This window comes from Carassius auratus, unplaced genomic scaffold, assembly GCF_003368295.1.
Source record: "Carassius auratus strain Wakin unplaced genomic scaffold, ASM336829v1 scaf_tig00026711, whole genome shotgun sequence".
NCBI classification, from domain to species: Eukaryota; Metazoa; Chordata; class Actinopteri; order Cypriniformes; family Cyprinidae; genus Carassius; species Carassius auratus.
The window spans coordinates 1-51,712 of NW_020525544.1; the positions used below are offsets into that span (position 1 = coordinate 1).

The 51,712-nt window shown below is 36.8% G+C and overlaps 1 protein-coding gene across 1 annotated transcript; it reads right to left on the reverse strand.

The window, feature by feature from the left end:
- Nucleotides 1-6,074: 6,074 nt before the first annotated feature.
- LOC113078830 (short stature homeobox protein) lies at nt 6,075-12,894 on the reverse strand. Its single transcript, XM_026251142.1, has 5 exons — nt 12,573-12,894; nt 11,002-11,210; nt 8,540-8,597; nt 8,152-8,240; nt 6,075-6,714 (listed from the first exon to the last, which is right to left on the reverse strand). Exons 1-5 carry the CDS (start codon nt 12,823-12,825, stop codon nt 6,466-6,468), a joined length of 858 nt encoding a protein of 285 aa, XP_026106927.1. The 5' UTR covers nt 12,826-12,894; the 3' UTR covers nt 6,075-6,465.
- Between the last annotated feature and the right edge of the window lie 38,818 nt (nt 12,895-51,712).

Genomic DNA, 51,712 nt, shown 5'->3' on the forward strand with positions numbered 1-51,712 from the left:
TAAATTGAGCCTGGTCTGTTTTTGAGAATCTAATGCTGTTTCATCTCTGGTTCACCCTTTAGCAAAGGCTCAAATGACAAGCATCTCAAATTCTGAAATGTTTAGATTTCTGTTTCGCCTGCATTGTTTTCTCATCATATTTATGGTGTGGGATTTATTTTGACAATGTGCTTTTTTCTAAATGGTTTATTATAATAAGTATAAAATGGCTTCTCTGCAATTCTAATGCATTTTTTTTTTTTTTGGTCCTTTTGAAAAAGTTTTCTCTTGATGTTCTGTAAACCTGCTGTCTTCATGTTGTTGACCGTAAGGGTTAAGGAAGTCATTTTTGGCACAATATGGGTCTCCACATTGGACTTTGAATCAAATTGACAGTGACAACAGAGAAGCTGAAGGACTTGGCCATGGTTTACACAAAGCTTAGTGTGCGGTTTAGATTATACACAGCAAAAAGTCATGGTAGATTATCAAAAAAAAAAAAAAAAAAACACTTCCAGACAAACAATTTGTCCATATGGACAAACAATTGGATTTAGTGGGTTTTTGAAACGTAACATGTTAAATATTATGATAAATTAAATATTATGATAAAGGTTATAAACAACTTCTTATCTTTCTTCTTATGCATTTTAGATCTATTATTATCATAGCTTCTGCTTTTGCAAGACGTTTATGTCTGTAGAACAAAGTGCTTTCAGTTTGCTTAGTCTTGATCTCAGTGTCACTAAGTATATTTCTAGTTTCTCTGGTATAGCTGTTTTAAGCATTTACTTTATTAATATTCACATTTCCATTGTTTTTGTTACCAAAAAGTGTTACGTAATCTTTAGTTACTTGTAGAGAATAAATAACTTTTAAAGTAACTGTCACTATGGAGTCATTTCAAACAGCAGCATCTGTTCACATCTTAAATGGCATTTACTTAATGAGTAGAGACTGTGACGCATGGTGTGAAATAAATGGCGTAAACAGTGAAATGGATTTCAAAATTTCATCATTCAATATTGCATCGCTGCATTGCATTCACATGAGAGCTCTTAACTGGTTTTATCTCCCAATAGAGGGAGATAGACTAAGGGCATTGAAAACTCAGTTGCCTCTGATGGGTCTGACTTTGATTCCCACTAGTAAGAAAAGATTTTCACTGTGTCACCAGCCATTCTATTGTGAAGCTTATCTGAAGCAATGGAATGCAGAGAGAGTTGACTTGATTGTTTGTTTATCACGTCTTGTAACCAGAAATGAAACCGGCATTGATCACTATTGCAAAAAGTGCTGGTTCAGTCAAAATATTCCTGCAATTTTCTATAGACGTTCTTAAGTTATTTTCCAGAAATCTGCTCAGTTAATATCAGCAAGTATAATATTTTACAATACTCAACATGGACAAAATTATAACTCCAAGCATTTTAACAAGAGATAAATGTTTGGTTTTATCTGATTTTCTGTCTGGAAGGGCATGATCTCAGAATCAATATATTTTAGTTATGTCTAACTGAAGGCATAATTAAATTTAAAACAACAAGAGCTATCACAAAAAAAACAAAAAAAAACATACAGCATCCCCATTTAAGGCTTTTGTTGTGAAAATGGAATAAACAGGAAACACTTTTCTCTGAACAGTAAACAATAATGGTTTGCATTGTTATGCAATGTTAGATTAAACGGAGATTTGACTTTTAATGATTTTATAAGCATTTTCTGTATCAGCCATCAAAACAAACATTATTAAACATCACCAAATATAGAGGCCTGTTTTTTTATATATATTTATGCATAGTTCATAATATGTCTTTCATTTGCAGAGTATGTGTTATATGTGTATATACTGTATCTGTACACACACACAAGTATTTTTTTTGTTTTTACAAAGGAATTCACAGTCATTTGTAAAAGCCTACCTTTTCAGAAATCTTGGCCTTTCTGACCACTTTTTGCTTTGAGAAGATCAGGTTTTTGAACCTTTCAAATGGTTTCTCGCTTCTTACAGGTAAACCACCAAGGTACTGTAACTTGTCTCTCAATGTGGAGGCTAACAGATTTTGAATTCTAACTTTTATGCTGCAAGAGAAATGGCACCTAAAGTAGATTCTTGCTACTTTACTATTCTGATAGATCCAGGTCCTGTAGGGTTTTAGTTTGATACTTCAAAATACAACAGATTTAGACTGAATAAGAAAGCAATACCAGACCAAGAAACGTGCTAGCTTATTGGTCGAGATTTAATTGCTCGAAAAAAACTAAAATGGCCCCAGATGGACAAACTGCTGTCATCCTGTTTCACAATCTTTAGTTCTCCTTCAAGTCTTCATGGTCAAATCAATATTAAGACTTAATTCTATGGTAACTTTTGAATTAAAATCGCTTTGAAAAGATTTCTTTGTTTAAAGCTTGTTTTAATACTTTCAGTTATACCCAGCACTTCCATGCTTTAAAGTTTGCGTCTGTATGTGTTTTTTGATTATTTTTAACTGCTTGATATCATAATTTTCATTGATTCAGTAGAAATGCCTCAGCTTTATAATATTTATATTGCAGTTTTACAATCTCAAGATGTCAGCCATTGTCAGTCCTTTGAGTTAATATAATTCTCATACCTAAACAAACTTGTGTTTTTGTCGTAGCATTGCAATGTTTATCTGCTTGAATTCAGCACAACACCTTTTCAAGTGAGGAACTGTAAACATTCCAATATTTAGTTCTTAAGTTCTTAAGTTTCCAGGTTACTTACTTTATTAATTTTGCAGTGGAGGGGAACATTTACGGCGGGAGAACAGATGAATGTTTTCCAGTAACTGAAGCCCAGCTCCTTGTTCATTTTGCCAATTGCTAATGAAAGAGGATGTCAAAGACTGAAGTTTTCGTATCTTCAAGTTAAAAATGCAGTCAAGCTCCTGAAGACCTGATGTGGACGCTTAGAACTTTTCCAACTCTAATTCCCAACACCTCTTCTTTCTTCTTTAGAGTCTTGTCGAAAAGATTAAAAAGGTAAACATTTCCTTGCACTTACGGGGAGAGACTATTTACATAAGTTATGCATGGGCATACAGTATAGTTTGGCTGATGTTGATAAGGCTCGCATGAAACTAAGTGGTAGCATTCTGTTAAGTTCTTGTCGTTTGGGCAGGAATGGCACACAATGGGGAATATGCATGAAAAAGCCTTGTTAATACCTTTTCAAAATGATTTAATTGGCCCTATGTAGAATATAATTCAGCATTTTATAAAAGGTCTAATACTCTCATGAGCTGTTAGATGTTACAGTAAGTGCCGCTTTCTCAAATGTACAAAATTGGGAAGTATTTTCTGCAGTTTGTTTTATTATATGCCAGTGGTATGATAAACAATGTTGTATTAAAGAAACTAAAAAGTAGCCTACATCAGCTTTAGTATTGTCAGCCATACACTTTTAATGTGAGCAATAACACTGATTCAATAAAAACAAAAGTTTAGTTTGGTTTACTTTAATTAAAAGGTTTCATAGGCCGCTTGCTTGTCTTTATTTGTGACTTGCGGCCAATATAAATACCTTGTGTGTTTGTGCATGTTGAAAAAGAAACCATGACTTGGTGTGGGTTGATTGATGGCAGTACTAGGTTGCCAATTATTAGAGCACATAAAAGGATGCTGTTATGTTCTGCTTTCGTCCAGCAGACCCCAGCCAGAGGTCAGTGCCTAAATGTGCGGGTATCAGCCTTTGCCTATATCGCTCCCATCTTGATGTATGAGTGCTAAGCTACAAATTAAACGTGCTCCGACCTTTTAGGAGGTACTTGCTCAACAGGACGCCATTTAGACTAATTTCGCCAAGAGATTTAGACAAAAAGCCACTATGTTGCCTGCAATTACTTTGTGTACACACATCTGGATTTGGGTTTCCAGATGCAACAAGCCATCCAAAAAAGGCTTGCTAAAGACAGATGTGACTGCGATGTTAGTTTAGATGTACGGATGTACAGATCCATATTGCATCTCGTACATGACATAGACTCACGGATCAGCATCTAGTACATTTGAATTGGAAAAAAACACTTGTGTTTTAGTTGATGCTCTATCATGCTAGTAAAACATTTTCATTTAGCTTTTCAGATATAATATATTGTGGCTCCTCTTTAAAGAGTCTTTTAGTAATCATTTTAATGAATAAAAATGTGCACATATAATATACAAAGATGTCTGAACCAGAGCAACCTTTATTCATAAAACTGTAGAGGGCCACAAAGTTTTACAAACTCTACAAATATTTATAACTTTTATTGATAGATTACTTGTACAAGATGTACATTCTTTTTTTTCTTTTTTTTGTGAAACAACAGAAACAAAACAAAAATAACTAAATGGAGAATCATGTTGGGGCATGCTTGCATATGCAATATGATGGGATACAACAAATTCCTTGGAGCATCAAGAAAATCTCAACACAAAATCTGATGGTTTCATCCACCATCCCTGAAATGTTTGTAAACTCAAACACGCTACATTTTAGTCAAACAAATGTACTGCAGTCACACGTTCGCGTAAAACCGTTGCAAATGTTAACATTTAAAAAATATATAAAAATAAATGCAAAGCCATGTAAATATGTACACTTGAAATTTCGACTATTTAACATTTATAAACTTTCAGATAAAATAATAAATAAAAGCACTTATGACGTCAATTAAAGAAACGGAAACATTCCTAAACAACCGTAATGGTGAACAACAAAAACAGCCCACAATGTAGCGTTTATTGTCAGAGGTAGACCTGACCAAGATACTACCGTAGTTCAAAGGCAATTGATGTCTGAACTGGCTAACTGTTTCATGGTACGGTCTTGGAAAAATACAGTTTTTTTTTTTTTTTTTTTTTGGTTATCTTGGTAACCAATTCTGAAGCTTATTGTATTCAATTCAGGAAACCGTAGACAGACCTTGTTTATATGGGGGAAAAAAGACTGTGGATGCAGCTGCTGAAATGGTTTTGGAGCCTTAAATTAAATAATTCTACCTCTATTAATTTGATCAAATTGATGTCTTTGGCTGATTTTTTTGTTATGTTAAAAACCAGACATGTTTATGACCCAGGAACCTAGAGCATTTTTGTACAGTGTCAAAAGAATCTTCCTTGTCTGTTTTCAGTGATATCAATATATCTTTAAATGCACGTGTACAAAACTATATTTGAATAACATTGAACTTCGGGGAGTTATGGCACGTTGCAAACGAGTTAGCAAATGATCTTTTACACAGCTTTTAAGGATGTGTTAGTGGCGAAGAACTTCAACACATCGACATCAGTGCCAAAAACCCAACAACTTAAAAATCATCGTTTAATTAGCAAACATCAAACGCTATATTACGTTTTCCATATTTACAGTATTGCACTTAACTGCACATAATTGCATTTCAGTTAAACTGATGTTTCTTAAAATGTTAAATTACAAAGTTGCAGTTACTGTTTATCCTTTTTGAAACAAACAAAAACAAGTCATTTCAATGTATTTCAGCAAAACGAAAGCCAAATTTGTTTTCCCCTTACATAAAAGTAGTATATGTTGCATTGAGGATCGTAAAACCTTAATACAAGACCTGAAGTGCAAAAGCTAGGTTCACTTCTATTCCAGGACACATCACATAAAAAAGAAGAGAGCACAAATTATGAGAATGAAAGCTAAAGTCCATACACATGCCCAGAAGGAAATAACAGCAATGCAACATTTCCTCCCAAAACAGAAAGAATCATAAAAATTCCACTAAAAAGCAGGCGATTGTACCATCGATGTTATTGCTGTTTCCAGTCTTTGTCCACAGCAGAATGAGCAATGAAAAACAAAAATGCAAAAATGCAAATAACGGCTTTAGATATGAATTGTAGTGGAGGGTTATCATGGCAGTGATCAACACAGATGTATGTCAGTTACAATGGAGGCCAGCCCCAATAGGTCTATCCTTCAATTGAGCACGTGCACTAGGCAGCGGCACAGTGGTAGGAGGCAAATATGGCCGTCTCTTTCTTTTCACTTTGAGGTTGAGATTCCAAAGTTTCAGTGTCTGTCAGTAAAAACACAACCTCTAGCCTCACTCTGTGTCTGCCTTTTGCTTTTTTTTAAAAGTCTTCTCTCCTAAACGCTGGTTCTCAGACAGACATCCAGACATTTTTGTATGGTCCTGGGGCTGTGATCTGTGCCTGGAAAGGGCTGAGCCAGTGGCCTCCAAGAAGTCCTGCCTGTTGGGCGAAAAGTAAAAGGTGATTCATTGGTATTTAATTACCTTTCTCTACAAGTGGTTTGTTTTGGCAGCTGGTTTTTTGTGACTTTTTTTTTCTCTCTCTCTCTCGCTCTCATTCTCTCCCCTTACACCCCTTTTTTTTCTCTTTTGTTTTTATTTTGTTTTGTTTTAACTGTGAGTGTCACGGCCTTTTCACAGGCTTAGTCTTGTGTTAGAAGCAATTATCAGTTCAGAGCAGCAGAGAAGCCCATGGGGGTCAGAGTCCCAGCGCCTCGGCGTGTTTTCTTGCCTTGAGTCGCAGGTCAGCGATGCTGGAGTTCTTGCTATTGCTCTTGGCAGCTGCTACCACGGCGGCCGCCGCAGAGGCCGAGTCTGCCAGCGACGCGATTGGTAATCCAAAGGGTGGGGGCGGGAACATCAGATAGGGAGCGTGGGCTGCGAGGTGTGGGTGCAGGTGAGGATGGGAGTGTGTTCCGACCCCTTCCAACTGTAGCTGAGCTTGGACCTGTGGGGCAAACAAAAACAAACACGAAGTTAGTCAGTGGCCGCGGGGTCAGCTCGAGGAGCGGCGGGGATCCGGTTTCAGGCTTGGACACCCCTCCGAAGGCTTGTGCTAACTGTGTGCTTTTTTTAGACAGTCACTCGCTCAGTGCATACTTTTTCATCTGATCTTGAGCTGCATTATGCAATGCACTCAGCTTAATAATCAAAGAACTTCCATCAGTTGCAAATCTCACATCTCAGCATATTAGTTTGATCCACAGTGAAACTTTCCATACAACCGCTAAAAGCTGCAACATCATGTAATCTTAATTATATATTCAATGGCATAAATAAACAATTTTGCACCCAAAATATTCATTCTCATATATATATATATAAATATTTATTCGCATGGTTCCTAGGGGGGAAAAAAGATGTAAGCAGGCAGCATAAAATATCAGGTTGCAGATTCTTAGCAATTATTTCAGTAAGATGAGGTGAAAATTAGACATCCGCTGACTTAAAAAGTGACTTATTTTTTATTTTCTTTTTTAGTATTCTTCTCATGCATCTTTCTCTGCACAGGGATCATAAATATTTCAAAGCTTTACATTTTGCAGTCCAACTAAAATACAACATCTGACAAGCTGCACGAGTTTTTGACACAGGGAAAGAATGTTTTACCAATGTTTCTTTTTTCTGTTTTCCACGTGAATACGAAACATAGGGAGATCGCTTTGAAAGGAGGATAAATAATGTCAGACCTGGTAGTCTGTTATTTTTGGAAAATAATCAGGTATGAATACAGCCTGTCTCATCTGAGTTTCTTTGCTGCTCACAGTTAATAACCACAGGCCTTCTGACTTTATGCCTGGTACTTGCATTTATTTTAATTAACTCTGTATGAAAATACTCTAAAAAATAAAGCAGCCCCTTGCTCCAGTGTCTTCACAAATCAGTCAAATTGGACTGTGCAACCCCTCTACAGGGCAGTCAGAACAACAGGTGGTGGACATTTGTGGTGTTCAGTATGCAGTCCTCACGCCTTGGCCCTGCCAATGCTGCTCAGTGCCAATAACCATCAGTGCGTTATTCCTCTCTTTCATAATCTCTTTTATCTGCCTTTCCCTAGCTGTGCTATTAGCTTAATTATGGCTGCTCTCTCGTCTGGCTGATGCAGACAGTTCTTCACCACCAGATGAAATGTCTCTCGGTCCCTCTTATCTCATTCGTCTCTCATCTGGCCCCGGAGGTGAAAGGTTCGCGCCCTTCGCGCGGCTCACGGAGACTAGCGTCACATCATATTGTTTTCAAAGCCTAAACATTTCTCGGCCGTTACATTTAGGTGGTTAATATCGCGGAGCAAGACGTTTTATTTAGTCGACTGAACTGCACATTTGCAATTCACAAGAAACACAATAAAAATGAATAAAGATGACCTTTGTCATTTCTATCCTACCTGTTGAAATGGCATTCTGAGTGCGCCCATATTGACGTAAGGAGCGACCCTGCACGCGTCCAGGTGACTCGCAGTGCCCAAAATAACACCTGAATAGAAAAGAATAATAAATTAGCAAAGTTAGTAATAATGATTTTTTGTGTAGACGATTTTACCAGTTATATCAAATGTTAAATGTTATGGATTATAAAATGGATTTGTCGGTGCAGTGAGCACGTGCAGGGCACATAAAGAGCTGCTGGCTCACAAGCACCCAATTCTACTCTGGCTTGGGTCATGTCCCGTTAGAAATTAAATTAGAAATGCATAAAATAAGAAAATATAATATCAAAAAAGTTTGGAAAATTAGGTTATTGAAATAATATTTTAAGGTTGTTGTTTTTTTTACCTTTGTGCATTTGATTTTCCTGTTTTCGGCATTTCGCTCTTCTGTTCTGAAACCATACCTAAAATCAGAGAGGAAAAAGGGTTATTATTTTTCTGAATATTCCATTTACAAATTTTTTATATTACAAATTAAATTGCAGAAATGTGCAAATTAGTTTAATTTAATTTGTCCATGATACGACATTACAGAAAAAGAGCGCCTATGTCTGTTGCCTCTGTTAAACGGTTTAGATTATTATTTAATTTCAATTGAAAAAGCGAATTCTGTTTTTTCGTTATTCGACAAGTCTTCTTCATAATTAATAATGCAGTTTTCATCTTCTACACCAATTAATTCTGTGTGTATTCTTTGACTGTGTCTACATAATACATTTTAGTTTTCTTATTTTCTTTCTGTAGCTATATGAAATAACGTAGGCCTAGAAGCTCTTGTCAAAGCACCATGTAAACTAACTGACCATTTTACATCGCAGAAATTGAGGCCTATTATTATTTACTTTTTTCAATAAAATTAATTTGCTGCATTACATAGGCTAGGTGTTTATAAATGTGGGAAATATTAATTCTGAACATTGTAAATTTACACTAGTCCTATGCCTGGTACAGTTCCCCATTATTACTCGCTTTGCTCGGTTCAGTTAAATCAGACTATTAGCGCTGCTTTTATAACTCTCAGACTCGCTCATTAAATTTTAAAAAGAAACGTCTGTCAACCTTTTTTTTTTTTTTGTAAGGCACTCGGATTTTGCATTATAGATCATTATTATTATTATGATTATTATTATTATTATTAGGCCCATTCAATATGTGACTTTTAGTGCGCCACAATGAATGCATCATATTTCAATCTTTGATCGATTGTGATTATCCAGCACTATGCTATAGGGAAAGTGAGCTACACTGGTTTCGACAGTTATTTCTTCATTAAGGACCACTCAATGATGCGGTTCACAAATACCCTAATCTGATTTCCTTTTGATTTTTATTAGAGACAGTGAATAATGACATTTAATTTAGCCCTGCACCAAAAACCGAAAGATATTAGTCGTAATTGAATTACTGCCTTCTCCTCACTGAGGTCTCATAACTTTCAATTAGATTCTTGACAGCTGGTCGGCGTGGGGCTTCTATAGAACAGTATAGTGGCAGGTCCATATCAAATAGGCTAGCTCACGTCCATTGCGTTTAATTTTCTGCGAAATCTGAAATGTGATACGAGTCATAAAATGCAGTTGTGATGCATCCTGCAGAGGCGTTTTAACGCGGTATGAATTTTTTGGTTGCATCAAATCACGGCTCTGACCTATTCTTTGCTCTTCTCTTTTAATCTGATTTCGCCTCCGCCTCTGAAACATTAAAAAATGGCGTGCTTGCAAGCTGTCACACTGGCAAACAACGTTACTTATTTTCCCATTACATTTTGTAACACGGCCTATGTCACTGTGTAGGAGTTAAAACAGAATTGAATTATTCCTAATACATTTTTATAGGAACAGTATATCAAGCCAATGGCAGATATTACAAAGATAAGGTTGGAGAAAATGAGGTGAGTGACATAAGAAGGTATCCCCTGCAGCAGCGGTTCAATCTCTTCATTAATTTTAATGATGTGGTTAGATCTTTCTGCAGCACATAAGCAAGTCTTCCTTTGAATATAGCTGCTGCTGCAGGAACTAAAAGGCGATTTCATATCCACACCCACCACTGAAACTGAACCCGCATAAATCGAAAGATAACAGAAATGCTTTGTGTATGAGTGAACAGAAGAACCGTCTCCAAATGTTAAACATCTCAGGCGCATGGTGTGATATACAAATTTAATCTAGCCTACTTAAGCAAATGTGTAGGAGGAATGAAGGCCTAGCGATCACACTTACACTCTTGTTTTATTTAGACTATTTGATTATCTTCATCTGGCCAGTGCACTTATCTATAACAAACACATATTCATAGAGCACTTCGTAAAAAGATTGCCTATTATTTCTACCTTTACAAACTGCTAAATTAATACATTAAGTTATCAGCGTCGTAAATTCCTCTAGGCGTGTGAACATAAGCAGCGCTATTACAGGAGACTTAGTATCTTTTTTAATATGAAACGTAAAAACAATAAAAAAATTATGAATAATCTCTGTGGACAATTTTTCTCAATTAGCCTATATGCAAGGTTTGTTGCTGTTGTATTTTCACACACGCACACGGGCCTGCTTTAAACTATTTCGAGAACATACGTAAGATAATGAAAAATAAGTGACACAGCATTTAGTTCCACTAAAAGGCGCATTCGAGATGCATTGGTTTAAAAATGTATCTGTTTTTAAATTAATAATATTTGAATATATTTTATCTGTTCTAAAATTGTTTTTAGAACGTGCACGTTTTTTATTTAGTATTTTGTAGTAGTAGATTTTTTTTTAAAGAATAACAAGAATCCGTGGAGTGTATGGAAGAATGGGCTCTTACCTGCACGCGGGCCTCTGACAGCCCCAGCCTCTGACTCAACTCCTCGCGCATGAAGGCGTCTGGGTAATGCGTCTCATCAAATAAGCGCTCCAGTTCATTCAGCTGCTCTAAGGTAAAATTTGTCCTGCTCCGTCTCTGCTTCAGTTTACTCTGTGCATCCTCGTCCTCTGATTTCACGTCCTCCTTCTTGTCTTTGCAGTCATAAATTCCTGTGAAAAATACAACATAAATGCATCGACATAAAGTTGCCTACTTCTTTTAAAGCGTTCATTTATTACACAAGTGTTTGAAAGAGAAGGCGGCTCAGAAGTGAAAAGAATCGGGAACTAACAATCTAATTATACGACATGTCAACAGAACACTTTTTTGTATTTATTTTGTATTTATTTGTTTAGATTAAAAATGTAAACAATTTTGTTAGGTGAAATCCAAGATGAATAGCAAGAAATTGCAGCTGCTTTGAAACATGCATTGTGGCTTTATAAATAAAAAAATGACTTTAAACCCAGCACGTAAATGTTCTCGATTTTTATATATGTATATAATCAGGCTGATTCGTGTAATTAAGGGACATGGATAAAGAGGTTTAGGTTATTATGTAGTTCTTAAATTACATTATAAGATATTTGGAAACATTAGAAGTTTGCAATGAGCTAATGCAGCTCTGCACATTTATATATATATATATATATAAACTGAGTCTTCATTCCAGAGCAGTAAACTGTTATAACTGAGTCTTCATTCCAGAGCAGCAAACTGTTATTTGCAAGTTTTGGAAAACAAATGTAAACTTAGAAAACTTTTTCTTACTGCAATCATGTATTCTATAAATTCTGTGAATTGGTCTTTGTTTTGCTTTTAGGCCCATATAATCAAAGCAATTTTACATGAATTATTATTATTACTAAGGTGTTGAATTCCAAAATAATCTGTCATGGGTCTGCCATGAATGTCGTTAAACGTCTTTGTTCAATGTTTCTGAAGCAAACCCGTTTTGAGCCCCGTTTTTATATATTAAATTTCACTTTTAAAATGTTATCACCAATATGGTTATGTTTCAAATGACGACTTTTTTTTACTCTTTATTTACACAAATGTTGTAGACTACTAAAGAGAAAACAAATGTGTTTACTAATTTCCTGGAAATTTAAGGAATAAATTAATAGATCGTCCTTTCAAATTTGACAAGGGCCTTTTGTTCTGACTGTAACTCCTCAAATTTAAGTACAGACTTCTCTTTTTATACATTTATTGGGATTATTTTACTTAAAATTGCCTATCGTGTATTTCTGTTCTTTTACAAAAGAAAACATTACTACACGACACACACTACAACGAACAAGTGCCCATTGCGTCAGCTGAATACAGCTTGAATTTCTCTACTCGCATGCTAGTTAGCCTCTCAAGACGATCGAAATCTCTCTTTAAGATAATGTAAATGACCTCAATGTACAGTTACTAAGATTTTAGAGATATTTTAACAACGTCAAAACGCGTATTCGCGCGTACATCTAACTGTAAACAAGTCTGCAGCGAGAAACATTATTACACTTCGCGTAAGTGTAACTCACCGTCAGTAGACCGTGTCACGTTAAACTCCTTCAGTTTCTCCTTTTCCAGCTCTACGTGCTCCTTGTAAAGGTGTACCGGACAATGGTTGTTGTTGGTTTCTGTAATCTCCTGAAGGTTGGTCTCCGAGTTTCCCAGCTCTCTGGCTCGGGCTAAACCACTCTCCAAAACTTCCCTGTACGTGATGCTCTCTTTGCTGCTCTCCTTGCTTTTCTGATCGAATGATTTCGACACGAACGCCGTGAGTTCTTCCATGGCTGATTACAGAAATCCACTTTAAAATGTATCTAACGCGAATCTTTTTGTCTGCTCAACAGTGCATTCGGCGATACGTTTGTGTTGTAGAAGGTTAAGATCACTCCTACTGTTATGTCTGTGTTTTTCAGATCACACTATTTATACACGGCCACCTCAGCCCGGCCCCCATCGCCATCATGTCTGGAGTCATTACAGGCGCTTCTGAATCCAACTTTCAGCGGCTTTTCCTCAAATCAATGCTGCACTGGATGGAGTCCCCTTAATTTAATTAGAATTAATTAGGATTCCTACGGTGCCGTGTGGTCAATTGTAAATGGGAACCGTGTTTAATTAATTCTGTGATAATTTCGCTGACGCAATTAGAGGATATGAATATTGCAGCATAGCATTATCAGTTCATTCTGGTACGTTAACACGGACGGAGGATATCGAGAATCTTAAGATCTAGGTTAGAGAAACTAGTTGAGCGACAATAGACGGGGGTAACTTGCACGGGATCGTCCAATTTGTGGACAACTTTTCGATGTTTTTATCGCCAGTCCTTTATTTGAGTATTTTATTAGCTAGTTTGTGGATATAGCCTATTAGTCCTGAATTCAAGTAGCCTAAATAAAGTTTTTTTTTTTTTTTTTATAATTTATTGCATGTTTATTATACATTTTTAATGTAAAAATATGTATTAATTTATTATATTCTTATATAGCCTACAATTTTACATTGCATTAATACATTTGAATCCAATATAAAAAAATAATATTAATCATAATATTTTAAGATATTACCGATAGGCTATTGATATGATTTCGTAGCTTAACTGGGCGCTTTCTTACAGTTAAATCCAGTTGGCATATAACTGTGTCCCACATGTGCTTTTATTTTATTAGAAAAAAAAAGATTTTTTTTCAGCATTTTGAAAAAATGCAATAAACATTAAAATATATAAAAAACATAAAAAAACACACACACACACACACACACATATATATCAGTAAAGATAAGAAGAAAAAAATTGGTGTGATTGTAGTACAGATTGACCAGGCGCCTTTGCACCGGTTTGTCAGTTTAATTGTATAGCCTACTTCGCAATTGCACGACGCAAGTCATTTTACTGTTCATGTGATCATCATAATATATTGTATGTAAAAATATGCAAGGCGTATATTCATCTTAATTTAATATAGTCTTTATTTAAAACGGGGTGCTAAAAGGCTCACAACATTTTAAGAATTTAAATATTTTTTTACATACAAGTATTTTTGAATTCTTAAAGTGTAAGATAAAATCGATAAATCCATCAGTGACTTAATCATGAGCCTTTATTTCTAGTGGTTATTTAAAAAATGATTAAGACCCTCGGATATGGTGCTATGATATTATCGCATGCACGGATCAGTGCAGTGCGAGAATAAAAAAGCAGAATCAAAAGGATATTATGATCCCCTGTGAATATTGGGCACCGTGGTGTGAAATCGCTCATGTAAACCTCACAGATGACGTGTTTGATAGTGCTTTATTTATTAAATCAATCCTCATTTAAGAATGCAGTCCCATATTTGAATATTTTCTAACATATGACCTCGTGGTTCATTTTTTCTCATTTCTGTTTATATATAGGCTATTCTTTCAAGTGAGCATTACAATTTTTGTTGTTGTTATTTTACATTTTATTTATGTTTTTCTGAGGGGAGGGGGGAATAATGTTCCCCTCATTTAGAGTGTGCTCACTCTTCTAAAGTATTATTTTTCCGCAATAATACTGACTATATTTTAGCAGTGATGCTGGATGGAAACTCGTTTGTAGGGTCACGTCAAGGGAAGGTAAAGTGTCAGGTGCACCTTTGATTCCGGGAGATTTCTAGAGTAAACTGAAACACCGCTGCTTATGAAGTTGGATTACTCCTTTCTCAGTTGTTTTTATTATAGCTTAGAGCAGACGGGTAGGCCTTCATAATCTCCACGTTTCGGCTCTGATACCTTCTAGCCGGCCTTTTAAAAAATGTAGCTCACTTTAACGGATTGTAGGACTTCACAGTGGCTGGTGCAGATGTTTTAAAATTAGTTAGGTAGTACACCGCCTATCCAAGTGGGCTTCACAATCAGCAGCAGCCTCCAGGGGATTGATACATATATAGGCTATAGCTAGGCTATGCGTGAGTAAATCGACAAGTCAGGATGTTCTTACTCTGCCTCACTAGTGTCGCCGAAGTTTAGTAGCAGACAGTTCTTAAAGGCGCAGGAATTTTATTTCCTCTCTTTCTCTCTCTCTCTCTCTCTCTCTCTCACTCACACACACACACACACACACACACACACACAGAATTGAACTATTCGATCGGGAAACGTAAACTGCCTCGTGGATTTGGTGCCGCTTGTGTTTGGATGAAGTTTATTGGCCAAGCAAGAATGCACTTATGAGCTTTTTGTTTTGCTACCGCATTAAACAGAATGCAGTATAAATACCCCATAACAACAGCAGAATAGACAGGGTAAACAAATAAACAGTTAGCCTACTAAAAATCACGAATATAGTCAGTCATTATTTGATGAGGCCTTTATAGCCTATCTCTTTTTAAAATGTAAATCTTTTTAAAAATAATCTCTCTTAAGTTTTAGTAAGCAATATGTTTCTGCATGTTTTTATCATTTCTTATCTTGTTTACATATGTTCTGGTATGACTTAAAGGGGTGAGCGGACACAATTAAATCACAATTAAGCCCTAAAAGGTTTCACTAGAAGTGACCGAATTAAGGTCAGACAGGTTGATGGATTACAGTCTATATCTGGGTTGTAAAGAAATAAATAAATCGTCAAGTGAAATGTCGATAACAATTTTACATCTGAAGCCACGGGCGACGCACATGACAATTTATGACATCACTGTCTCAGTCGAACACAAATAGCCTTTTTGGAAATAAGCACAAAATATATATCTCAACACATGTAAATAATTCTTTTTGTGTCAGTTTGCGCTCTGTAACAGCTCCTCTATTTTTATTTAATCAGATTCGTTTAATGTCAGAAGCAGGCAGGTGGCTGCATACTGTCACTTTAAGATATAATTGCTCTGAATTATTTGCATCCCCTTAATCAGACTGCATAGACAGCAGGCAGGATTCTGCTTCCAGTTATGCAAAACGTAAATGTAATTATGCCTTACTGCTTGTAATTGTGTGATGGTAAATTTCATCCTCCTCTCCCACCTTTGATTAGCTTTTGGCACATTATTAGCAAATAAACAGCTTTATTAAGTTTGATGCCTTTCGAGACACAGGCCCGGACCATGTGGCCCCTTAAAAGTAAAGCAAAGAGCTGTGATGTAAAATTTGTCTCTGTTTTGGCAGCAGGCCATTTAATCATTCAGCTAGTGAATCAGTCCCTGCTTTCAGCTGAGCTATATGTGTGCCGTGATTCTTCAAGCAGCACTCATTCTTACGAGGGTTCGGCAGCTTGTTAATAAAGTGGAGGGGAAAGGAGACCCAAGACCTTTCTGCGGGAAGTCCAGGCTTACTCTGACAAATGCCATAAGACTGTTTGAACTTGCTCATTCACTCAGATTAATCCCTTATGTTCGCGAGACCAGTGCGTTCTAAATTCATATTTAAAATGGTGGCTATTTGGTGTTGTTTTGAGCCATGCTGATTACTTCAGGGTTTAAACCCCCAATTAAGTGCAATGGCCGACCCCCAGTGGCAGGCAGTTTTGAGTGTTATGCACAGACATGCATGTAGGGAAGATAATGAGGCATAGTTAACCCTAACCGGCTTCCCCCTGTCTCTTGTTACACTTGCTGTAGTTTGCATTTAACCAGAGATAAGCAAGGTTAAAAAAAAAGTGCATTTATATGTGTTCATTCTCTTTCATCATTCTCTTGCACATAATCATTTATCTCTTTGTAGTCAGATTCTGTGTATTTAAAATGACTGTTCAGATACTAATGAGCACTAATAATAACTCAAATCTGTGACATGTAGGTCCTGAATTTAATTTCTCTGCAGTTATTTCAGTCTAGTGCATTTGTTTTGTGTGTGTTTAAAACTGGTTGAAGCGAGACATGTACAAAAATTGATTATCAACAAAATTATGGCTAAAAGCCAAAGGTCCCGAGTGTTGAAACCCTGAAGCATGAGACCACATTTTTCTCTTCCTTTTCCCTCTGCTGCTTTCTTCCCATAGGCTGATGGTATTAAATTGACTTTATCCTTGAAACATAATAATCCACAGAGTACTCTGACAAACCTACCGCCCCGAGCCCTCCACCTCTCCAATCCCACCCCAAACAAGCTCTTCCTGGCTTTTTATTCTGGATACAGCTGATTGTAGCAGCCAGGTTGAGGATTGTGTTTTTATCGTGGTGTGCTGATAACAGAGCCAAACAATTGGCTGCATTGTTGGTCAGAGGTGATGTTTTAGATTTGATTCTAACATCACCCCTGAAGCTTGTGGGGAGACAGAGCAGGCCTAAAACATCTGAGAGTTTCAATCCAGATCAGGCAGCAGTATTTTGGACGAGCAGTTTAACACTTGCAAGAAGACCAGAAAGGATCGAGTTAAGAGTCTTTTTGAGACATACTGAAGGACATATGGATAGCTAGGTGTGAGCAGCTCTATAGGAAGAAAATAAGTTTTGGCTGCTGACAATATTTTAATGAGGCTATACTGACCAAACACTATAGTCTTGCAAATAATGTGAGTATGAACCGTTATTGATGACATTCTGATTGATAACCTTTAAAAAGTACTAGCCTCACATTTAGGTTCACTTTATCATATGCAGTATTTAACAGTGAGGACAGTGATTGACAATACATAAATTGAGTAGCTTGCAGGAAAAGGTCTATGCAATTTGAATAGAAGAAAATATATAAACATTGCATGTTAACATTGAATGTAAAAATGCATTGTAAAAATAAAATGAATTGAATGTTTTGCAAGAAAACTTAAAAATGTTATCTTTAGTTTAATGTTATTTGCCATTCCCTTGTAATTGTTTGTGAAATTTACTAGCAATTTCTGAGTGAAATTTGTTTGTACACCAATTTTTTACCGTGCAGTCAGAATATACGGCTTAATGCACCACGAAGTAGATCTTCAAGCGACTGTAATGAGACATGTTTGTTAAACCACGATCTACATGGCAACAACCGTGTTGTATCTGTCGGAGGTCAAGCGTGCATGTAGCTTGCCAGCCGAGATGTGACAAGGGAATTTGAGTAAGAGGATCTTTCCTGATCATATCAGAGTTAATAGCTTGGGACCCATGGGAAATAAAGTGCCTCAGCACAATAAGCTCAAATCAATACTATGAAAAAGAATTTATGAAAGATGCACAATGTGGCATTTCATCCTCCCATTCACAGATAAGCACCATGCTGACTGTCATCTGAGAAAGCTCAGATGTTTGTGGAAGTCTGGAGATGTTGGGAAGATCATTCTGATGGGGAACGAAAGCTGTCTCTGCTGCTGGTGTGCTGGTGGTCCCATCAGGCTTCTTAACTAACCTAATCAGCGAGACTGCCTTGGTAAAGAATCTTTACATTTCAAGTTCTCCTGGTAAACAGCATGGTTATAGAAAAGCACCCAACCAGTACTAACTGTTTAAAATCAGCTGGCCCGAACTCTGTAATCCAAAATAAAGATGCTAAAACCAGGGTTGTGGACTTGAGGTCTGCAGTTTGTCTAATAAACAACCGATTTTTATCTGTTGTTGGTTCGTTTGATTCTCTTGAGGTAAAATTAATACATTTATATCTCTTTCTATGTCTAACAGAACAGTGGCATGATGAATTCATGACATGGCTAAAGGTAAGTAAAGGTAGTGAAGTTTCTTAAATCTTAATAAAGAGCTTGTAATTTACAATGAAAATGTCATAACTTGATCTGATTTCTCCAATTATTTAGTCTGCATAAACTCTGTTCCTTTTCATTCAGGTCAGCCTCCAGTCAAACAACTGATGGACTGAACCAGGTCTCTGAACATTTAATATTTCCCATTATCCATTCACTCGAATGTACGTCACAATGTTGTTACGTTGCTGTTACATTACAACTTTTTATTTATTAATGTAATTAGTGTTACTGAAAAAAAAAGTCAGTCATGTTGTGGGTCTCTAGTTCAAGGAATGTTGTCAACCTCAGTGCTAAAAAGGCTACACAGTCTAGATTAGCTGATTCTCTAAAAATGTTCATAGAGATTCTGTACTCAACTTATTTGTACTATTTTAAATTAAACATTTAAAAAAAAAAAGCAAGACATCCTCCCAAGATACATATTCCCTCTGCAAACGGTCTTAATTAGGCTGTTCTGTGTGGAGTCTATCAACTCTTCTCACAGCTACTTCTGGCAGACAAAAAAAAATCACACATTTGTTCTTGTTTATGAGGTCATTCCGCCTGCAGTCTAGTTTAGAAGCTCGGCTCATCGCATGTGTTGAGAAAATAATCTATGAGGGAAGCAAGGGGTGGTTGTATCTTGTGGTCAAACCCGAAGACCTAGCTTGCTCGCAGTTGCTGATAGCACGCATTAATTTGCTTAATGCGGACATGTATCATTTTCATCTCGCTCAACCATCCCCCCGAAAGTAGACTGGCAGGATTTCGCTTACAGTAAATGAGCGGTTAAATGCATGCCATCCGCATTATTTTTTCAGTCTCCGGGTCTCTAGTGTCATTCGGACATAGCCGACTCATTTAGCATGAATACAGACAAGCTTTTATGCCACATCCTGCAGTTGATCAATCATGCAATTAAAAGCCGTTTCAAAACAGCAGCATTTTTTTTATTTCATCCGGCTTTAGCTAAAGACGTGGACCGCGTCCATTTGTTGAGGGTGATTTATGCACTCATCTTAAGAAGCAGAAGTCACTGATCTGCCGGCTCATTAAGATTAATTAGTGACGGGCTTCAGAGTGGCGTGGTTGATGAAGAGGCGCTGGAAATGGCCAGCATTGCCAAGGTGAGGCGAGCAGCTCTTCAGACTTCTCTCTCTCTCTCTCTCTCTCTCTCTCTTCACTTGCAGCCTGAGGGTTGTGATGGAAGGGGGGAGGGACTGAGTAAGGAAAGGGAGAAGGGAGGCGCACCATCTGTAGACAAGTCCCTCAGCAGAGTTACCAGTCACCCCCATCTGTCATGCTGTGTCCCCCCCTCGTCCCCCTGGGCCAAGCTATTCAACCACTAACAGAACGGGCACTGGACAAAGATCAGGAGCTCTCCACAAACGCTGACCCTTTAGTAAAACAGACCTAAATGAAACATTGGCATACAGAGGTAGAATAGACATGAAAGAAATTCAGGGAATCGTTCACCCAGAAATGAAAATCCTGTCATTATTTACTCACCCTCGTGTCGGTCCAAACTCGTATGTTGTTATTTTTAAAGTGGGATGGAAAGGGAGAAATTTTGAATGATCTTTCATAGTAATGTTGGTCACGCACTAAAAAGGACAAAAAATTAAATTAAATAAATACCAGAAACGGTATATATATTTTGTGCATGTTGTTGCAAGTCAAGTTATTTTATTTCAATTATATAAACTATAATTATAGAAGAATGTAATTATTGGACATGCTGCATAAACAGTTTTAAGCTATATACATTCATACACACACACAAACACACACACATATATATATATATATATATATATACATAGTTTTTGGGGTAATGCATTACAAGTAACACGAGATACGTAATCAGATTACTTTTTCATGTAACTAGTAAAGGAACGCATGACTTTTTAATTTACAAGAAAATATCATATCATATCATATCAATATTATATTTCAAAAAAGTTACTTTGTTTTCCCATTTATTGACTGACAAATCTCCTATCCCCATATTGGGAGAAATCGGAAGTACATAGGAGTTGTGTGCACTGTGTGAACATGATGTTACTGTAGTTCTAGACTAAATGTGAATGTGCATTAATTCATCCCACCCGCAGCAAAAAAACTGACTTAGTATTCATCAGAATTAATTAAATAATAATAATAATTAAATGTATTAAATAACACAAATGTATCTAATCCCATTTTATTAACTAAAGTCTTTGTTGCTGATGATTCAGTTCAACTGTACTAATAAGCAAAAATGGCTTTAGATAAACAATTGTGCTTCATTGTTTTGTTTTGTTTTATTGTTGAAGAGTGAACACATAGTGTTGAACCACCTTCTCCTGCGTTCTACTGTACGGATGTGAATTTACTTTTCCTTCAGCCTGAGGTTTATTCATTACACTTTTTGGTGTGAAAGGGCTTTTACGTTTGCTATATAAATTGAACTTGTTTCTTTATTTCCATAAAAAGTAACTAATGTAATTAGTTACTATTTTAGGGAGTAACGCAATGTTGTAATGCATTACTTTTAAAAGTAACTTTCCACAACACTGTATATATATATATATATGTATATATATATATGTATATATATATATATATATATATATATATATATATATATATGTATATGTATATATATATATATATATATATATATATATATATATATATATGTATATATATATATATATATATATATATATATATGTATATATATATATATATATATATATATATATATATATATATATATATATATATATATTAGTAAATCGTCAACTATAGGTGACAACTTTCATCACTTTCAAAAAATCATTTTTTTTTAAACCTATAAAATACAAACAATCTGACTATGTTATTATTGAAAGTTGACCTTGATTATTATATTAAGATTTTTACATTTCTCCTTTTTGGAACTTGACTGATGTTCACCATTTAAAAAAATATATACTCACACAAAAACTTTTTTTTTTTTTTAATACAAAAACATTTTATGTTTTAAAATTACCCTATTTAATATATGTATTTTTATCATAATGTATAAATATAATGTATATTTTATAATATATTAAAAAAAATTTGTGGCACGGCTATACCTGTTCCTGAAGTTCAAGTGGGAAAAAAGTTACCTTTTTCTTCCCTCTCTCTCTTTCTCTCTCTCTCTCTATATATATATATATATATAGGTGTGTGTGTGTTTTAACACATATTAAAATGTGTGTGGAGTTCATTGTAACAGTAGCAACAATCAGGAAGTATCTTAGGGCAGTGTCTGTTGGAGAGGGCCCAGGTTTTGAAGGGCCAAATGACTTCCTCTCATCTCCAACATGTCTCCTTTTTTTCCAGCAGCCTAGCCATCCCCTGTTAGAGACCAATGAATTCCGAGTCTTCACTTTACTTCTCCACACCACAGAGATGTGGACTGGACAACCTTGTTAGGTGACAGAGGATTCTACTGGCCTTCAATCAGACCACCTGTCAGTGTGCATGCTGCTGTTTTCCTGAGGCTGTGTACATTCAAGCTGTCACATAAGGTGATTCATTTTACATGTGCTCATAACAAAAGCTGACATCTGTGGTAAGCGGGGGGGAAAAGCTAAGGTCTGTGGTCATAATCGCAGAGTGACAGCAAATAATATGCCTTAAACTTCACAATATCTTGAGGATGTAACAGGGCTCCAAACTGCGAACAAAATGGGCCCTTTTCACACTTTTCTAGGCTTCTAAGAAGCAGAAGTCAACATAGTTGGGTAAACAATTTGCTTTTATGCTTGCTACAATAGCAGAAAAACAATCCACAGTAGCGTTTACAAAAGATAAAAATATTGAGGCATTGATTGCATTGGTCAGAAGAGAAAAATATGTAATTTGCCATCACTCCATCAGACGCAGTATACACAGTATAATTTTAATAAAAAGGCTCTATGATGCAACAAACAAAATACAAATTGGCACTTATAATTATTTAAATGTGATCTTGTTTGAGTTTGTGCCAGTTTTTCCATTTACACAACAAAGAACACAGCGCAGGCTGTCATGAATTATATCTGATTCATGAACATATGATTCCTAAAAAATGATTCTCTGTAATGAGTCGGTCAAGGTGTTTCAAGAAGCTCTATAGAGAAGTAGTTCTCAACCTATATAGGACTCGAAGGCCTCTCATTGTCCAACAACATCATCTATGGGTTTCTATGGATAAACTGTGTGAACAATATTCACATTATATCAGTGAATCCTTTAAAGCCATTACTGCGGGCACATTCCCTTACTGAACTGCAAGTCCCATTTTAACCTGTAACCATTAATATATATATTTTGTTTGTGAGACCTGAAAAAAAAAACAATTATATATATATATCACAGTAATTGTAATAAATTGCTTCAGAATATATAAGAGCTCTCATTATAGAAAATACACTCTGTGGATTGAGCCACTGGATACAGTGTGGACATATGATCACGAATGCTATCATTTAATATTAGAAACATTAATGATCGCATGCATGGCATAAGATAGCAAGCAATACTGAGGGGGGAAAAACGAAGCAAATGGCCCATTGCCTTTCAGCCATGCTCCTTTCAAAAGTTGTTTTCCTGAAAATTAGGCAATTGACTAATGGTGTAAAATGCTGTTAATTAGCTGTACAGAAGCCCAAACAGGCTTTTTTTTGCCTGTAACTAATAAGAAATCAATTAGCTAATGAATTGGTCATTAAGTGAAAAGCTAATCTTAGCCAGGGTATTTTTTAATGATTTTGCCTATGATCCTGTCTAATTGCCGTTGTCATACAGAGCTCTCAGCTTTCAGCATGGCTAATGAAGCTTCATTAGATCATAACTGGCACTCTTGGAAGATTTAGAGGCAAACCTGCTTCCCAATTATTTTTAATTGCCAGACATTCGCACAAACAAGCGCTGCACCTTGCAGAACAGGAGAGGAGATCTGGCAACGCCAGTGTCTCCTTCATTACTTCATTTGAAGCGATTAGAGCCATGTGCAGGGTCGCCGTTACACTGTTGTTTTTTTCCCCTAATCTAAAGAGCCTCATCATTTCAAACCTGTGGGTTATTGTGCTCTCCGTCACTTTGATTTGCACCCAGCAAAAAGCTGTTTCTTTCTACTCCACAGCTGGGGCTGTGTCATTCACACAAACGTACACACACATACACACACACACACACACACACACACACTGTGTAGATTTATTTCACTTATACATGTCATCTTGCAACAACAAAAAATAGACTGTGCAGCCATGTGTAATTTAGAGAGGACAACGGCCTGTTTTCATTTATCAATAGCCTGAACACATTGTCAGATGCTTCTGCTCAAAATTATTATTTTTTTTGTTAAAAGTGAACCTTCTCTTGACATGTTTTCAGTTTGACCATGATAATAACCCCAAATATGAAATATATATGAAAATGACATTATGCAGGTTTTTATTATTGTTGTTTTTAGGGGGAAAGCCTCTTATGCACACCAAAGCTGGATTTATTTGATCAAAAATACAGGAAAAACTGAACAAAAATTACATTTTAAAGAACCATTTATATTTAAAATAAATGTAATTTATTATTATGTTGGCAATGTAAAATTTTAAAGAGTGATTACTTCAGTCTTCAGTATGATTCTTCAGTTATCATTCTAATTAGTTGTTTTGATTCATTTCTTCTTATTATCAATGTTAAAAACATTTGTTTTTATATGTGTGTGTGTGTGTGTGTGTGTGTGTGTGTGTGTGTGTGTGTGTGTGTGTGTGAACACACAGAGGCTTCTTGCTACAGGTTTGCACAATCTACCAAAAAACAACTAACATAAAAATTGTAATTTATACAAATTCTTAAAGCTTTTTTTTCCAGCTTTTTTTTAACAGATGGACTCTTATTCCTAGTGACTCTTTTTCAACATAGATATCAACATCAGATATCGGCATTATGGTGTGTGCCAGCGTTTCCTTTACATAGCAACAAACAAAGTGTGAGCCTTGAAGTCTGATTCGTGATTCACTCTTATGAACCGGTTCTTCTTAATGACTCAGTCAGAAAGATTCATGGAAAACCTTCAATAACTGTAATTTAATGATGTATTATAGAAAATGTATACAAATTTGAACTGTTAAAAAGGATTAAACAGTGCTTGGATTTCTTTTGTAACAGTTGGACTCTTGTGCCTCGCACCTCTTTTTCAACACTCTTTCCTTTAAAAGCAAGGTGCTGAGTGGTTGCTATTTCAAACCGTAGACCAAACAAGGTCACAATTGTTCCACTCCAGAAGAACTTCACTACCCAGCACTCTCTGCCCACTTCTGAATTAACAAATATATATTGGGTGAGCACTAATTTGTCCCTCCCAGTTGTGTCTAGTGACATGCCAAAAAAGCATGCCTTCAAGGCACTTATTCTTGGAAAATGAAGGCAGGGGTATGTTTTAGCCAGTGTGTTGATTTATAGTGAAGCCAACTGACTTGCCCTCACATAGAAAAAGGGCTAGAGCGAGAAAGATGGATCGTTTTCACCGAGTAGCTTGTTTTTGATTGGGGATGAATGGAACACCAGATGTCCATCAATATTTAGTAGTAAACATCACAAACCTGCATCACAATGTGGCAGATGAATGAGTGGTGTGGCAAAGCACCAACACCTCTCTGATATGCTCCAACTCTGCAGGTCTTCCCAGAATGATTGACAATGTGTTTTGTAGTTAAATCATCAGGGCATGTATTGTTGCGTGTTTAAAACATTTCATTTACAGCATGATTACAGCTTAGGTGAGCTGTAAGCATTCATTTTATCATACAGAATAATCAAATAACGTAGAGGAAGCGATGGTAATGAAACGATCTTACTGTGATTTGGACTTCTGGAAGGCCTCACTGGCTTAATCCAAAATGCTCTGACTTGAACAGATGATGCATCCTAATTGACTGGTGGAAACACATTTTGAAGGAAAGGTCATAAATTAAGAGTCTGTTTCATATTGTATTTTACTCTATTTCAAACTCGATAAACTGGATTAAATCAAATTATGCCATGCATAATTTAACTTACGATTCAGGGGTGAGCATATGTTCATTCATCCGATTGAATCATTTGAAATGTACACAGTAGGGCTTTGGAGCAGCCAATATGGCAGCTGAGTGATTGTGTGTGTGTGTCTGCAAGAGTGCATATGTTTGCACAAATATTAATCTATTACATTTTGCATTGACATGTACACATACAAACCTATAAAAAATGCTTTACCTTCCCTTACTGCATAAATGTCTTACCTCTGGTATTTCTCACCTTTGGCAGTGGATCAACAATTTTGTACCTGCTGAATGTAAACCTAAAACTACAATTCTAGGCGTGCAAGAACAAAAACATAACATAAAATAAACACTTTTAACCATTTAAAATAAGATTTGTTAGATTATTACTATGGGGGTTATATATTATTGCATCCTAATAAAATTTTATTATGTATATAGTATATTGATCTATTATTCTATCTATCTATCTATCTATCTATCTATCTATCTATCTATCTATCTATCTGTATATCTATCGATTTTGTCAGCATAGTTGAAAAAGTGACAACTAATGCAATTAATTTGAAAGAATGGAACCCTATTGCAAAGTGTTACCAAAGTTGATTTCTTTTTCTCTTTCTCTTTCTCTCTCTTTTTCCGGTTGTGCATGCGTGGATGAGTGACTGCAGGAGGTGTGTGAGCATCTGAGTTAGTGCTGGCAGTGTTTTTTTTTTTTTTTTTGGTAAGTTTTCTTTACATTTTCTACTTTCTTGTGGCTTGGTTATTATTTTGAGTGTGTAATTTAAACTTTTTTGTCAAGTACTGCTGAAATGGTGATAGATTCTGATGGTTTTTCATCTTTAACTCCACCGCATGGATGTACAGTAAATGCATGCCGTATGAATCAGTCACAGTTAAAGATGTTGTAAACACTCTTGGAGATGAAATAGGTGCTCATAATATCTTGTCGGCATCTCGAATGAATAAAGCCATCATTGTTTACCTTAAAGAGGAGTTGATGGTGAACATTTTGGTCAAGCGTGGTTTGTCTGTAAGGCCTAAAAAAACCTGATTTGAAACATGTAATGTCTTTTAGGCGACAAACACACATGAACGTGTTGAACGCAGACTGTCAGTCCTTAAATTTTTCTGTGAAGATGACTTTACAAGGCAAGGATTTCACAATATTTATTAGCACACACTCAATTAAATGTTTTAATTGTGGCAAATGTGTACATATAAAGCAGGCATGTCCCTTGACTATTGGGCCTGATAGTGTAGTTGAGAATGAGGTTGAACCTCCTAATGTTCAGCAAGTAACTCTAGTTCCAGAAAACCACTGACTGGTTGAGAACAGCAATGGAAAAGATAAACAGATTGAAGATTTTGACTCTGTCTGATGATAGTGAACATCATACTGAACTTGAGCAATCAGCAAGCAATGAGTCCAAATGAAAATTCTGTGGATATAGATGCACATTTGAATGAAGAAGTAGACGTTGACAATGATCTTGCAATAGTTGCTGCTGGAAAGAATGAATTGAATGATTCTGATGAGCAGATTAAGTCTGCAGGGGAGACACTAATGATGGTTGACGATTTGTTACAGAATGTTATAGTTCCACAGTTAGAGCAATAACAAGGTGAATCTCAGTTGATTTATTCTGATTCTGATAGTGATGAATCAGATGAAACAGATGTGACTGAAATTAATTCTCAAGGAAATTATGAAGGGAAAACCTCAGATTTTAAACTGAAGTTTCATTGTTCTGTTCAACAGATTAATAATTCTTGATGTCACATTTAATCAGAGAAGACTGAAATTAGACTCATATCTTCCTGATTTACAATGTTTTGTTGAATCTGTTTCTATGGCTATGAGAAAAGCTACACTTGAGGAACTCTATCAGCCCAAATGTTACAGACATGAGTGCTTTAAAAAAAAGACTGAAAATCTGTATATATACAGATTTAGTTTTATATAATATAGATATGATTACTTATTTATTTATTTATTTATTTAAGTGCAGGTGTTGCCATGCTCTTTTCATCATGTACTGTATTGGGAATCCACCAGTAATGGTAGAAATTATGCCTGGTAGAATTTTGCGTGTACAATTTACTCTTGGTGAAATTGATTACACTTTCTTTAATGTTTATGCACCAAGTGTTGGTCAGGAGTGTGTCCTTCGGAAAACTTTCTGATGCTTTGCCACAGTGTCCTCAAGATAATGTGGTTGTAATGGGGGTGATTTTTAATTGTACAATAAATCCAACTTTAGATAAAAATAACAATGAACCCCATCCATTATCTGCTAGAACTTTAAAGAATCTGATTAATCGCCATGACTTAATTGATTTATGGAGGGAGGCTTTTCCTGAGGATAGACAATATACTTGGTTAAAAAGAAATTCAACAAGCTTGTCTAGAGCCAGATTTGACCGTTTATATGTTAGAAAAAGACATAGAGAGATTTTTCAATAGTTGTATTTCTCTCTCTTTTTTGTCTAATCACCATTATTTTTCAATGTCTGTTTCTGTTAGATCTTCTGAAATCTATAAATCACACTGGCATTTCTATAATAGACTGTTACAAGATCACAACTTTCTTCAGTCTTTCAATCTTTTCTGGAAATATTGATGAGAAGAGAGAAATAGTGTTCAGTCATTAAGTCAATGGTGGGACATTGGCAAAGTTCATATAAAGATATTTTGCCAACAGTATACTGCGCAAAGTATCAGAAGCCTAAAAAAAAAAAAGAAGACTCTTGAAAGAAGCATAATAGAAGAAAGCGTCAATATTATTAATATGTGCCTAAAAACTGGCAACCAGTTTCACTATTATGTGCACATTTTAAAATTTTGTTGAAAACATTGACCAACAGACTTAACATATGGCAACCATAATCCATGTGGATCAAACTTTTTGCATTCCTAAACGGACAATTTTTGATAATTTATTATTGGTTAGAGACATTGGTTTGCTTTCTTTGGACCAGGAGAAAGCTTTTGACAGAGTAGACCACCATTACATGTTTAAGAATCTGGAAACTTTTGGGTTCAGCCCATATTTTGGATCATGCATTAAACTGCTATACAGTGACATTTATAGCATGCTTAAGATTAATGGGTCTTATAGATCATTTGCAGTGACCAGAGGCATAAGGCAAGGCTGTCCTCTATCAGGTCTTCTTCATGCAACCTCTTTTAATTATAGTGAAGAAACAGTTATGTGGTATCTCTCTTCCTGGTTCTCATGAAATAGCCCCCATTAAACTTAATGCATATGCAAATGATGTAACAATAGTTGCAAAAAATTCTGAGGATGTTAACAGATTAATTTCTTTTTTAAATAATTTCCAAAAACCATCATCTGCTTTCATTAATTGGGAAAAATATACATCCTTATCACTGGGTGATTGGCAAATATGTGTACCTCCTAAATTGCCAAAACAATGTAAGTGGGGCAGAGCTTGATTTAAAATGACTGGAGTTCATTTTGGGAATGATCAATATGAAAAGAAGACTGGGAGGGTTTAATTGATCGTACAAATGGTAGACTTCAGAGGTGGAGATGGCTTCTTTCACAACTTTTATTTAGAGGAAGATACTTAATCATTAATAACTTAAAGGCCTCAATTTTGTGGCACAAGTTTACTGTTTTAAACCCATCTAAAGACTGGCTCAAAAACATTCAAAAAGCATTGGCAATTTTATTTTTATTTTTATTTTCATTGGCTTCCTCAAGGGTTTCTCTACTTTCCCGTGACAGAGGGAGGTCAAGGGCTTATACATCAGGAGTCAAAGAACTTGGCAATGATTTGTCTTTTAGTTTTTATGTGACAGTGCTAAAATCATGGGAATTGTCTGAAATATCAAGAACAGTTGATGAGCATTATGGTGTAGAAGAACACCTCTTATTGAGCTTCCATCAAATTTATCACATTCTTTAATCAATAGATTTGTAAATGCTGGTGTTACAAAAAGTCATTGATTTGATTGATAATTGATTTAACTGACAGTGGATAAAATCCTCTGTTTTTCTATTAATTGATAATTTTATAAATCATGTTTTGAACAATGGTGTTTTACTGCTGAAGTTTCCTCAGTTAAAGGTTTTTCCTAAAGATTGTGGAATTGAAGAAAACTCTGGTTGTATTTCCTCATTAAAGGGTCATGGTAAATTGTTTGTTTGATTGTATAGGGAAAAAATATTATATAATATGTGTGTTAAAAATGTACATGTGGATATGTGTGATAATAAATGGAGATTTCAACTTTCAGTATCTGAAGATATTTTTCCATCTTGTATAAACTTCCTATTTCTAAAAGATGCGGTGATCTTCAGTGGAGATTAATCCATAGTATCTTAACCACAAATCAGTTTATTGCAAAGGTGAATGAAAATGCTATATCAAAATGTCCATTTTGTGATGCTTTTGATAAAATTTTTCATATGTTTGCCAATTGCCCTAGACTTGATCCTTTATTTGTACTATTGAGAAAAATAATAACACTATTAGGTTTTCTATACACTAATAGTTTACATTGGGCTGTTGTTGCAGGAAATCTTTACAAGAACAATGTGTACTTACCAATTTTGTAATAGGTCAAACTAAATTAGCAATTTTGAAATCTCATCAGCAAAAGAAATTTAGAAGGTGATATTTGTATGGTGGCTTTATTTACATTTTTAATTGAAGCACAAGTGGTTATAGAATATATATTTTCTTATTATTAGTATTGCAATAATAAACAACAAAGATTGTAATATACATATTATTAGCATACTGATAATGTCTCTTTAAATGGACATGGGGTGTTAAGGAAGCACTGGTTACTGTGAATGAGTATGGAGGGTTGGTTTTTAATTAGTAAAGTCACTTATTGTTTTTTATATATTGGATATTTAAGGATTCAATGTAATATTTCTAAATGTTAACGTGATTAAATGCATATGATTAATGTTTGTTTTTACTTGTGCAGAATTTAGGGTTTGTAAAAGTATTTTTCTCTCTCACACTCTCTCTTTCTCTCACTCTCTCTTTCTCTTTCTCCTCTCCTCAGCCCTCAGTTAAAGAGTAAGTACATCATCTTAGTCTGTTTGTTCAGCCTACTGGGGTCTGGACATCTGGGCCCAGCAAGATATAGTCACACGTTCACATGCACACACTCTCACACACAAACACTGGCGGGTGAAACACTTTGCCTGGAAGAGGCCAGTCCTCCCTTGCAACTATTATGTAAATTGAATTTGTTAATTCAGTACCCCTGTCTCAGGAAAATCTGCCACCAACACCTGCCACCATTTCAAAAGCAAGGACGCAGATTCACAGTGACACGGTCTTCATTAAATAAACAAACCAGGTTCCCTATAACAGCATTTGGTGGAAGGCACCATCAATTCTTATACATTTAGATCACAGCAATTGGAAATGACACTGGGGAGCTCTATCAGCCTGTCTCCAGACACATGGGGTGAAGAAGACAGGCTGTGTGACTATCTGCGCATGCTTTGTGCTTCTCGCCTCACATAGCGTAAGACGATGACTGACGTATTTCTCAGCCACAGTTCCACTATCAAAGAAACTCTTGTGGCCTTCTAATGCATCATCTAAATTTCATAAAGGCTCAGGCGACCAGAGCCCCTCTACAGCACTGCACTACCGGCTGTTTGCCTTTAACTTCAACACCCGCTCTTTGTGCTTGTCTATCTCCTTTCTCCTCCACTTATATTGCCCTAAAAGGAACAAGGTTGATCACTGACGTTCAACATTCTGCACAAGGAAGTCGAAAAGGTCCAGCACGCCAAGGGGGGGTAACAATACTTACCAGTACAATATGAAGTTTCTTGCAGCAGCTGTGATAACTTGTTACACTACATGATAAAAAGCACAGACGTCACTCTTTAAACACTGTTTTTCATTTTTGATCTGGTTATATTGTTCTTTGGATATTAAAACATTGTTGATGTTACATTTATAGGTTTTTCAGATCAGAGGGGAAAGTTAAATCTTTTCTGAGACCAGGGAGTGTCGTAACACTGTGGGTGATTGTAGCAATGTTAGCTTAGTCAATTAGATTTGAGCAACAGGGGCGAAATCTCTATATGCATACATAGAAGTTGTAAGACATTAAATATAAAAGATTTTGGTGGCAGAAAACAGTTTTGAGGTTAATTTTTTTTTTTTATTGAGTTTTACTTCTAAGGATCAGTGATCCTGCTCATGAATGCTAAATGACACTAGTGTCATCCGAATCAGCAGGTTATCTGGTTTAATTTGATATAAAATATTCACACAAGCCTTTTTCAGCAAGGAGTCATTAAATTGTAATGTTACAAAAGATTTCTTTTTAAATAAATTATTTTATTATCTTTCTATTATTTTATTGATTCTATTCATCTCATCTTTCTATTCATCAAAAATCCTAAAAAATAACTAAATAATAATTGTTTATATATATAATATATGTGTTTTCTAGATTGATCCAATAAGAAAATATGTTAAGAAATGTTTCGTCATCATCAGTTAAGCATATTATAATAATTTTTGAAGGTTAAAGTAACGGTTGCAGAAAGTTCAACTTTGCTTTTTAATTTTAACATAATAATAATAAAAATAAGTAATTATTTTCAATTGTATTTTTCCACAGTATTTGTTTACTGTATTTTTTTTATTATTATTATTAAATTAAAGCAGCTTTGGTAAGAATAAGAGAATTCTTTCAACAAAAAATAAATAAAAATCTTATGAACTTGAACGATACTGTAGCCTTTTGTTCAAAAATGCAAACCTATCCCTATCCACACCCATAATTTATCCCTAAAATCAGGGGGAAATGATAGTTGAATAACAAGGTTGTAGAAGCACCTAACTCTGGTTGTAAGCCTAAAATAGACATTTCTTGTAAACTTATATCTGAATTCTGATTGGTTGATTGGAATGTTGTTCCAGGAACATATTGCACTTGGTGAAATCACGTTCACCTATGTGATAACACTCAAATAGACACACCGGACACACAATTATACTTTGTATAGACAATTGACATAATAACAAGAGTTTATTTGCTTGAATAAACAGAGACTGTATGATTATTGTTTTGAAAGTAGATGTAACAAAATGTTATTTAGTTGTGGTTTGCTGTAGCCACAGCACCCTTTGTATTTTCCACTTATTTGGTAAATTGCTTTAATACGTAGCAGATAAGCATGGGAATATTACAGGGTTTATTTCAAATCTAAGACAAATAAAAAACTTTTACAAATGGGTCTCCCTTATCTTAGATGGTTTTCTGAAGAAGGCTGTTAAACACACTGTTATGTACGGTTTAGACTGAGCAGATTCACACGTTTGTGACATAGCTTAACACCTTCAGCCAAAGCTGTGAAACTATGAGCTGTGGTTTATTTATTAGCTTTGGCTGTGTCTTTAAACATGACTTTCTGGATCAAGAGACAGCCAAGACATCCTTAATGTTTTTACCAAATGGAGCATACAAACCTTTGAAATGGCAGGGATATTAACACTCGGTTAACAAGAACTAATGAAAGACTACGGTGCTCAGAATCAGACAATTGCAGCTTATGCTGTTTTGAGCATGTGGAAACACGGCATCACAAACTCTTATTTTCAAAATCCTCCAGTGATGTCTAGAAGAATTCACAGACTCACAAAAAAGCATAAGAGTTGGGAGTTGTGTTTTTTTTTTTTTTTTTGCTCTAAAAGTTTCTTTTAAGAGTATGGAAATCAGTAGCCCAACATGCCGTATTTATTTTATTATGAGTAATTTTTGCAAACATGTGTGCCTCTGACACCTCATTCTTCTAAAACCTGTTTTTTTAGTCTTCAGTACTTATGAAATCTAAACACCTTCCTGCAGACATAGCAAAGTCTTCCATTGACACATTCTTAAATGGGCAATTATGGAATTAAACTAGATGCCAGGGCTTTTAGGGTCATCAGATCGTGATACATCTGAATGAGTCAAATTGATCTAAACTGCAACGTTCTCAATCCGTCTCATAAACAGCTCAGTCCCAATAATCCACGCTGGCAAGCTCAGTTACACTAATGGAGTGGTACAGTACAGATGGTTAAATCAATCATGTGTAACTCTCATCTCATAAACATTAGATATAAACATAATGAGAGAGCTGCAGGAGAAAAATCGTCATCGCTATAAAATATCCGTCCATATATCGCTGTAGTGTGCTGTTTCCAAACAGCATATTTTGATCCTTGTTTGTTTGGGCCTGGTTTGGTAGGATTCGGCAACGGGGCCTCATTTGAGCATTTTTGCTGCATTTGTTTCTGCATACACGTACAGGAATGTCAAGACATTTGACAGGTTCAGCAACATTCATTGCAATTAAAGGTCAAATGACATGCAATCGGAACGAGCTGAACCTTCAGCCGCTGTTATAATTTTGAATGGGATTTAACAGTTGCAGCACAAGTGGATGCCTCAGCATTTGAGCATTTCCATAAGCGCTCGCGGCTGTCTCGCCATTACTATTTTTAAATGCACTTGGGCTAAATGCCCTGTCACATCATTTGCGTTTTTGCCAAATGCTGCAGCCATTTCCTAAAGGCCATATACTAAAACAAATGCCCATTACCATGAAGTCTGCCTCAATGAGCGAAACTTTGAGTCCTAGACTGAGATCATTGACAGCTTGATGTGAAGAAGGTCAATTGGAATAACAGGTTTGTGCTTTATTATGAATGTAGCGCCTGTGTTTGGCTTTGAAAGCAGGAGTAGGGAACATTGTGTCTGAGAAGTCAGGTAGCAACCATTCGTGCTCGGTAATGAGAAGGATATGCTGAGCCACACATGGCCCAAACCTGTGATTAAGATTAATCTTTTCAGAATATTTTTAACCGGCCGCACAAGCGCGCTGGGCTGACCTGGAGGCAGAAGGGTCAGGATATGTTTTGTATTAAGTTGCAATTAGAGGGTCATTTTGTTGTATCAATATGTCTGGGTATGCAGACATATGGCTGTAACTGAATTAAGGTATTGTTAATCAGGCGGACGACTGGGAATTTAAGCTCATATAGGAATCTTGTGTTGTATTGTACATACCTCACGGCATGTTGCACCTACTAAAGCAAAGTATTTGTAGATTTATTGTTTGCATAAGACGTCTTAGGTGTTTCGTTGACATTTATCACTCTCCGGGGTTTATTTATTGCACAGCAATACTCTCAGCTAGTAAGAGCGATCTGTCTGAATATACTTTATTGTTGATTAGTTATCTGAATTTTAGCCATCATATCTAGCTCGTTAACAAATTTTTTTTAGATTGTTACAGTGAATTTAAGTACATGTTGGGTTAAATAAATGTAACGGTTTAGACAGTAGGGTGCAAAAGACCAATTGAAATTGAAAATATAATATAATATAATATAATTAGCTTTTTTTAGTGAGTGTGGAATCTTTCTTTTTTCATTGTAATTTCTTTTTTTTAATACTTTGCAGTGAATTTAAGTACATATTGTGTAAAATACATTTTTCAAAAGTCTGAGACTGAAAAATGCTTGTACTTTGCGTTTTTCTAACATAATGCAAACCTATTATATTATATTATTTGAATGTACTATCTTCAATGTTTATTTCCAATTGGACATCTCATTTGAATCATTTGCAATATGCAATACAAGTACACTTTGCTCTCTAGATATTGTGTTAACTGCGTAGGTGTTACTTTGGATGCTCTGAAATTTCACTTTACATGATATAAGTTTCCCGCCGCTCAGCCAGTTCAGCCGTTGCCCTTTCTTAAATCACCTCATCTGTTCTCATCTGTGGGCTGAAGAACTAATTACAGCCGAGTTTAATGTGTTGCAGTGTACGCCCCCTGCAGCCCTGCCGCCTTCATGTGAATTGGCCGTGATGCATGGAGATACACACGGAGAGCAGCTGTCATCTTCTGATCCTTCTCAACACAAACACATAAACACACCCGGTTAAATATTCTTTAGCGTAATCTGGCGTGTCAGTCAGTCTCTACCTTTACAAAGGTAACATGCATTAACGTCAGTCAGAGGGAGTCCCAGAAGCAGGCCTCCCTGTAGCCACCTCACTTTTAAAGTTCCAGCCGTGCCACACGTCACAGCCAGTATGAAGATACAAACAAGATGGCAAAGCGCATCAATCCGCCACTGACTCCCTCTACTTTGATCTAATTCCACGCTTTGTTTTCTGCTGCATGAAGCTGTCAGATTAAGGGCTGTTGTGGAGCCCGCCGTGGCTGTTGAGCCTGACAGCCTGTGTGATGGATTACAGACAAAACAAAAGGGTTATCACCTTCACCGCCAACATTTCTATCCTCTTTGAGAGATGGAGGGAGGAGAATGCCTCTCTGTGCCTCTTTGTCAGATAGCATGGTGGGGAAAGGCGTGCCGCGCTGAAACTCTTTCTCCCCTCCTACGGTTTTGGGTCTACAGTGCATTAGGTCCTCTTGAGATGGACCTGCTCCTCTCAACATCCACAGCTGCTCATGATGCATGTGCTGAGAGCTGGGAGTGGTATAAGACACCTGGATTTCAGCTGTGTGTGTGTGAGAGAGAGAGCTGTACCAGGCCTTTAATGAGGAAAGAGTCATAACCTATGACTCAAGAGTGGTCAGTAGTTCAGCTAATTTCCTGTACTGGTGATGAAGTGGTCTGGGAGAGAGAGTTTTACACCATCTGATACTTTTCACAGTGGATAGAGGGGTGGAGAAATAACATCACTCAGAAGTGTTATCTTCATCTTCAAGTGGATTTTTGAATGCAGGATGCTTGATCATTAAATTGCATGATTATTGCAGCTTGTTTGTTTGACTGTGGCTGTGGCATAAATGAACTGTTCAGGTCTAGATTTGCTAATTATAACATAGTTGCACATTTGCATATATATATATATATATATATATATATATATATATTTTTTTTTATCACAGGTATGAAAATTCATTGTCATTGCCGAAATTGTTGCAATTTTGCATTGTAAATTATTTATTATTATATAAATTAATCTTAAATTAATCTAAATATAATTTTCTAATAAATGGATAAATGGGTCTTCTAAACTGAAAGTGAGTATTTTTATTTTTACACTTTTATTCAGCAAAGATGGATTAAGTATATTAAAAGTGACAGTAAAGACATTTATTATTTAACAAAAGATTTATATTTTTAAAACACTCTCCTTTTGCATGTTTTAAACAAAGAATAGTTTAAAAATTATCATGATTTCCACAAAAATATTAAGCAGCACAACACAACATTTTCAGCATTGACAATAACAAGAAATGTTCTGGAGCACCAAACTGTGCTTTCTGAAGGATCATGCGACACTGAAGATCGCAGTAATTCAGCTTTGCCATCACATTGTAGGAATAAATTATGTTTTAAATCATATATTAAAATAGAAAACATTTTAAACTGCAATAATATTTCATATAATATTTCAGTTTTGACTTAATAAGAGAGTTATTTTTATAATAATACATGCATATACAGCCTAGACCTATATTTTTCATATATACATATAGTGTGTGTGTGTGTGTGTGTGTGTTAAAAAAAATATATAGGTTTGGGATAGGAATATAATTTGGAAATTGCACCACAGTGCATCTATATTTAAATGTTTTATTGGTGCCCTCTCAAAATAAGGCGTCTCTGCCTACAGTAAAACCTTGTGACTTTATCATGACTTCACTCCTCCAAAGCTGAAACAACTGTCTCAGATAAAATCTGCTGACAGGATGTTGCATAATGCCATGTGTGAAAGGGCTAGGATCGAGCTGAGAATGATTTAGGTAAGGCAGTTCTGGTGGTCTGTCTCACTTTCATGAAAGCGTTCATTAGTCTTGAGAGAGGCTTTCTTCTCCTGTCCTCCTTCAGGTGAGACATCTGTTATTTAAAAAGAGCAGCGTTTGAAGAGCAACGAGAGGGGAGGAATTGTTATTCCATATTGTTGAGCCACTGACAGAGAGAGCACAGTGTTTTAAAGTACAAGCGCTGAATGATAATGACAGAGGGAGATACTGAAGGCATTTGATGTGACACGTTCACCAGAGAGATTCAACAAAGGCAGTCAACTGCATTGACGAACCATATTACAGGTCAGTTTACCACACGCACACACTAACGTTCACTAAAATCAGACAGCTACATTTATGCAGAAAGCTGCACTTTCTAGTTATGAGAACCTTAAAATAGCATGCTGGTTTCACAGCTAGTCTCCAGTGAGCAGAACAGAAAAAATATAGTATTTTAATATATTTTAGTAGAATCCAGCTTGAAATGGAATAGTAGTAGTTAACTTATGATTATATACTGTACAGTATAATTACTACTATTTTTTTTTTTACTAAAATAGAGACATGAATTTGCAACAAGAACTATAGTATGCTACATTGTTGTCACATGACCACACTTTGATTTAACAAATCCCTTAGCAAGTGTCTAGTTATCGTCTTGGTTTAAATATGATTAATTTGCATCCAGTTTTGTTCAATCATTTTTGACACTCAAATAATCAAATTTCCAGTCAAGAAGTAATGTTTAATCAAATAATCAAGTAATGTTTTTTTCATCTGGACATTCGATTTGCATACTGTGCAGTATATACAGCATATAATTAATATGATGAAGATAAATTCTGCGTGCGAGAGAAAATACATGAACAGACTTTCTCTGGAAACAACGGTGAAAAGCAACCCCCACTGGTAAAGTCGCCTGAGCAATTGAATGACAGATGTGAGGTAAAGATGGGCTGTGCTCATTCTAAGTGATGGGAAGATCACAGTGAAACGAGCCAGGTGTTGTCATTGCATATAACAACACATAAAAACACGTTATCCAGCACCGGTGCCACAATCCTGTTTGACAGCTGCATTGCTTATAATCTGTGCATTTAATAACACACTCCCACTTACACATGCATATGCATGTACATTTTTGCTTGGGATGGAAGTTTTAAGGAGACCTGGAATATGTGTAGGTGGGTCTTGACCAGTAAATGCTGATACTGAGTAACTATAGTACAGTATACAGCTCAGAAAAAAAATTCACTTATTTACACCTAAAGGTTGCATATCTAAAGTGTACTTACCACACACAGTATTGGTATTGAAACACTTGAATCCTAAATTCACCTAAAATTTTAAGACTATTATTTTGCTGCTTTGCAAGCACTGATGTTACAAAATGCAAATCTATTTTTCCGTTATATTATATTATATTATATTATATTATATTATATTATATTATATTATATTATATTATATTATATTATGTGTGCATATAATTAAGCATTATTACGCAAACAACAGCACTATTGTTATGAATATTCATGACTGCAAGCTCTTCAGCAGTTCAATAAACCAATCAGAGGTGGCAACTGCATCCAGTCTCCTCAGACATTAATATTAACTTAACTCTAATAATATCATATAAACTTTTTTTTCATTGATTTACCCATTAATGTGCATAATTTGGATGCCCTATGGTGCAAAATATGTATTTCTATTTCACACACTCAGTGAAAGTGTGTGAGTTGTAATCACTGTGCAAATTGTAGTGGAGGCTGATCGTATAAATGGTTTTATTACTAAAATGCAACATCCAAAACATGGCAGAAAAAGGCACAAGAGATCAAAAATGTTCTTATTATGTCAGGTCTGCTTTATTGTCAATTCTTCCACATGTACAGCACATACATACAGAGACTATGGGGAGATATACTGTAGTACCCACCTTTCGCAGATAAAGCGTAACATCAACTTCATATGTGCCTAATCAACCACTTTATACAGTATGTCTCTAAATTTTTGGCCAATTGCTGAAGTTGTACAACAGTCAAATCACTGTTTGATGATATGGTACAAATGAATGGGAAGAGTTGTAAACTGAATCCTTCCAGTTTCAAAATTATTTGCGACTTCTCTTGTAAATTTGGTGTAAAATTTGGTGCAAAAATAGGTCATGTTACAGTATGTCCCGCTGTGATCATGAAACAGGAATAATTTCTCAACTTCCCTAAGCAGGGGTCTGTGTTCACCAAGGCCTCATTGATCCAGCTCTCCTCCGCCGCTCTCTCTCTCTCTCTCTCTCTCTCTCTCTCTCTTCTTCTTCTTCTCCTTCTCGCCCCTTCTCCTCTTGGTTGGTTGTGAACTCCAGCTGATTAGCACTGACGGGTCCTGGCATCTCTCCTGGGAACCAGAGCAGTCTCATGACTGCCTTTAGATAGAATGATCTAATGGGGTCACACTTTAAGTCAAGAGTCTATTAATAAGAATCAATAAATATGCCATAAGAGATGCAGAAGATGACAGCAGACACCGGAGCATTGTAATGAAGGCAGGAATGGCACGAAGCTGCAGGGTCTTGGCAAGCTAACAAAGTGCCAAGAAATGTATTCCGCATCACAAGGGTGTGCGTGCGTCCCTGTGCACATGTTCCTTTGGCCACACGTCATAGAGCACATCCTGAGTTCCTGCACCGCTCGCATCTGAGCGTGTGGCATTCCTGCGTGTCGACCCAGACTTGTTTGTGAAAACTTCAAGGTCTCTACTGCATGTAGCCTCTGCTGATGAGGTACTTGTTAACTTGGTGTCCCTGATGGCTATTTAGGTCAGGTTTTCTAACATGTCATTAGCAGATTTATACTCACTGTTAATGTAATACGTCCAATAAACTTGGAAGTTGGAAAGCTGCACTTAGGAACCCATTAAGCAGCTTGATGAGCAGAGCTTTCTTCCCATGTTAATGTATTTCCTCTTGAAAAAGGGATACATTGATGTACTGGAGGGCTTGTCATTTATTTAAAATTTGTTTATTTATTTAAAGCCTGTATTAAATTAAGTTATATATGTAAAGAGCATTTGACTGGACAGCATGTATTTCTTTCTTTATTATTATTATTATTTTGACCAATAGTGAGAAGACAGTAATACTTTCACATTATGGCTGATAATCAATAAATGGCCAATAATAAAATTTAGTTTGAATACATTTTTTCATTTTAAATGCTACAATTGAATTTAAGCACCATGTTATGATGTACAGTATGAAAAATGTATATTTTAGGATTAGCTAAATATTACATGTAGCAAAGTTATTAAATTATCACTGAATATTAGATGACTAAAAAGGTAATCTATCTGTAAATAGAGGGGAAATGAGCATGTACAATTAAATATCCAGTATCGACTGACACTGATCGCTGATATTGTGTGATAACCGATATATATTTTATATCCCTAACAACGATGTGCATACGCCTGTAAGAGCAGGAGTCATCAGCGTTTGTGGTCTGTTTTCCATCTAGCTAAAGCACACTCGCAATGGCACTCGCAATGACAAGGTCATGGGTTTGATTGCCAGGAACATGAACTGATAAAATGTATATCTTAAATGCAACATAAGTCGCTTTGGATAAAAGCATCTGCCAAATGTGTAAATGTAGACGACCTCAAAGGTAACCGACGTAGATTAAGAGCCACAAAATGGGCTCTTTAAATAGACTTAGGCTACATGATCTGTGGTTTAAGTGGATGTCATCGTTCCCTGGTGAAAAAAAAAAAAAGAGTAACTCTTGAAGATCATTGAATAAATGAGATGTATCATGTAGGAAATATTTCAAGGCTGGACTGTAAGTGCTAGTCAAGAGATGATGCTAATATAATGAAGACATCCTCTCAGACAGACTGTTGTGTTATACTTCGCTGGTTACTGAGGGTGTCTCTTAATTTGGGGTTTCAGTGGGACAGTGAAATAAATCAGGCCCAGCTGATGTGTGTTTTCCCCACGCCCCAGGGAGTCTGGGTAATTGAGCATGTTCACTGCAGCAATATAAAGGCCTTTTAACAAGGTGATAAAACTATCGGTGCTGCTGTATTCTGAGCTCGGTGAGAAGTGTGGGAGCTCTTAAAATATGCGTCCAAAAAATGTATTAGAGGTTCTGTTACTGATCAAAAAATAGGGTCATACAATCACAATAAGTCAAGACATTCCTGTAAATGGGGGAAAACAGTGTGCTGCGTGCTGTAAGTGCTGCTGGGAGTGACTGTGGGAGCGTGGGGTGTCCTATATGTGTGTGTGAAAGAGAAAGAGAGTGAGTGTGTGGACCACAGGCATGCATGCCGTGTTGAGTCAGTTGAGTTGCCATACATTGGGAATTCGGCTAGCCGGAGCATGCTCTGATGTGAAGCATATGATATTACTTTGGTAGGCATGAAAGCAATCTTTTTAATATCAGACACTTTGCTGGATGGAATGTCAGGGTCATTGAAGGTGAGGGCCAGCCTAGCGGTAGAGAAAAAAGAAAAAAAAAACTATATGTTAGGGGTGGTGTTAGCGCAGTGGATAAGAGACACGTCTGTGGTGTGGGAGACCCGGGTTCGAATCCACTGTGAGACACCAATGTGTCCCTGAGCAAGACACTTAACCCCTAGTCGCTCCAGAGGCGTGCGACCTCTGACATATATAGCAATTGTAAGTCGCTTTGGATAAAAGCGTCAGCTAAATGAGTAAATGTAAATGTAAATGTATAAAATATGAATAGTGCCTGCCCATTTCTTATAATGGCCACATTAAAGCTTGTGGTCAGTTATTACAAATGCCATATAAAAGGTTGTGAAACTTAAATGTGTGTATAATTACAGTAGCGCCATAGAAAAGCAGTTAGCGTATACTTACCCTGTGTATGCTGATCTGTGTCAAGAGTTGCTTTTGGTTTTGCAATGACTGAGGTGATTTGCACAGTGTTGTGTTGCATTTACAATTGAGAATGCCTTCTACATTCCTGTTTTAAAATTTTGTATTTGATTTAGGATTAAAAAAAATGGATGCAGAATGAAACTATTTACTGATTACACTAAATTTAATGAAAGTTAAAGTGACTCGTACATGAATTGAACTTTGCATGTTGGCTTGGCAAAACCTTTGAAGGTTTTGAAAATAAGTTTTAAAAGGCCAGAAATTTGAAATTGGATGGATTGATGTTTGAAATGCCACCTACAGAAATTTGTATTTAGCTTTAAATACAATTATTGTATTATATTATATTACTTCATAATTTAATAAATAATCTTTCATGGACCAGGGTGGAAAAACTGTTAATTTCCCAAAATGCATTAGCTGTGTTGAATATCTTTTGTGTGGAAAAATTAGGCAACAAACATTGCAGGGATACCATGGACACTTACATTCATATAATAGTCGATCAAATTTATGAATTCAGCTTTGAATATTGGCTTAGCCAAACCTTGTTTGAAGGTTTTCCAAAGGAAGGGTTATGTGGCGCCTACATACATTTGTATGTAGCTTATGCGTTCCATCATATTTAATAAAATAACTTGAATGGACCAGGGTGGATCAGCCATGTTCAGCCATGTGAAATTCAGAAAATTCCTTATCTTATGATTCCAATCAAAATTCCAATTCAGCTTCCTGTAGAATATGGCCAATTCATCCATGAAAGGGAGCCAATTCTTTAATTCAGAATTCTGCGTAACCCTGTTATCACAGGCAGCCTATTGTAGAACTTCTGACTAATTTTGAAGTGCAAAGCATCGTAAAGGTTGACAGATGGGAAATTCGACGTTGTGTATAATGGCCCACCTGTCTGTCATAACAAAAGTGAGGAAAAACAAGACAACAAACAGTGCAGGGGAACCGTGAAAAAGCTACATTCACATAACAGCCATGTTAATTAACAAGCCTATCATAGGTGCTAGATAAACAGAAACAGGTTTGTATCGGGCAATGGGTAGCTATAATGTGTACATGTTATTGCGGAGCTCCAGTGCAATGTGTGCAAAAGATATGCCCTCTCCATAGCTCTGTTGCTCTGTTCTGCTGCGCGCGCTTGTACCCATGTTCTGATGTGATGAAAATTCATGATGCGTGCATGTTAACTACATTACAGAGTCTCCCGAGTTCCTTGACATGAATAAAAAAAAGGCTTCATCTTGATGCCTAATTATTTTTGGACTTGACAGCCTTGTAGCGGCCAACGCATCGTAGGTCACAATGGTTTCATTGGTTTCCTGAAAAGATGCGCAGCGGTAAGCAAACCCATAATTGCCACCCATAATGAGGACTTTCCTGGTACACGATGGCCTATAGAACCTCTAGTGTACTCATGCCTCTATGTTTTTCTAAATTCCAAACATTTCTGTGTTGCTTTGAGACGATCAAGCCCCAGCTGTTGTTTGTTGGATGTATCAAAGGGCCATAAAGCCAGAGTTTATATATAGGGCGTTACCAAAAAAAAATAAAAAATCCTATCACTTTTGATTATCTCTCTATGTGCGACTGCTCTCTTAGGTTTATGATAATGACGTATAAAAATATTCTCTACCACAGTACCTTCTGAATATAAGCACACGCTAGTAACTGATCTGGCAGAGCACAGATTCATGATGGAAATAGCTTCTACTGGTGAATGTGGTGGTTTTAATTGTGAATGTTTTTTAGTTTTTTTTACAGAGGCGGAATGCAGAGTTAGGACTATGACGGACGCCTGTGGGCATTCAATCACAGAGGATGAGGTTTCCCAGCACAGCCAGCTCAGCAAGGCCCATGTCAGTCACATAGCTAATGACCGTTTCAGTGACGGCTTCCTATCAACGTAATAAGAAGCACCTGTTAGCGGTGGAGCCCAAACTTGGAAATGGGTGTAATCAACCCCGGGGGACTGATTGAATCCTTCCTTCTGACGGTGGAAACGCGCTTCAGCGCAGGGCCACTGGAAAAGGATCTTCCCGGATTACTCGAGGACGGGCACGCCGGATGAGCCTTATTGGTTTGTGATTGTTCCACATTAACCCTCTGATTGTTCAAGAAGATATTATTAAAGGCTTCCTGAGAGAAAAATTGCAATGTTAATCATCTCTCTTTCAGCATGCCGACTGTAAACGTGACGCAAGGGAAGCCTGCGGAAGTCTCCGTGGATGGCTCCTGGTCGATTAAGGCCATTGTGTGATTTCATGTCTTCCTAAGCACAATGAGCAATGAGATTAGGTTCAATTTGGACCTGCACTTGGATTTCCCCACCTCCGTCAAGGCCTGAGCCCCCGCCATGTCAGCCTGGGCCCACTGGGAAATCAGTGATCTCCAGACAGGTCACCACTGGCCCATGTATATATTCATGGGCTTAATCTCGCATCATTTCTATGGCATGAGGAAAAGAAATGCATTCAATTTACACTCTCTCCATTCGCCTCATACAGTACACACAGGGGAGGCATCCATATGTGTGTCTAACATGCTAAGGATTCATTCGGTTTGCGCAAAACGTTTTGCAAGGCAGAATCCAATTCGTGAAATTCAGCCTGTATGCTTTAACTCAGAGCGGAGCCTCAGTGGGAGACTGCTGGTTGGAGTGGAAGGCTTCAAGTTGTCTCCGGCAGATGCTGAGTGTGTATTAAACAGATTAATTATTAAAACATGCTTGACAGATGAAAAGTGGGACCTCGGGCTAAAGAGAGAATGTTTATTCTTCTGCCATATACTGTAGTCATTTGGCTCCCGCTCACAAGTTATTGGGCACCTTGTTGAGGATTTGAGGGCTCGGTGTCATATGTGCGACGCACAAACTGTTTGGGGTTGTCCAGACCGGCACGGCTCTGATGGAAAGTATGAGGCCCTTTATAGACCTGATTTACTGATTCAAAGGGTCTGTCTGTGGGTATTGCATCTTGACGTGGTGATGGGATACTACAGCAATATATACATTGTTTAAATTATTTCCACTATAAATCTGTTAATGATTTACATTTATGCATTTAGTAGATGCTTTTGTGGGACTTACTTTGCATTTTGCATTGCACATGCATTTTAACTCTTATATTTACTTATATGCATTTTTTTTTTATCGAGCCAAAATAGCTATAAGAAGATATTGTGAAGAATGATGAAGAGCAGTTTATGTCCATGGATGGATAGATAGAGACACTTTTCATTTAATAACACCTTTTGTGTTCCAGAGCTGAAAAAGGTATAAAGATTTTGAGTAAAAGATGAGAAAATGTTCTCTTTTTGATGAACTCCCTTTAAGATGGAAAAGTGTAGTTTTTGAATGAAATGTGTTTTTGTTGCTGCTGATCTGCCACACTACTGCAGGAAAATAAACGGGAACCGGAGGGAAAACAACCTCTTTTGTTGGTCTTCATGATAAATTTTGCATGCATATTAACCAGCAGGGATGGCTGCCAACGTGCTAAACAGTGGTGATTGCGATTTCTGTTTTATAGAGAAAAAGGGGAGATGTGTTGCAAGTGGCTCTCTCTGTTGTGTTTCAAGGCCAAACCGAGCTGCATCTGGCAGCGGGTCTGAATGCCACCTGCTCCAACAAGTCCCTGAGCCTTTCCTCCAAAACATGTGACCATGCAAATTGGGAACAAATTATTCTGTCCGAGAACGGAGCATTTGCTGCAGCAAAAAACGATCAAGAAAGGGCCCTTCTCCCATTAGACAGCGAAGACATGCAGTGGCAGCCACCGGTTACCTGGCCTCCCTGTTGACAGGGCTGTTGCTGATAGCCCCCAGCCCCCCTGGACCCTAGGGAATGGGCCTCAGATGCAGATGATCACTATTAGGAGCCGGACAGGCCTCCCCTCAGAGCGATTAGCATTCCCCTGGCGTGACCTACAGGTGTAGCCCAGATTAAGTGAATAAATTCATCGCCCTGAGGATCACTGGGCCTGACCCCTGCTGCTGGCGCCTGAATTAGAATGTGTTTGGAGCTCGCGGGCACGGAGATGATTGCAAGCTAAACATGGACGGCGACAAAAGAGGGGGAAGGAATGATGTCGATGGCGAAGGTTTATTTGCAAAACAAACTAACTGTTCTATTCGATTTCTCACCCATCCAAGTAAGAATTGACTACATCTTTTATTTTGCCCATGTGTTTGAGTCTGCATAGGGAAGGGGGGGTTTTGAGTAATTCAGGCTCATGTTTTGTTTCCTGTAATTTAATTTGAAACTAGCTTGTTTTTCTTTCCCCATCGGACTTGCCTGTTCTGTTGACATTTTTCCTGTTATTTGTATACTGCAAAGTGGTCCATTTTTCCCCCATCAAAACCGCTTTTCTCAGTATGTGTCAGGATGTCTTTTGAATTTACCTTCAGCTCCTGACAGACTTTAGAACGGGGCGCGTGTACACAGACGAGGGGAAGATTCCTTTGTGCCCTGAGCATTTTCGTGAAGGCAGAGCCTGGCTCAAAGGCTGTCAACACAAACACTGCTGGTTTGCTCTCAGTTGCACTCCCTGTAAAGGTTGAGCAGTTGAAACACACATGGGTTAACACCATGCTCATTATGTACTTTTTCATCTCAGTGTTGATCTTATTGAAAGGAAAATAGCCAAGGAAAAGAAACCATCACTGTGTTCCCAAAGCAGGGGTATAGGGTTGATGTGTATCACAATACAGCAGTTTATAGTTTATTAAAGATTTCATTAGCACAGCAAATAACTAATATGCTAACAATGTTCTATATAATTAATATATAATACCAAAAAAGGCTTCATTAATCAAACAGTCCTAAAGAAAAATGTCACTGTTTCCACAAATGTATTAATAAATATTCAACATTTTGTTATTATTTCTGAAGGATAATTTGGCACCGAAGCCTGGATTAATGGCTCCAATAAACTGTAATAATATTTCACAATGATTATTACTGTATTTTTGATAGACTAAATGCAGTCAAACATAAGAGACGACTTATAAAATATTAAACAATCTTACTGACCCCAAACTTTTGAACCACATTTCTCACAATATACACAAATTTTCCTCTTGCTCTCAGATATTAGACAATCCACATTCTGGCTCTCAACATGCAATGTTGCCTTAATAGAGACCAGAACTGACCTTAGCTATTTACCAAAAGACTTGGCCTGAATCTTCATAGCAATTTGCCAGGGCATACTTTTATTTCTGTGGTCTGTTGAATGCTGTCACTATCAATTACAGTACCCCTGTATTCATTACACCAATAATGAACCCATTTATATAATCTTTTTCCTGCAGTGATTCATACTCTTACATGGACAAAGTGATTGTTAGTGGAAAAAATTGTGTTAGGAAACCATATATCCCAAGTTCAGGATTGCCATAGGGGTCGGTTGATGGAACGAACATGGAAAAGAGATATTTAACTCAACAGGTATCACTGTGAGTATGGCATACTTTTTTTACCAGTTTGCACTTATTTATAATGGCAGAACTGAGTCTTACTACTCTTTTTGCATAGAAGACAGTGATTGCTTTGCATCTCAAAGACATCCAAACCACTAACCATCTCTGGCACCCATAGACAGTCTGTGTTTGCGGTTGTTGTTTTTTAACTTGTGAGTTGATATCTGTGTGCTCTATGCAGAGCAGATGCAGTGGAGGGAGAGATCTTTCAAACCGCAGCTATGCTCTTGTTGTCTTGCATCATGTAACTGCATATTTTGGTGGAGGCCCTCGTAAGAGCAGTTATAAATGAGGGTTAACTGCTGAGTTCACCCCGATCTCCTCTGCACTTTCTCTGGACACCACATGGTGACCACAATTGCAAACTGTGTTGTGAAGTCTATGAAAGGAAGTGGGTTATATTTTGTTCTGTTTTCTTCCTGAACTGTCATATTTTATAATTCAAAAGCCAGAGAGATATCTTTGGCCAGAAGAGTTCCAATTCATGAGTTGAAATTTGAATTGAATTGGCTCTGCCCCACAGGAAGTTGAAAAAAGTTGATAGGAAGAGAAATTTGAGTTGTAATTCAGAGACATTCACCACAGGCAATGCATACTGGGAAGTTAAGTGTCTCTACCATCCCGGTCCACAACAGTTAATCTATTAAATGTGTTTTCATCCAATTTAAATAAATGTTTAAATCATTCCTTTCATCCCATAAGTAATTCCTTGCTTTTATTGTTGTGATTATGATTATTTTAATTCCTGTTATGTAAAGTGGTTTGAAGTACCATTGTGTATGAATGTGCTATATAAATAAACCTGCCTATTTCATCACAAAACCAGTCATAAATTAAATTGAGACATATATATCATCTGAAAGGTAAGCTTACCATTGATGTATGGTTTGTTATGATAGGACAATATTTAGCTGAGATATTCGTCTATTTGAAAATCTGATGGTAAAGGAAATAATAATAATCTAAATATTGAGAAACCGCCTTTAAAGTTGTTCAAATTAAGATCTTAGCAATGTATATTACTAATCAAAAATTAAGTTTTGATATATTTACCGTATTTACAAAATATCTTCATGGAACAGGATCTTTACTTAATGTCCTAATGATTTTTGGCATAATAGAAAAATGTATAATTTTGACCCATATAATGTCTTGTTGACTATTGCTATAAATATTCCTGTGCTATTTATGACTTGTTTTGTGGTCCAGGGTCACATTTCATTTTAAATTACAAATTTAGTTTTGACAAACATTGTTTTCTAGTTATATGAATTTCATTCAATGTTTAGTTCATCTTAATTCTTCTGTGCATTAATTCCATACATACATTTTCAATTCTAATCCTGCATCCCGTTTGCTATCTTTAGTTTTAAATTCAATCCAAGTTTTAGAATCATAAATTACTGAGCTTCCAATTCAAAGCCAGAATCTTCCGTTTTGCTAGAGTCAGCCAATTCTTTTTACATACTCTTATCATTAATTTCATTGAGCCTGAGAAATGAGACATTTAAAATATCATTTAACCCATATCATTCTACATTAGCCTGTATTAAGCACCCTCTTATTCCCTATTGGTTTTTTGGTCTCCGAACAGTAAACTTTGGTCTTAGACTCGTCTGGTCCACCTCTTCATATGCAGTATTAATTAAGTAATGATATAGTGGTGTGCTGGATATTATGTCACCAGAGGTGCATTAATTTCAATAGAATGGGGTGGATTAGAGCAGGCCTTGCCTGCACGAGGAGAAACTGTTGAGAGCTCAACTGGCCAAAGATGAACATAAGGTCCATTTGCATAAAGGTCAGACCATTTGTGTGTAGGTTTCCCATCCATATTTTACCAACCATCTTCACCAAGTTTTACATACAACTCAAATTACGCAACAAGAACAAACTGGTGGAAGATTATATATTAAAAAAGATAGAGCCTGATCGTGAGACATATTCCGGACCCTTTATCTGTCTACTTCTTCAGCTCTTGTTGTTATCAAATGATACAGTTGCTCAAGCACAGCGTTTGAATCCTAAGGACCTTAGGGAGCGGATTTGTCTCTCGCAAACCCCCTTCTAAGGGGGATTAAGGGGATTAGACACCAGAAAATGACCAAGCGCAAACTCCCCGAGCAGCCTGGGCCTTCCCAGCGCCCCCTGTCCAGGGATGGACCTGAGGCTGGTTTACAAAGTTGCTCTCAAAGGCCCTTCTTATCATGACAAAGGGCCCAACAATTCACCGATCCGCCAGAATGGCAGACAATGAACTTGCTGCGGTCCACCCAGCTCATTTTCATCTGAACAAATGGCATTACACTTGGCAATGACATTGTTCTAAATACGAACATGGCGCTCCTCTTTCTTCGCGGAGCTCAAGGTGTCATATTAATTATTTAAATCTGCAGAAAATTTCCAGCTCTATTCCTCCAAGGCCTTACCCAGTGCCAGAAGGTCTGGAATCTGCATTAGTTTTGTTAATTAGAGCTGAAACAAGGCTTTTGATCTCAATGAAAATCAGAAAAAAGGAAAAACTTCCAGAATGAATTATTTTCTTTCTAACCTATTTTTCTGCAACGATTCTTTTCCCCAGTCTCACGCATGTTTATTCCTGCCGTGTCAAAGTTTGATTTAACTGCAGATAATGGCAGACGTGAGGTCAAGGGTTTGCGCAGTTAACCAGCTTCACGAGGTCAGCGATGCATTCGATCACAATACTAGTTGCACTGATTCTGCTGACAACAATAATTATTTTCACAGAAAAAAAACATTACTTCATTTTTAATTAATAGCAATTTTACTTTTTTAATGTACACTTGAATCTTGATGTTAATTTAAAACCAATTAGTTGACTCTGTTTTTCTGTATTGCCTTCGTACATGTTTTCTGAAGCATCTACGGCCTTGTCAAGCTTCGTTTTCTCAAAACCCCTTACCCCCTTTTTCTCAAACACAACATACTTTGTTGACTCTCCCTCCAGCGAGGGTCAGTTTAATCAACGTGCTTGCTGAAATAAGTGTTTGTCCACTCAGACAGCGTGGCCAATTTGGTCCCGCTTTATCTGCAGCTTAGATGGAGATCAAACTCCGTCATCTCCCGGTTTCCGCCATTCTCTCTTTCAAATCTCTGTTTATGTATAACCCCTCCCTCAGCAGCCCACAGTAAAGATTTAACGATGGAAAGTGAAATAATTACACTGGAGCGCAGCTTAGCCCATGGGCACCAGGGCTTGGATGGTTGACCCTCGAGCCCCGGAGTCGCCTCTCCCAAAGCTCACGCGAACAGGCGTCAATGAATACAAAGGATTGAGGGGATTAGCCCATAAGACATTGGTAGTGCATTGTTCTCTAGCCGTAAATGAGTTTCGCCAGTCGCATGCAGCACGGGCCAAAGTCGGGAAATCTCGGTGAGGAATTCTTATAATTAACCCTCACTCTCTTTCTCTCAGAAAGAGAGGGGGAAAAAATGACAGCTTTGGCCTCTGGATCCTGAATCTTTGGACATTAGCAATTGAATAGAGAGCGTTTCATACTGTATATCATTTTTAATCTTTCATGTTAGATCACACAGATGGCTTATTATTAGCAGAGCTGAGGAGAAAGAGAGACAAATGGTCTTGTCTTTTTAGGTAGAGATCAGCAGGAAAATGGCATTCATATAGGCTGAGCATTGGATAATTGTATATGTGGCTGTTCAGAGCTGCATCCAGCCTCTGCCTATAAATCATAAAACTATTAATAACGGACAGATGCAGGTCCAAAGAAATGATGTGCCGTTTGATGAGGAGCAAGACATATGGGTTAGAAAATGGAAGATATATTATCGCCACATAATG

Coding starts and splice junctions, on each gene's coding strand:
- LOC113078830 (XM_026251142.1), bottom strand. CDS start 12,825: ATGGAAGAACTCACGGCGTTCGTGTCGAAATCATTCGATCAGAAAAGC. Junction 8,598..11,001: donor TGTCAGAGGCCCGCGTGCAG/GTAAGAGCCCAT, acceptor CTCTGATTTTAG/GTATGGTTTCAGAACAGAAG. Junction 6,715..8,151: donor TCAGAATGCCATTTCAACAG/GTAGGATAGAAA, acceptor TTTGCCCCACAG/GTCCAAGCTCAGCTACAGTT.